Source organism: Oryx dammah, unplaced genomic scaffold (genome assembly GCF_014754425.2).
Source record: "Oryx dammah isolate SB20612 unplaced genomic scaffold, SCBI_Odam_1.1 HiC_scaffold_1, whole genome shotgun sequence".
NCBI lineage: Eukaryota > Metazoa > Chordata > Mammalia > Artiodactyla > Bovidae > Oryx > Oryx dammah.
In genome coordinates this window covers 64,314,075-64,386,163 of record NW_024070185.1, presented here as the reverse complement: position 1 = coordinate 64,386,163, position 72,089 = coordinate 64,314,075, and the positions used below count along the sequence as shown (strand labels likewise).

At 37.7% G+C, this 72,089-nt stretch overlaps 1 non-coding gene and 1 pseudogene across 1 annotated transcript; both read left to right on the top strand.

Moving 5' to 3' along the window:
- Positions 1-23,754: 23,754 nt before the first annotated feature.
- LOC120875561 lies at positions 23,755-66,820 on the top strand (annotated as a pseudogene).
- On the top strand, positions 43,796-43,867 carry TRNAC-ACA. Its single transcript has one exon. It is a non-coding gene; the product is annotated as a tRNA-Cys (tRNA).
- Positions 66,821-72,089: the final 5,269 nt, after the last annotated feature.

The window sequence follows — 72,089 nt, the reverse complement described above, 5'->3', positions numbered from 1 at the left end:
TGTCCTTGGGTAATGTGCTTTGGATTTCACCAAATGAACTGAGCCTGTGAGAGTAACCACTCATCAATCAGTGCTAATTTCACTGAAACACCTTTCTCCCAACCCAGCAGGGCAGCATGACTTGATGCATTCTTCCATACACATTTGCATGCAATGACTATAAGATCGACTATTTCAAAAGTTTACAGTCTGTCATTTTGCCACTTTTTTTTCCACACATAAAACACACAAAGAAATTTAAAAATCAAGAGATTTTATAGATGAAAAAGCTGTTATCTTTGATATTACAGACTTTTCAGAACTAAAGAATAATAACAATAATAAAAGCATAACACCTTTAACTCAATAGCAATTTTCTTTTCTTTTTTTAATACAGGTTTCTTACAAAGAAATCATATACAGCTGGCTGTGAGAATAAAAGTAAAAGTGAGTTATGTGACAGAGTAAGAGAGCAAGTTTTTAGAAGTTACACCCCCAAATTTGTCTAATGTATCACATGTATACTGAAGACCAGAATACAGACATTTCATCTTTTCAAACAATTCTTACATCTAAAAGGTTTATTGATTAAAATTTCAATGTCTTCAGCAGTTAATTATAAATTATTGATAAACATGGATTATTTCATTGATTAAGATTCAATCAAGTATGATGGTTATCAGAGTTTCTTCTCTAGGAAAGGCTTTGCTAATCTTTGAAAATGTTAATGGTTTACCTTTTTATGAGTATTTTATTAAGAATCAGTATCAATGAAATTAATGAAAGTTATTACGTAACTGGTTGACTTTCAAAGCTAATAATGTTAAAACATTTTAAGCTACATAAATAGAGTTTTCATAGATACTGACCCTTTCAAACAAACAAACAAACAAAAAAAATCCAGTGTTTTGGCTTTATGTGAAAATGAGTCAAAGAATAGCTTTTTACACTGCATTCAAAATTTAATTATAAATACCAGCTTGAAACAGAGGTCACTCCTCTAAGGTTTTACCATTTGGGGCAGTTAGCTTATTTCCCATTGTGAAAGGTGGTAAAATACTTCCTTGTAGCTCTTCTTGTCACCATTTTCCTTCTCAAAATGAAGTCCCTAGTTTGTTTTCTCTCTCTGTTTTTCTATAAAGAAAACATATATACAAGAAATACTATATATTTAATTTGGTTCAAACATAATTGCAGTTTTTCATTGTTGAAATTTGCCAGTTGATATTGGAATACATTCTTAAGTAAATGTGGTTATGTTATACAGCAATTCAATGCACATATCACTCTTTATATTTTTTTGCTAATTACTTATTACTTGCTGTTTATTTCATATTATTTTAGACTATGGACATGATATTAGACAGAAAGCAAATTTGAGTGATTTTCTTATTCTAATTCAAACTGGGTCATGAAGCAGTAGAGACAACTGACAACATCAATGACTCATTTGTCCCAGTAACTTCTAACCGATGTGCAATGCAGTGGTGGTTCAGGAAGTTTTACAAAGGAGACAAGAGCCTTGAAGGTGAGGAGCATAGTGGCTGGCCATTGGAAGTTGACAACAACTGAGAGCCTTCATTGAAGCTGGTCCTCTTACAACTACACAAGAAGTTGATGAACAGCTCAACATCAACCATTCTATGGCTGTTGGGCATTTGAAGCAAACTGGAAAGGTGACAAATCCTCATGAGCTGATCGAAAATTTAAAAAATTGTCATTTTGAAGTGTCATTTTCTCTTATTCTGCACAACAATGAACCATTTTTCAATTGGATTGCTATGTGTGATGAAAAGTGAATTGTATATGGCAACCAGCAATGACCAGCTCAGTGATTGGACCACAAAGAAGCTCCAGAGCACTTCTCAAAGCAAATTTGCACCCAAAAAAAGGCTATGATCACTGTTTGGTGGTCTGCTGTCCATCTGACTCACTACAGTTTTCTGAATCCTGGCAAAACCATTATATCTGAGAAATATGCTCAGCAAATCAATGAGATGCACTGAAAACTGCAACGTCTGCAGCTGGCATTGCAACACAAAGGCAACGCCTGCAGCTGGCATTGTAACGCAAAGGCAACGCCTGCAGCTGGCATTGCAACACAAAGGGCCCAATTCTTCTCCACAACATCACCCGACTACACACTGCACAACCAGCCGATGCTTCAAAAGTTGAACAAATTGGGTTTGCCTCATTAGCCACCTTCGCCTGACCTCTCACCAACTGACTACAACTTCTTCAAGCATCTAGACAACTGACCAGCACTTCTTCAAGCATCTAGACAACTTTTTGCAGGGAAAACCATTCCACAGGATGCAGAAAATGCTTTCCAAGAGTTTTGTAGAATCCCGAAGCACAGATTTTTATGCTACAGGAATAAACATTTTTCATTGGCAAATATGTTCTGATCGTAATGGTTCCTATTTTGATTAATAAGATGGTTTTTGTCAGGGGACGTTTAACTTTAAGGAATCCAATATGTTGCATTTTTCTTCCTTTGTGTGCCATTTCTCAAGGATTCTCTGTTCCTTATCAGTTCCTATTCCAGGAATGAGTAGAGCTGCATGCAGCTCTCAGAACTGAGATCATGAGAAAATGTATCTGCTTGGATTCCTTTCTGTAACTCCCTTCAGTGACTATTTTCAGCATCAGTGACTTTGTATGTATTAGACTATCCATATTGTGGCTATTGATAAAATTTCATCCTGTGTAATAGCTGAGTAATCATCCTACTAAAGATATATATAAGCCTACATTTCTGCTAATAAAATACCCTTGCTCCATTAAAGCTTGGGTTCCTGTGTCTTTCTTTCTCCCTCTCTCTCTCTCTCTTTCACTTTCTTATCATTGACTCTGGACCACCAGGTTCCGGTCCATTAAAGGACCCCAACAGGTTTGAACTCAGTTACAATGATTTTAAATTCACAATCTGAAATCACAATTACTTGTGTATATATATAATATATAATACATTGCAATTCAGTTATTATTAACTAAAGTCCATACTTTACATAGAGTTCACTTTTTGTGCTGCACATTCTATAGGTTTAAGAAAAGTATAATGATATAATCCACCCCTATATATAAGAAGTAGTTCTATTCACTTAAAACCCCCTTTGCTTCACCTATTCATCCCTTCTTCACCTCTGCTGCTGCTAAGTCGCTTCAGTCGTGTCCGACTCTATGTGATCTCTAACCCCTGGCAACCACCGGTCTTTAAACTGTCTCCATAATTTTGCCTTTTCTAGAATGTCATATAGTTGAAATCATGTGGTATGCAGTCTTTTAAGATGGTTTCTTACTTTGCAATATGCTTTTAAGGTTCTTCCATGTCTTTTTGTGGTTCAATAGCTTGTTTCTTTCAATGGCTACTATTATTTTATTGTCCAGATATAACATAGTTAATTTACCTATTGAGGACATCATAATTGCTTCCAAGTTTCAGCAGTTATGCATAAAGTTTCTATAAACATGCATGTGCAGGTTTTCATGTGAACATGAGTTTTCAACTCATTTGTGCACATATGAAGGAGTATAATTACTGGATTATATGTTAAGAGTATGAATATTTTGTAAGAAACTATCAAATTGTCTTCCAAAGTGACTGTGTCATCTTGTATTCTCACAAGTGAGGAGTAAACGTTTATGTTGCTCCACATCCTCATCAATATTTAGTGTTGGCAGTATTTGGATTTTACATCTTTCTAAAGTGTTTGCAGTAGTACATCATGGCTGACTTAATGTATGATTTCCTAATGGCATATTAAGCATTTCTTCATACACTTACTTGCTATCTGTATATCTTCCTTGGTGAAGTGTATCTTAATATCTTTGTCCATTTTTAACTGTTTTCCTACTGTTCACTTATAAGAATTCTTTGTATATTATAGAAATCAGTCTTTTATCAGATATTTTTGTGCAAATATTTTTCCCAGTGTGTGGCTTGATTTTTCATTCTATTAACAGTGTCTTTTGAAAAGCAGAAGCATTTTATTTTAATTAAGACCTATTGCATTTTACATTGTATTCCATGATTCATTTTGAGATCCTTTTAATGTATACCAGAACTGTAAGGTCTTTGTCTAGATTCACTTTTTTGGCATGTAGATATTCAGTTGTCCCAGCCTCAAAATAACATAAAGAGAAATAGACAATCTCAACCAGCCTATATATACTAAAAGATTTGAAACTCTAATTAATAACTTGCCAAAAAGAAAGCACTAGGGCTACATGAGTTCACTGGTGAATTTTAGCAAAACATTTTAGAAAAAATGCATGCTTGTTCTCTAAAAATAGAACTAGAATGAATACCTTCTAACTCATTTTAGGAGGCCAGCATTATCCTAATATCAAAAAATTACAAAGCATTATTAAAAAAAGGAAAAATTCAGACAAATGAATATAGTTGTAAAAATCTTGAACAAAATATTAGTCAATCAAATTCAATTATGTATGAAGAGAATCATAAACCGTGAACAAGTGGGGCCTATTCCAGGTATACAAAGCTGGTTTAACATAAGAAAACAAATTTGTGTAATTCATCATATAAACAGGTTAAAGAGAAAAACAACTATAAAGTGATACTAGTAGATATAGAAAAAGGATTTGACAAATCCAACATTTATTCATGACAAAAGCTTCCAGTAAACTAGAAACACAAGGGAGCTATTGCAACTTGAAGTTGAGAGTTTATAATACATCTACAGATAATACAGTATTTTTTAGTGAGAATATAGATGCTTTCTCACTAAGATTAAGAACAAAGCACAGGTATCCCTTCTCAACACATTTTTTAACATTGTCTTAGAATTCACAGCTAATATAATTAAACTAAAAATAAATTTAAAATATATAAATTGAAAAGGGAGAGATAAAGCTGTATTTGTAGCTGGCATGATCAGCTATGTAGAAAATCTTGCAGAATCAACCAAAAAACTTTGGGAACTATAGCAATTACAACAAGGTTGCAGGATACATATTCACATATAAAAGCTAATTGCTTCCCCGTATATGAGCAATGAACAATTGGTTTTTAAATTAAAAATAAAAAAATCATTTACTTTAGCACCCAAAATGAAATACTTAGATATAATTATGTACTATACCTAAATGAGTAAACACCACAAACCTCTGAGAAAAGAAATCAAATCATTTAAATAAATGGAAGGATACTCCATATTCATGTGTAAGATGACAAAAAGTGTTATGATGATGCCAATCTTCCCAGTTTGAGCTACAGATTTAATACGTGTGTGCTCAGTCGCTAAGTTATGCCCAACTCTTTGCAATCCCCTGGACTGTAGTCTGCCAGGCTTCTCTTTCCATGGAATCTTCCAGGCAAAAATATTGGAGTAGATGGCAATTTCCTTCTCCAACGAATTTTCCCGACACAGGGATCAAACCCACAATTCCTGCATCTCCTGCACTGGCAGGTAGATTCTTTACCACTGAGTCACCTGGGAAGCCCATAGATTTAATTAATCCCAATCAAAATCAAAAGTTATTTTGCAGATATAGGCAAATTGATTCCAGAGTTTATAAAAACCCAGAATGGCTGACACAATCTTGAAGAGGAAGAGCAAAGTTGGAAACAACAACATCAAGACTTACTATAAAGTGATAGTAATCAGGACAGTGTAGTATGGGCATGAGAATAGACAAATATGTCAATGGAACTGAATAGACAGCCCAGAAATAGACCCAGACATATACAGTAAACTGATTCTGACAAAGGAACAGTAACAATATGAAGAACAAAGATTCTTTTCAACAAATGATCCTGGAATAACTAGACATCCACATGCAGAAAGGAAAAAAAAGTGAATTTATAAATAAACCTTACACCTTTTAGAAACATTAAAAATAAAAATTAAGTTGCTCAGTCGTGTCCAACTCTTTGCGTCCCTGTGGACTACAGTCCTACCAGGCTCCTCTGTCCATGGAATTTTTCCAGGCAAGAGTCCTGGAGTGGGTTGTCATTTCCTTCTCCAGGAGATCTTGCCAATCCAGGGATCGAACCTCCATCTCCTGCACTGCAGGTGGATGATTTGCAGTCTGAGCCACCAGGGAAGATGTGTCCAACTCTTTGCGACCCCATGGATTATGCAGTTCATGGAATTCTCCAGGCCAGAATACTGGAGTGAGCAGCCTTTTCCTTCTCCAGGGCATCTTCCCAAACCAGGGATCAAACCCAGGTCTCCTGCATAGCAGGCAGATTCTTTACCAGCTGTGTCACAAGGGAAGCCCTAAATGTAAAGCACAGATCTAAGTATAAAAAGGCCAGGTGGCCCTAGTGATAAAGAAGCTGCCTGCCAATGCTGGAGATGTGAGAGACATGTTCCATCCCTGGGTGGGAAGATCCCCTGGAGGAGAACATGGCAACCCACTCCAGTATTCTTGCCTGGAGACTCCCATGGACAGAGGAGCCTGATGGGCTACAGTCCATAGGGTCACAAAGAGTCAGACATGACTGAGTGACTTAGCATGCATGCACGTACACAAATATGAAACACAAAGCTATAAAACTTCTGGAAGATAAGAGAAAATCTTCCAACTCTGCAACATTCTGGGAAAGGCAAAACTATGGAGACAGTGAAAAGATTAGGAGTTGTCGGGAATTAGGGAAAGAGATGCAGTGATGAACAGGTAGATCATAGGAATTTCTAGGGTAAGGCAGTGAAAATATTCTGCATGAGATTGTAGTGGCCAATACCTGTCATTATACATTTATTTCAAACCCATAGAACAAACAACACATATAGTGAACTAATGTAAAATTTAATTAATCACAACATATCAGTATAGGCTCATCAGTTGTAAAAATATACCTCTAATGCAGGTGTTAGTAACAGGGGAAAAGGGGAAGGGGTATTGTCAATGAAATATATGGTATCTCTATGCATATCTGCTTAATATTTCTGTAAATCTAACATTGCTCAACAAAAAAAGTTTTTTAATTTACAAATAATAGCAGAGAGAGTTAGAGATTCATATCAAAGTGCTAATTCATGAAGGTTTTAAAGATTTAACAAAAATGCAGTAAGTGATAGCTTAGGGTTGGGAGGGCATGAGATTTCTTCTTGCAGTGACAAAATTGTTTTAAAGTTAACCATGGTGATGATTGCATATATCTGTGAGTATACTAAAAATTACTGAACTGTACACTCTAAATGGGTGAGTTGTAGTCCTATGTCAATTATATCTTAATACATTTGGCTAAAAAGTTAAATGTCCTAAATCTGTGTTATTTAATTAAGTAACAGTAGTTTTTATATTCCTGAAGTTTATGCTATAAGGTTCTAACATCTGACTTCCTTCTTGGAAGTCAATAATATTTAAAAGCATAAAATTCCAGCGTAAACATCAAGTTTTTAAAATTTTCAATAATAGTTAAAAGAATCGCAGATGCATTGACCAATAGTCATTAAAATATTTTCCCTCCAGATCACAGACTAATGAACAAGATTTTCATATGTCACTACTGATGACAATATTAATTTGGAGGGAAGCTTTCAGTATTTACTTGTGAATGAAAACAATAATAAAACTTTCTTCCCAAACACACACGTGCGCACACACAAATGCAGAAGAATGCATCCTCCTTCATGAAGCTACCAACTCAGCTGCTTTTAATGAAGGACATACAAAACGTGGACTGCATTACAAATATCCATTCCTGTCATCACCTCAGTAAGAGATGAGTAGCTTTATCATCAGAAGGAAGTGAGAGAAAGAAAGAACAGATACACATCTTGATTACAGGGGCACCTACAATAAGCATCGCCCTAGGTGGAAGGCTTGCCTCCAGAAAGAAATTAGGTTTTAGAAGAAACATGAGAGCAACAGAAAGGAAGAAACATTGGAGAATCTAATTACTTTCGTTGGTTGTTTTATTTTGCAGTACATGTTTGACAGACTGATTGCACAGAACTGCCTTCTCTTACATGAGTGAAATTGAATTAGTGCAATTATTTTAAATTGAGGCTATCTTATTAAAAAAAAAAGTTAAAGAACTAAGATTGATAAAATGATTACTATTTAACTGGAGTCTAATTGTTTCACAATGTTATGGTGGTTTCTGCTGTACAACAAAGTGAATCAGCTATATATATATATACATATATATATATGTTTATATTCTCTCCCCTTTGAGCCTCCCTCCCATCCCTATATCTCATCCCACCCCTCTAGATCATCACAGAGCACTGAGCTGAGCTCTCTGGGCTATATAGCAGCTTCTCACTAGCTATCTGCCTGGGTCCAGCCCCAGTGGATCCAGGGTAATTCGAAGCGGGGACTGAGTTGGCGTCTTAGGAAAAAACTTATTTAATTACAGATATATAGAGAGATTAGAAACGGATAGTATAGTAGGAAATATTAGTGGAGAAAAAGAGGCTGAATAACTTGGTTTATGTGGGATACCAGTAAAACTCCAAGACAAGAAATTTGCACCATCTACATTGGACCACCTGCGCCACTTGAATATCAGAAGGTGCCCCTCCTTGGGCTCCTTCTCGCGTGGAACTTAAAAGCCAGGGCAAGTAAGTAGACGTGGCGAGCACCCATGCTCCAGATGGGAATTCAGCCAGAAAAACAGGGAGCAAGAAAGAAACGACACAGGGGAATCAGTCTTTCCAGAAATTGATCCAATTTCTTTATTTTTTTAGGTTTGCTTATATACATTTTGTTACACATAGGGATGAATACAGAGTCACGCAGGGGTCAGCAGTCCTGACCTTTATCAAAATCAGGTGCTTCACATAAATGTATAAAAAAAAGGTCTTAGGGGTTTTACGTCATCTTCTGGCCATGAGGCCTGCTGACGTTTTATGATCCTTTCTTTCTGATAACCAAAAAACTTATTTTTTCCAAGGGTATTTTTTCTTAAACCAGGCACCACCCTCCAAATAAAGTTGCATTCCTATAGGGTGAGGGTGTAGTGGGTTACAATCAAGAAATGAATTTATATAACCTAAGGTTAACATGATTAATCTTAAAGGTTAATACTTATTTCTCCTATATGCTAGTTATATTCATTATAAGGGCAGGGAGTATGGAGATTTAGCAGCAAACATCAGCCCAACAAATGAAAACCCTTCACCAATGTTCCCCTTAAGATCTATTTAGTCTTAAGATAGTGATAAAGTTACATTTTTACATAGCAAGGACACAGTGATTTATAACAAAGTACAGTGATCTATAACAAAAGAGAAAATTCATTAACTCAAAAGGTCTAGTATTGCTAACATCAAAAACTACTATACTTCCTTTTCTATATTCCAAATACATTAATATATTCCCAGGTGCCTAAGGATATGGAGGCCTGGTGGCAATCATTGACTCAACAATGAGAAAATTAAGATTTTCAAAATAGTCCAAACTCTGTGCTGTTTATGGTTGAGAGGTAGTAAACAATCATGTGCATAGTGGCAGGAGCATGGATAATCCTGTCACACAAACTAGTCTGCCAGCAGAAAGGTTTGACCTGTGACACACTTTTCACACCCAGGGCAGGGAATATGGAGACTTAGCGGCAATTATTGGCACAACGAATGAAAAACCCTTCACCAATATAATTCCTAACCAACCCACTATACTAATAATTTCTAACTTCCCCAAAGAATCTGCCTTTAGTAAGTCTAAAACAGCTCATGCCTCTCATAGTTGGGAGGCTGTAAACAATCACATGTGGCCAGACGAACCTGTACAGGCAGGCTAGATAACCTTCAGAGGAGTTTGTAAGTTGAAATACTCTTGTCATGCCCAGGAATTTTTATTGACTTGGAGCTGTAAGTTAACTACTTCTCCGAGAGAGGTAATGAAGGTCAGCCCCCCATAAAGTCAGAGGTATAGGTGAGAGCATGAAACAGTAAAGTAGGCAGACCCTGGTTTTGGGGGTAGATGCTTGGGAACAGGGGGTTTCCTGAGGCCCGACCACCTTTGCATATGCCGGCCTTTGCCGTGGGTGGAGTTCCTCGTGCCGGCTCCCGGCAGCTATCCATTTTACACATGGTAGTGCATATACGTGTTCGATTCTATCCTATGAGAATCCAACATTTAACAGGGACTTTAGATCACTGGTGTTTGGGATGATTTTGTACTCTCTCTTCCATAATTTCTAGATCAACGTCATTTCATCCTCCCAACCTCGTTCTGGTATTACCTATGATCCTGGGAGATTTAATCTAAACTTGAAAAATGACACATGGATGGTTTTGAACTCTAAGCTTAGAACACCAACCAATTATCTGTTTGAATTCATAAGACTGAAATAGTCATTGGCAGTAGGGAAACCAGGAGAGGAGACCCCCTTCTTACACCTCAAACACGTGCATACATGTACATTTCACATAAGTGCCTTTACTGTAGCTTTATAACAAAGATGTTTAACCATCTGACAATTAAAAAAAAAAAAAACTTTGGTACTCTAAATTATTTTCATATTTTTCAAACTTACTCTTCTAAAAACATTTGTATAGAACAACTGAATTTCAAAGGCACATTCTAAAAAGCTTCCTTAGTTTTAAGCTTTTTAAATTTATTCTTAAATTTTTATTGGAGTATAGTTGATTTACAATGTCATGTCAGTTTCAGGTGTATAGCAAAATGAAATAGTTACATATACATATACCCAGTCTTTTAAAGATTCTTTTCCCATATAGGCCATTCTTTTCCCATAGAAGCCATAGGATTACTGAGTAGAGTGCAGTAGGTCCTTATTAGTTATCTGTTTTATGTACAGCTGCGTGTGTATATCAATCTCATTCTCCCAATTTATCCCTCCCTACCTTCTTACCCCCTGATAGTTGTGCTTTTTACATCTGTAACTCTCTGTTTTGTAGATATGTTCATTTGTACCCTTTTTTCAAGATTCCACATGTATCATATGATATTTGTCTTTCTCTGCCTGACTTCCCTCAGTATGAGAATCTCTAGTCCCATTCATGCTGCTGCAAATGGCATTATTTCATTTGTTTTAATAGCTGAATAATATTCCATCGAATGTATATACATCTTCTTTATCTGTTCTCTGTTGATGGTTGCTTCCATATCTTGGTTATTGTAAATAGTGTTGCAATGAGCATTGAGGTGCATGAATCTTTTCAAATCATGGCTTTCTCCACATGTCCAGAAGTGGGATTAAAAATTTTCTTGTTATATATGCATATAGATCAACTTTTAATGTTCTGTAAGCTGTAAGATGGAAGAATTTATGCAAGTAAGTTCATATTTTTTTTTTCTTAATCATATTTGGGCAATTATTGTAGGCTATGATATACAGTGTTCCTGCATACAAGGTCTCCATAAGGTAAAATTCAGAGTTTCCTGTACTTCATTTCTATGATCTATAAACACTGAAATGAGGTAACTAGAAGGGAAATTCATTAAAAAAATAACTAAATTATTTTTGTAGCACATCGAGCATTGTTTATTAGCATGTATATTTTAAAGCGCTGACTTATATTGGAATGATTTCCAGGGTAAAATCATAGACATGATGTTTTAGAGAATAAAGCAAAATTATTTTTATAACATATGCATATATGTAAATATATATATTAGCCAATATCTATTTAGTTAATAAAGCTTAACTTGTAAAGTATATGTCTAGGCTTAAAAGAAATAAAGATGCACTATAAACCAAATTCAATTATTTAAATTTGTATTTCATCCTATAAATTGGACTAAATTGCATTATATAGTACTCCATAGGTACTAAATAAATAATGAAAACTAAAATTATTATTTATCTAGATGATATTATTGACCAGAAGGTATGTCCTCAATTATTATAAATATTTCAAGAGGAGGAAGATTATATAAAACCTTTTTCATGTGAAGTCCGAGGTCTTATGATATGAATAAAACTTTTTCTAAGCATGTAGATAATTTCCTGATTTTCTCTGAAGAAATTCCTTGAGGAAAAAAAGAAAAAAACAAAACAACAAAAATAAAGAGCAAGCTAATTCAGTTTATATTACTCCTTGTTTTGTTTTACTAAATATTATTAAATTGAAAATCAATTTGAAGGCTGTAGTAACATGAAATATTTATTTAAGTAGAAGCAATTCAGCAAACTGTTTTAAGTGTAAATGTGTCCAGGCACTCAGGTAATTCATTTTAAAGATGCATTAAGATAATAGGCTGAAATTTCAGGATGGAATTTAGTTAAAGGAGGGCTGGGTAACAAAATGTTAACTTCTAAAAGTTTGTACCTTGATATTACAAATACCAATGTAAAATGTTTCCCATTTTCCTAGATGTCCATCGGCAGATGAATCGATAAGGAGATAGTGCTATGTATACACAATGAAATATTACTCAGCTATAAAAAGGAACACATTTGAATTCATTCTAATGAGGTGGATGAATCTAGAGCCTATTATACAGAAGTGAAGTAAGTCAGAAAGAGAAGGACAGATATCGTATATTAACTCATATATATGGGATCTAGAAAAATGGTATCAACAATCCTACATGCAGGGCAGCAAAGGAGATACAGACATAAAGAACAAACTTTTGGACTCAGTGGGAGAAAAAGAGGGTGGGATGATTTGATAGAATAACACTGAGACGCATACATTACCAAATGTAAAATAGATAGCTAGTGGGAATTTGATGTATGACACAGGAAACCCAAAGCTGGTGTTCTGTGACAACCAGGAGGGATGGAGTGGGAAGGGAGGTGGGAGAGGTGTTCACGAAGGAGAGGACACATATATGCCTATGGCCAAATCATGTTGATGTATAGTAAAAACCATCATAATATTGTAAAGTAATTATCCTCCAATTAAATAAATAAATTTTAAAAAATAAATAAAATATTGCCTATTCTTTTTAGATCTCAGTGTTGCATTAAGTATTGAATGTATAAGTAAAAAAAACAACTTTACAATTCAGTGATATTTGGGGGCAAAGTTAGTAATATTTTTTCTATAAAAAATATAATGCAAGCAATAAATCTCTATTCAATTGGAATTTTTAAATTTTAGTTGAAAATAATCAAGGCACATGGTTTAAAAAAGTCAAATAGCACTAAAATATTTATTTTGAAAATTAGCTTTTCGTAGCAGCCATGCAACTTTTGGCAAGTCATTTACCTGTCTGTGTTTCAGTTTTCTCATTTGTAAAATGGGGATAATAATATATCTGATTCACAGAGGTGCAGTGAGCATTAAATGAATCAACATATTTAAAAGACTTAGTACAATGCCTGGTCATAGCAGAATCCTAATGCATTCAACTATTGTAAATACTGTCCTCACCCTCAGGAGTAATCACCTCAATTTCCATAAACTGTCTCTTTTGGAACATACTTTTTATTCTTGCTCTCAATTAAATGTAAATCTGTTAGAGGGGAAGCTCAGGATATGTATTCACATTTTGATTGAAGTTAAAATTTCAAAGTTTGGAACACATCTACATGATTCCTTTTTCTGATTCTTATTGATAGAATATGGAATTCTCATTTTCCTGTCTATCTAATCCAAAAATATCCAAAACATTTTCAATGTAAAGAATAGATTTGTGGTTGCCAAGGAATCGACTAAGAGTTTGGGATTAGCAGATGCAAACTATTATATACAGAACGGATAAACAACAAGGTCTTACTGTATCACACAGGGAACTGTATTCAATATCCTGTGATAAACTATAATGGAAAAGAATATGAAAAAGAATATATATATGTGTATAACTGAATTACTTAGCTGTAGAGCAGAAATTAACACAACACTGTAAATCAACTATAAGCAAACAAATTAAGGGGGGAAAAAACTACTTTCAATGTCTGAATAATAACAACCTTTCAGAATTCATCCTCAATTTACAGCTGGGCTTATACATATATCTTTCTACCTCAAAAGGTATTTTATAAAGGTTAAGTCATAGTTTCAGTTTTTGTCATCACTTATATGCTTATGCTTTTCTAGAGTTTGCATGGAAATACCATGTGACATAATTGCCTATTCCACACACTAAGACCTGGGAAGGGCATAAGGACTCAGATTGAGATTCTCATCTGATTTAAATAATTGGAATTTCAGTCTCATAAGCAATATTTGAAGTTTTTTTCTTTTTTTTTTTTATATTGTAGGTAACTAAAGGGATGGCAACCCACTCCAGTACTCTTGCCTGGAAAATCCCATGGATGGAGGAGCCTGGTGGGCTGCAGTCCATGGGATCACTGAGGGTCAGACAAGACTGACTGACTTCACTTTCACTTTTCACTTTCATGCATTGGAGAAGGAAATGGCAACCTACTCCAGTATTCTTGCCTGCAGAATCCCAGGGAGAGAGGAGCCTAGTGGGCTGCCATCTATGGGGTCGCACAGAGTTGGACACGACTGAAGCAACTTAGCAGCAGCAGCAAAGGGATGGCTGCTAAGTCGCTTCAGTCATGTCCGACTCTGTGTGACCCCTTAGACGGCAGCCCACCAGGCTCCCCCGTCCCTGGGATTCTCCAGGCAAGAACACTGGAGTGGGTTGCATTTCCTTCTCCAATGCATGAAAGTGAAAAGTGAAAGTGAAGTCAGTCAGTCTTGTCTGACCCTCAGTGATCCCATGGACTTCAGCCCACCAGGCTCCCCCGTCCCTGGGATTTTCCAGGCAGGAGTACTGGAGTGGGGTGCCATTGCCTTCTCCAACACAAATAATAATATCAAATAAAGGCATACACTGGAATGGGATCCCCAGGTCCCACCTTTTTTTATGGGGTATTTTGGTTTCACTGAGAGGCCAGAATTCCTGGGGATGGAGTTTCATGATCAAAAAGTATGGGACAAACCTCTCTGTATTACTAATTTCAACACAGAATAATACAACTGCATCACACATCTCTCAATTTAGAATATGAATACCATTATAAATGTGTTTTGGGGACATTACTGAAATTCTCTAAATCACTTTGATACCCTTAAGTTTCTTAAGGCATTTATCAAAACTTCACAGGAACAAAACTGATCTTTGTTGCTAATAATTATTTGACTCAACTCTTACTTTAGGTCACAAGTTTTTAAAGACTAAGCCAGGATTTCCTTAATAATGAAACTACAAGGCCTGACTGTTCAGTTCAGTTCATTTCAGTTCAGTCACTCAGTCGTGTCCGACTCTTTGCGACCCCATGAATCACAGCACGCCAGGCCTCCCAGTCCATCACCAACACGGGGAGTTCACTCAAACTCATGTCCATTGAGTCGGCAATGCCATCCAGCCATATCATCCTCTGTCATCCCCTTCTCCTCCTGCCCCCGATTCCTCCCAGCATCAGGGTCTTTTCCAATGAGCCTTACTGTACTATACTGCAATTCAGTAAACTCAATTATAAATGTTACAATTCGTTTTGACAGTAAGGAACAATAAAATTTTTTGTTGGGAGCAACATAATTTGGCAATTTTTCTTAAGAAAAGGAGAATTTATCAAAATATGAGTTTGAAGAATCAACAAGAGGCTGAGGGACTGAACTTTGGAAATAAGTAGAAACCAAACACCCTGGATAAAGGGTGGGAGTGGGTACAGGGGCAGAAGCATATTTGCCTTTTGGTGGGACTCTGCTGCACTCTTTCTTTGCCTATGTGGAACCAACCAAAAGCTAACAATTCTCTTCTTTTTAGTTTTTTGAGGAACCTCCCCTGCTTCTGGGCATATATTTAAAGGAATTGAAGTAAGAATCTCATAAAGACATCTTCACACCTATATTCACTGCAACAAGATTATTCACAATAACCAAGATACGGAAGTAACCTAAATGTCCATCAAGAGATGAATGAATAAAAGAGGTGTGAGGTATACACAGTGGGATATTATTCAGTTTTTTAAAAGAAGGAAATTCTGCCATTCGTGACAATATGAATGAACCTGGAGGACATTCAGTCAGTTCAGTTCAGTTGCTCAGTCATGTTCAACTCTTTCCAACCCCAAGGACTGTAGCATGCCAGGCTTCCCTGTCCATCACCAACTTCCAGAGCTTGCTCAAACTCATGTTCATTGAGTTGGTGATAAACATTAAGCTCAATGAAATAAGTCAGACCCAGAAAGACAAACAATGCATGATATTGCCTATGTGAGAATTCTAAAAATAGTCAAACTCACAGAAGCATAGAGTAGAATAGTGATTGTCAGGGGCTGAAGGGAGGCAGAAAAATCAAAGTGTTAGTTAAAGGGAAGGAAGTTCCAGTTATGCAAGATGGATACGTCCTAGAGATCCTGCATAGTATTGTTGTTGTTCAGTCATTCAGTCATGTCCAACTTTTTGTGACTCCATGGACTGCAACACGCCAGGCTTCCCTGTCCTTCACTATTTCCAAGAGTTTGCTCAAACTCATATCCACTGAGTTCATGATGCCATCCAACCATCTAATCCTCTGTCACCCCTTCACCTGCCCTTAATCTTTCCCAGCATCAGGGTCTTCTCCACTGAATCAGCTGTTTGCATCAAGTGGCCAAATTATTGGCGTTTCAGCTTCACTATCAGTCCTTCCAGCGAATATTCAGGACTGATTTCCTTGAGGATTGACTGGTTTGATCTCCTTGCAGTCCAAGGGACTCTCAAGAATCTTCTCCAACTCCACAGCTTGAAAGCATCAACTCTTTGGCGTTCAGCTTTCTTTATGATCCAACTATCACATCTGTATATGACTACTGGAAAAACCATAGCTTTGACTATATGGACTTTTGTTGGTAAAGTGTCTCAGCTTTTTAATACATTGTCTAGGTTTGTCATAGTTATTCTTCCAAGGAGCAAGCACTTTTTAATTTCATGGCTGCAGTCACAGTCTGCAGTGATTTTGGAGCCCAAGAAAATAAAATCTGTCACCTTTTCCATTGTTTCCCCATCTATTTGCCACGAAGTGATGGGACCAGATGCCATGATCTTAGTTTTTTGAATGTTGAGCTTTAAGTCAGCTTTTTCACTCTCGTCCTTCAACTTCATCCAGAGGCTCTTTAGTTCCTCTGCACTTTCTGCCATTAGGGTGGTGTCATCTGTACAGCATAGTGCTTTTTAGTTTTAATGACACTGTGTTGTGCTGTTAAAATTTTTCTAAGAAGATAGATCTTATATTGTATTCTTATCCCCAAATAATAATGGTTGAAGAGAAGGCCAACAACCTGCTTAACACAGAGTGCAGGTCACAACCCTGCTCTTATCTGCAGGGAGAATGAAATGGTTTCCATAGTAGCAGGAAGCATATTGCCTCTCAACAGAAAATCATATCTGGAGAAATTCCCCAGACCCAGGGGACAGTGGGTGTCAGTCAAAAAAATAATAAGCACAGTTTTCCCAAATTTACATCTATTCATGTACACACTTTGTTTCCCCAGTGGTTCAGCAGGTAAAGAATCCACCTGCAAAGCAGGAGTCACGGGGTTTGATTCCTGGACTTATCTGTATACCTGAATAGGCCACGGCTCCTGCTGGCTGCACCCACCCCCCTCAAAGGACTCCATAACCCTCATCACCACAGCAAAATCCTATGCTCCTTTAGCTTCGCTCCACTTGTTCCTAAGTCTGGTCTTGGGTTGCAGGATCCCATTGGCAGAGCCGAAGGTTCGTGCCCTTACAATGGCTGCAAGGAACACCAAGAAGGGAAATCTGCCTCTTTCATTCATTGTCAGGCTGAATGAAATGATATATTTAAAGCTTTTGAAATAATGCCTGGCTTGAGGCTAATGTTACTCTCACTGTATTTTCATGTCTTCCCAGAAGAGAGCTGTCTATAGGACTGCCTACTGTAAACAAACTCTATTAGAATTAGAATGTAATTGAAGAATCAAATTTTTAAAATTAAGTTAAATAAATAACACATTTATTGCGAGAATCAGGCCATGTGCTCTCATTTTCCTTTTTAGTGCCAATGAAACAGACTTCAAAGTGCTCACGTGGTTAATTAATAGAGAACTGGAATGAAGATGCCACACTAAATATTGAGCTACCTAGGAACACCATCCAAGCCTTATACATTCATTCTGACTATCACAAAGTAAGCTCCAAATATCTTTTACTGAATGACAGAATCCTCACTTTCTAATATATTAAGCTTCTGTGGGATTGGAATAAAAATTGACCTTTCCCAGTCCTATAGCCACAGTTGAGTTTTCCAAATTTGCTGACATATTGAGTGCAGCACTTTCACAGCATTATTTAGGATTTGAAATAGCTCAGCTGGAATTCCATCACTTCCACTAGCTTCGTTCCTAGTAATGCTTCCTAAGGCCCACTTGACTTCACATTCTAGAATGTCTCACTCTGGGTGAATGACCACACAACTAAAGTTATCTGGGTCATTAAGACTTTTTGTACAGTTCTGTGTATTCTTGCTACCTCTTTTTAATCTCTTCTGCTTCTGTTAAGTCCTTACTGTTTCTGTCCTTTATCGTATCCATCTTTGCATGAAATGTTCCCTTGATATCTCCAATTTATTTAAGAGATCTCTAGTCTTTCCTATTCTATTGTTTTCCTCTTTGCTTTATTCATTTAAGAAGGCCTTCTTATCTCTCCTTGCTATCCTCTGGAACTCTGCATTCAGCTGGATTTAATCTTTCCCTTTCCCCCTTGCCTTTCACTTCTCTTCTTTTCTCAGCTATACGTAAAGACTCCTCAGACAATCACTTTGCCTTCTTGCATTTCTTCTCCTTGGGGATGATTTGGTCACTGCCTCCTACACTGTATTATGAACCTCTGTCTATAGTTCTTCAGGCACTCTGTCTACCAGATCTTATCCCTTGACTCTATTCATCACATTCACTGTATAATCATAAGGGATTTGATTTAGGTCATACCTGAATGGCCTAGTGGTTTTCCCTACTTTCTTCAATTTAAGCCTGATTTTTGCAATAAGGAATTCATGATCTGAGCCAGTCAATTCCAGGTCTTGTTTTTGCTGACCATATAGAATTACTCCCTCTTCTGCTGCAAAGAATAAAATTAATCTGATTTCAGAATTGGCCATCTGATGATATCCATGTGTGAAGTTGTCTCTTTTGTTGTTGGAAGAGGGTGTTTGCTATAACCAATGTATTCTCTGGAAAAACTTGTTTAGCCTTTGCTCTGTTTCATTTTGTACTCTAAGGCCAAACTTGCCTATTACTCCAGGAATCTCTTGACTTCCTACTTTTGCATTCCAATCCACCACAATGAAAAGGACATCTTGTTTTGGTGCTAGTTCTAGAAATTATTATAGATCTTCATAGAACTGGTCAACTTTGGCTTCTTTGGCATGAGTGATTGGGGTATAGCCTAAGATTACTATGATGTTGAATGATTTGCCTTGGAAACAAACCAGGATCATTCTGGTTTTTTTGAGATTGCACCCAAGTACTGCATTTCAGATTCTTTTGTGGACTATGAGGGCTACTCAATTTCTTCTAAGAAATTCTTGCCCACAGTGGTAGGTATACTGGTCATCTGAATTAAATCTGCCCATTCCTGTCCATTTTAGTTCACTGATTCCTTAAATGTCTATATTCACTCTGGTCATCTTGTGCCTGACCACATCTAATTTGTTTTGATTCATGGACCTAACATTCCAGGTTCCTATGCGATATTGTTCTGTACAGCATCAAACTTTAATTTCTACACCAGACAGACTTTACTTTCACCACAGACACAGCCACAACTGTCGTTTTTGCTTTGGCCCAGCTGCTTCATTCTTTCTGGAGCTATTAGTAGTTGCTCTCTGCTCTTCCCCAGTAGCATATTGGACTCCTTCCAACCTGAGGGGCTTATCTTCTAGTGTCATATCTTTTTGCCTTTTCATACCATTCATGGTGTTTTCTCAGCAAGAATACTGAAGAGGTTTGCTATTCCCTCTTCCAGTGGAACACATTTTGTCAGAACTCTTCACTATGACCCATCCATCTTGGGTGGCCCTGCAAGGCATGGTTCATGGCTTTATTGAGTTATGCAAGCCCCTTCACCATTACAATGCTATAATCCATGAAGGGTAATGGAAAAGCTGAAGGGAACTCAATCAGAGACCAAGGACCTGTCCAGCACTCCTATCCCAGGCCTTTATCCCCACCACACATGGTCTCAGGGGTCATGTTCATTGAATGCCTACAACTTGGTCAATATCATATTTGGTTTTCAGTTCAGTTCAGTTCAGTTCAGTCGCTCAGTCATGTCCGAGTCTTTGCGACCCCATGAATCGCAGCACGCCAGGCCTCCCTGTTCATCATCATCTCCTGGAGTTCACTCAGACTCATATCCATCGAGTCCATGATGCCATCCAGGCATCTCATCTGCGGTCCTCCCTTTCTCCTCCTGCCCTCAATGCCTCCCAGCATCAGAGTCTTTTCAAATGAGTCAACTCTTTGCATGAGGTGGCCAAAGTATTGGAGTTTCAGCTTTAGCATCATTCCTTCCAAAGAAATCCCAGGGTTGATCTCCTTCAGAATGGACTGGTTGGATCTCCTTGCAGTCCAAGGGACTCTCAAGAGTCTTCTCCAACACCACAGTTCAAAAACATCAATTCTTCGGCACTCAGCCTTCTTCACAGTCCAACTCTCACATCCATACATGACCACAGGGAAAACCATAGCCTTGACTAGACGGACCTTAGTTGGCAAAATAATGTCTCTTCTTTTGAATATGCTATCTAGGTTGGTCATAACTTTTCTTCCAAGGAGTAAGCGTCTTTTAATTTCATGGCTGCAGTCACCATCTGCAGTGATTTGGGAGCCCAAAAAAATAAAGTCTGACACTGTTACCACTGTTTCCCCACCTATTTCCCATGAAGTGATGGGACCAGATGCCATGATCTTCGTTTTCTGAATGTTGAGCTGTAAGCCAACTTTTTCACTCTCCTCTTTCACTTTCATCAAGAGGCTTTTTAGCTCCTCTTCATTTTCTGCCATAAGGGTGGTGTCATCTGCATATCTGAGATTATTGATATTTCTCCCAGCAATCTTGATTCCAGCTTGTTTCTTCCAGTCCACCATTTCTCATGATGTACTCTGCATAGAAGTTAAATAAGCAGGGTGACAATATACAGCCTTGACGTACTCCTTTTCCTATTTGGAACCAGTCTGTTGTTCCATGTCCAGTTCTAACTGTTGCTTCCTGGACTGCATACAGGTTTCTCAAGAGGCAGGTCAGGTGGTCTGGTATTCCCATCTCTTTCAGAATTTTCCACAGTTTATTGTGATCCACACAGTCAAAGGCTTTGGCATAGTCAATATTGCTTTTTCCATGATCCAGCAGATGTTGGCAATTTGATCTCTGGTTCCTCTGCCTTTTCTAAAACCAGCTTTAACATCAGGGAGTTCACGGTTCACGTATTGCTGAAGCCTGGCTTAGAGAATTTTGAGCATTACTTTACTAGCATATGAGATGAGTGCAATTGTGCAGTAGTTTGAGCATTCTTTTGCATTGCCTTTCTTTGGGATTGGAATGAAAACTGACCTTTTCCAGTCCTGTGGCCACTGCTGAGTTTTCCGAATTTGCTGGCCTATTGATTTTGGTAGTGAAAATGCATTCAAAGAGCATTTCTAAAGTAAATCTTTCCAAATGTGAATATGTGGATGTTTTTTGTCTGTACATTCAATAATATGAAACTATGATGACTTAAGGAGTATAATTAAAGTCGGAAAAAAAACCCACTCTCCTTTCTCCTTAAAAATACATCAGAATAATTGGGCTTACAAAAGCCTGGAATCACAAAGGCCAGTGATTAAAACTATGTGATTGGGATAGTTCCAGTTAGATACTTTCTGAAATATTTTTCTTTCCAAAGTATTTTAAGCTACAGAGAAGCTTGTTAACTGTAATAGAGCTCACTGAAGATGGAGTCTTTAGAGATAAGCAGAGCTCTACCAGCCCTCAGGTGCCTATGTGGGATAGATACTCTCAGTTCATGGCAGACTCTCTGTGCCCTGTGCGTGTGGTCAGTCATCTCCAACTCTTTGTGACCCCATGGACTGTAGCCTGCCAGGCTCTTCTGTATATGGGATTTTTAAGCAAGAGTATTGGGTTGCTGGTTCTTCCTCCAGGGGTCTTTCCGACCCCAGAATCAAACTCATGCCTTACATGTCTACTGCGTTGGCAGGCAGATTCTTTACCCCTGAGCCACATGGGAAGGCCCCTCTGTGCCCTGAAATCTGGCCAAAGCTGCACAGTGCTATGAAGGCAACTTGTGAGGAGAGGAGCATGTGCAGGAATGCAACAGAGTATGGCTCTCGGGGACAATCACATTTTAGGGGCCAAATAGTCTGGGTTTGACCTGGTCCCCAGTCCTGAGCAAGCTTGGAAATATAATTTCAGAGTTTCTCAAGCTATACATGAAGTCTTTAAATTCTGTATCAGCTCCGTAAATCTTTGTTTCACTGATTCACAATTTACCATGTAATCTCTTGTAATCGTCATTAGTTTTCAGCAGCTTTGAACTTGTCACCTTGACATCAGAGATCTTCAGAGTTGCTTAAATTAATGAATAATTCCATATAGCATGATATCATTTATCTTAAGAGACTGTTTTTCTATCCTAATGTTGTTCATTGATTACTAGATTTATCTACCTGTGGTTAACCTACTTCAAAAGTTGGAAAATATTATTCAGCAGAAAGTAATGCTTCTAATATAGTGTGTCAAATATTACATTAAAATTTCCAAATATAATCCCCTAATACAATTTTTGCTTCTTTTATTATGTTACCAATGATAAAATGACTGCCTCAGAGTTGAAGTTGTCTTGAACAGTTTCGCACCCTCAAGAAAAAACTTTTATACAGATTTTTTTCTTATCTGAGCACATTATTTTTTTTTAGTGATTTGTTTTGCAATAATTATAGACAGCCAAGGATGTGTAAAAGTAGGACAGAGACTTCAAGTAATCTTGATCCAGTTTTCCTAATTGCTTACATTTTGTATAAAAATAGGACTCTATCAAAGCTGGGAAATTGACATTGTTACAATGTAGATGTATCATTTTATCACATGTGTTGGCATCACCACAATCAAGATACACACCTGTTCCATCACCACAAAGGTCTCCTTCCTGTTGCTCCTATATAGGTACATTTACCATCTTCCCACCCTGGCCCCCATGCACCATCTCTAAACTTTTGGCAACCACTTATCAATCTCCTTTTTTGTCTTCTTGAGGATGCTATATAATGTATTCACGTAATATATGGCCTTCAAATACCAACCTCTAAGGTTGGCACAGTGTTTTACAAGAGCCATCCAGGTACTCTCCAGTTAGTCTTTTTTATTGTTAAGCAGTGTTTCATGGTATTCATGTACCACAATTTGTTTAACCATTCACTTATTCTAGAACATTTTTGTTGTTTCTAGCTTGGAGCTATTACAAATGAAGTTGCTAGAAACAGTCATGTATAAATATTTTCATGGACATAAGATTTAATTTCTCTGGGATGAATGTAATGACATTTTTGGAAACTAATTTATGTAGTTATGTTGTTATGTTACTCCTTATGTCACTGAAAGAAATGGAGGAACCTGAATTGCCAGCTCAAGTGCCTCATAAGTGACTTGACAGCTTCTATGTGTGTCCTGAAGGACACTACTGTTTCCTGTAGTACAGAGCTGAAAATCAAGCACAGAACCTCAACATGCATCTAGTTGAATTGCAATGCAAGTTGAACTTGCTGCCTGAAAGGGCATCCCATGTTGAATTAACATGAGGCCTTTGATTAGGAAAGAACTAGACCCTCTAAGTTAGGATGGGGATCTGTGGGAAGATCCTGATGAAGCTGGGGACACTCAGCCCCTAAACTGTGATAAATACTTCTTACCAGTGGCCCTGGCATCAACGTAGATGGCCTCTTCAACCCCAGTCGAAGTAGCATCTCCTGACACAGGTGTCATGTAAGACAACGCTTATTCTCCTCGGGACCCATCCCTACCACATTTCTTTACTTGTGAACTTTTACTAGACTTAGCTCCAGCAGGTCCCAAAAGGTGGAATACACACTCTGACTCATGAGGAAGGGTGCTAAATTCCAAAATAATGACTTTCTAAGTTACACAGAAAAAATATTGGGAAATGTGTGGAAATGGGTACTAAAGCCGTGGGATTATGGAAGAAAGAATGCCTTATAAGATTGGATGAGGTTGAATTTATGTGTTCACTAAATAAGACTGCATTTAATTTGCAGCTTAGAAAGCACTCTGGAAAATTTGGCTGATTGGTCAGCTGATACATAGGCCAAAAGGTGGCCTCTCGGCCCCCCGTCACCTCCCACCTCCCACCGGCATGAATACACTGGAAATGCTGGACTTACATCGGTTTAATGGAGAGAAGAACTGCAAAAGCTTAATAAGAGAGGAATGTTAGGGTGGATTTATCATTTAAGACATACACACCTGACCGGCGGTGCTGGAGGGAGAGGTGGGATCCAGAATTTTTACCTTCCACCCATACTATGAGGAATAAATTTATGAGAAGACCACGTCAATATTCTTTGTAGACAAAGAATGTCCCCTGCCATACCATTAGACAAAGGATGTTGCAGCCATCAAGCCATCAGCCACTGAAGCCACCACTGATAGTGTACCCTGAGGGTTCTCAAGATGTAGAAAAACAGGATTTGGCCTTAGATGTGCATGTGTGCTAAGTAGTTTCAGCTGTGTCTGACTCTGTGACCCTATGGACTGTAGCCCGCCAGCCTCCTTTGTCCAGGGGATCCTCCAGGCAAGAGTACTGGAGTGGGTTGCCATGCCCTCCTCCAGGGGATCTTTCTGACCTAGGGATGGAATCTGCATCTCTTATGTCTCCTGCATTGGTATATGGGTTGTTTACTGCTACCACCACTTGGGAAGCCCTGGCCCTAGATGGTTGAGATGTATATCAAAGGAGTAATTTTACTAAGCCCAGACTCTTGCAGCTTCTCATACAGAGAAAAGTGCTAAATTCATTAACTTGAGATGTCTGTTTTATTGCTTGTTTTTTTTTTTTTAATTGACATTTGATATTTTACTACCTGGGTGTTTTGTTTTCTTTCTTTTTTTTTTTTTCAGAAACCGCTATATATCCTATTTCTCTTTGAAACAGTCCTCAGAGAAGTTGTAGCCCAGGAAGTCCTCAGTGATATTCCAATAAGGCAAAATTCTGCACTTTTAGGTTGTGCTTTTTTTTTTTTCAGTTGACACCTTGAGGACTCTGTTGTTGCTTCACTCAGTAATTGCGTTGGGAAACCTAAATGCAATGAAGGTAATTGAATCCTGGGGTGTTAGGAACCAAGTGGCAATACTCAATTATCAAAAGCAAAGTGGACATGGTTACCTTAATGAACAGTAGGGTCAAAGCAGCAATCAGAATGTTGATCACAGTGTCCCTGGAAGTAAAATAGATGGGAAGCCTACTAAATTTATATTTATGTGTATAAGCAGAAGAGTTCCGAGTCAAGGGAGTAAAAGTCTAGCCTAAGTCATAAAAACAGATCATTACATCCCTTCAATCCATTCCCAGAAACAAGCCAGTTTATGCACCCAGAATCCCTGGAATGAAGGTGAGGCTGGGTCTGCTTGAGGAAAGACCCCAGTGCACTACTAAAAGTTTTTACTATCAATCCTTATCTCAGCCTTCCCCAAGATGACTTTTGGCCTTTTACCAGGGTAACTATGCATTGGGAAAAAGGAAATATTAGACCTTTTGGGAACTACTACTAATTCTAGGAGACCTAAAACATTGCAGTGGCCCTAAAGTCAGCATAGAGCCTTATGGAAGTCAATTGATCAACAGAGTTATAGCTCTGTTCTGCCTCACAGTGAGGCCAGTGGGTATCTGAAGCAGTCATGTGGCTATCTCTGCAGTTCTGGACTGTATACTTGGAATAGACATATTTAGCAGCATCTGATTCTTCACATTTGTTCCTTGACTTGTGGAGGGAGGGTTATTGTTGAGGGGAAGGAAGGCAAAGTAAAAGCTATGAGAAATACCTAGAAAAATAGTAAGTAAATTTAACAGCACATTCATAGAAGGGTTGCAGAGTTTTCTTCCACCACCAACGACTCGAAGGATGCAGGGGTGGCAATTCCTACCACATCCTGTTTGGCCTATGCAGAAGACAGATGGATCTTGGAGAATGACAGTGAATTATCATAATCTTAACCAGCTGGTGACTCCAGTTGTAGCCGTTGTTCCAGATGTGGTTTCATTGCTTGAGCAAGTGAACACTCACCCTGGTAAATGGTATGTATGTTTATGTATTTAATCTGGAAAACACCTTTTTATCTATCCTTGTCCATAGGCCCACTAGAAGCAGTTTGCTTTCAGCTGACAAGGTCAGTAATATACTTTCACTGCTCCACCTCATGGGTATATCAACTTCCCAGCCTGATGCCATAATTTACTTTGGTCTAAAATTGACTGACTCTCCCTTTCAGAAGATATCACACAGGTCTGTTACATTGCTGCCTCTATGCTGGTTGGCTCTGCTGCTGCTGCTGCTAAATCGCTTCAGTCATGTCCAACTCTGTGTGACCCCATAGATGGCAGCCCACCAGGCTCCCCTGTCCCTGGGATTCTCCAGGCAAGAACACTGGAGTGGGTTGCTGTTTCCTTCTCCAATGCATGAAAGTGAAAAGTGAAAGTGAAGTCACTCAGTCGTGTCCGACCCCTAGCGACCCCATGGACTGCAGCCTTCCAGGCTCTTCGATCCATGGGATTTCCAGGCAAGAGTACTGGAGTGGGGTGCCGTTGCCTTCTCCGCTGGTTGGCTCTAACAAACAAGAAATAGCAACTACTCTAGATTTGTTGGTAAGGCATTTATGTGTCAAAGGATGGAAAATAGATCATACAAAAGGCAGTGGCCTCCTATATCAGTGAGATTTCCAGGGGCCCAGTGGTGTGAGCCATGTCAAGATCTCCCTTCTAAGGTAAAGGATAAGCTGTGACATCTGGCCCCAACCAAGAAATAGGCACAGCACTTAGTGACTTCTTTGGGTTTTGGAAGCAGCATATTCCTCATTTGGATGTGTAACTCCAGGCTTTTTTATGAAGTGACTCCAAAAGCTGCTAGTTTAGAATGGAACTCAGAACAAGAGAGGGCTGTGTAATAGGTCCAGGTTGCCATGCCGGCTGCTTTGGACCATAAGATTCAGAAGATCCAATGGTGCTTGATGTGTCTGAGGCAGCTGTGGACATCCTTTGGCACCTTCTGAAGGCCCTTAAAAGTGAATTGATGCACAGGACTTAAGAATTGTGGAGCAAGGTCCTTCTATCATCTAGGTAACCAGTCTACTTTAGAGAAACAAAACATCTGCAACCTCTGTAGAAACTGAATGCTTAACTTTGGGCCATCAAGTTACCATATGACCTGAGCTGCCCATCATGAACTAAGTGGTATCTTAACCACCAAGCTGCAATACAGGATGTGCATAGCAACACTTCAGCATCAAATGGAAGTGGTATATATATGATGAGGCCAGAGCAGGTCCAGAAGGCACAGTTAGTTACATGAGGAAGTAGCTCAAAAGCCCACAGTCCTCACTTCTGCTACACTACCTTTTCTTTCCCATCCTGTACTTGTGACCATGGGGGTCTTCTCCAATATGGTGGAGAACTGACAGGGGAAGACTCAGGCAAGCCTGGTTTATGAGCGGTTCACAATATGCAGGCACTACCTAAAAGTGGACAGCTGCTACCCTCACCCTATCTTTGGGACATCTTTGAAGGATGGTGGTGAAGGGAAATCCTCCCTGGGGACAGAATTTGAGGCAGTGAGCTTGGCTGAGGGAGAAACACTTGGGAAGAGAAATGGTCAGACACGCTGAATGAGCAAGGACTTGAAAAAGAAAATCGGGGAAGAGGTATGTGGACAGACTTCTTCGAATAGTTGAAACACACGAAGATATTTGTGTCTTATGTGAATATTCCTCAAAGGGTGATCTCAGCAGAGGAGGATTTTAATTATCAAGTAGATAGAATGATACAATATTTATTCCTAGAATAAATAGAATGTGCTTCCTCAGCCTGGCTTGACTGGCTGCAAAATGTATTCAGTTCTGAACAGGAATATCACTTTTGCTTATGCAAATAAGATTCCCCAATTTTCTCCTAAACTTGCTTCTTACCTTCAAATCATTTGTGATTAAAAAAAACTTGCTGATGTGTTATTTAAAGATTTGCTTTCTGAGGCTACCTTACCTAGGAGTTGGTGACTACATGGGGACAGAAACTCTAATTTTTTCCTCACCACTGATCCCTCAGGTTTTGATTAAGAAAATATTTGGGAATATCTGTTTAAATATTGATCTTTGAGCTGATCACTGATTAGAAGTCTGCCTCTATCAACTATTGCACCTCTATCAACTATTGCTTTCTACTGTTTGATTTGTAACATCAGCATATTTATGGTTTACAGTAACATTTTTATAAGTTTATTATTAATTTTGCATAAATTCATCCTCCAGGATTTGTGTTCAATAATAATTTGTGTTATTTGTGTTCCATTTTCTTCCCCTGAGAAGGAAATGGCAATCCACTCCAGTATTCTTGCCTGGAGAATCCCATGGACTGTAGCCTGTAAGGCTCCTCTGTCCATGGGGTCACAAGAGTGGACATGACTTAGTGACTAAACCACCACCACCACCACCAATAATAATTTGCTGAAAGTCTAATTTTATATGTTAGTTTCTGTTGGTTTTCCACTCATCTACTACTGATTTTTGAGTACCATGTGTTGAAATAATTTTGATAAGTGCAGAATTATTTTTTCCCAAAGTTATTTTCATATTAAACACTAATAATACATGTTCCCCTTTTTTTCCAAAACTGATAAAAAAGACTTAGTGCTGAAAGCCTTAGTAAAGAAATTCTCAAATCAATGAAAACAATTGCAATTGAAGCTTTAAAATTTAAGAAGAAATCTTCTGGTTTAACTGTGGCATTGTTCTTAACAAAATATTTCTATAATTTTAAATTTATTGAATTTTAGGTGTTAATGTATACTAGAAATCAACTTTTTTATATATTTCTGAAAAGTCAACTTGGCTTAAATGTCTATTGTTATTATTGTTATAATTTAAGTGCAACTAGGTTAGGAGGATAGGGATTCAAAATTACACATTTAACACAATTTAATTCATGAGAAAATATTTTGTAGATACTTAATAAGTCACCTGTATTAATTCTTTTTTAGCTCTGATAGCCATATAAGTTTTTTGCTGATTTTTCTGAAGAGAGTAAATCCTTAAAATGAAAAAAAAATATTTTTTTCAAAATGGTGAACTACACAACTTTAGAATTATTTTGACATAGAAGATTGCTTGATTTTAGGGAACAATTATACATTTCATTTGATTTAACTGTTATGAAGTGAAATTTAAATTCCTCATCAAATATGCTACACTCCAAGGCTGCATTCATCTGCAATGCAGATCTGTCATTTGGTAGGAAGTACACCTTGCCAATACTGACTGGGTCATTTTTGGTGGTATCAGGATGTAAATTTGAATACAATCTTGATTCTGAGAAGAAAGGGAAAGTCCAGAAAAAAATTGAGCTGAGTGAATCCTTACTTCTCACTAAAGGAATCATATATATATATATATATATATATATATGTATGTATATATATATTCCAATCATTTGTAAAAGCAAATAAAGCAAGCACTTCTCATTCAACAAAATGAAACTATATGGGCCTCACATGCACGTGGGAAAGGGTCTGATTTTGTGGTAATTCAGAATTTTAATCTAAAAACAGATTTCTCTTTTCAAAGCAATTTCTTCAGTAGTACACACATTATGCCAAATATTCTGCTGGATCTCAGAACTCACTTTCTATGTATAGATAACAATTAAACTGTAAAATCTTTGGGTGTGGATGCTTGCATGTGTAAGTTTATTAAGAGTTAACAGGAAGGCTGGGACCAAACCTATGTGTTTATGGTATACCATAACCATAACCATGTGGTTATGGTATACATTATTATTCAATATGATGTGAAAAAGGGCTTCCCTGATGGCTCAGATGTAAAGAAGCTACCTGCAATGCAGGAGATACAGGTTCAGTCTATGGGTCAGGAAGATCCCCTGGAGAAGGAAATGGCAACCTACTTCAGTATTCTTGCCCCCAGAATCCCATGGACAGAGGAGCCTGTTGGGCTACAGTCCAAAGGGTTGCAAAAAGTCAGACACAGCTGAGTGACTGAGCACACACACGATGTGAAAATGCTCCAAGTTTATTTACAGTTTTGAGGGTTTGATCTGTCCCCTGTAAAGGTCTGTACGGATTTAAGAGGAACTCTATATTATTCTTTTCCACATATTTTTCTCAGTATCTTTTGGCCAGGCAAGTACAGTGTTGCTGGAGGCCCACAACTTTATTCTAATATAGGTCTAGTGTTACCACTTTATGCTGCATGTCTGGCCCCTGAAATAATCTGAGTTTGAAATGAGATTTGCTTCAGTCCTCTTATTTGACAAAAGAGAAAATTAAAACCAGATTGTTTAAGGGATTTGCCTAAGTCCTGATAGTAGGACTATTTTATGATTTTCATTGGTTAACTCATTTCCTATGACTGCTATCACTAATTCCCACAAACTTAGTACCTTAAAACAACAGAAAACAATTATCTTAGAGTTTTGGAGTTCAAATGTCTGAAGTGAGTCTTCTGAACTAAATTCAAGCTGTCAGCAGGAGGCTCTGTGGGAATCTATTCTCTTGCTTTTTCCAGCTTTTAGTGAAAGCCCACATTCCTTGGCTCATGGCCACATCCTCAGCCTATGAAACACATTGCTCCCACCTCTATTCCTATCATCATATCTCCTACCTCTTTCTCTTATATCTGCTCTGTCTTGTAAGTACCCTGGTGATCACACTGAGGCCCCTGGGGCAGTCCAGGATTCTCTTACCATCTCAGGATCCTTAATGAGCAAAGTCCCTTTTGCCGTTGGATGTGACACATTCACAGGTTCTAGGGATTAGGCTGTGGGCATCTTTAGGGTGCCCACTCTAACATAGTGAGCATTTTTGTCTGATGGGCTACTTCCTCCATTACAAAATAGTAACAGATACACTGCATGGCTGTCTTGGTCTAGAGACAAATGTAATTCAGGCTCAACTTCTTATGAAACACATTATTATTATATTCATGCTTTCTCCTAATTTTAAAAGAAATGAAAAAAAAAAGAAGTGAAAATTAAACCAGTTCAATGGCCTGTCATACCTCATAGATAAGTAGGCCCTGGATGAAAAAGGTAAAAATGCAACACAGGTTTGTGAATTTTCATTTTCTTCATCTTTACACTAAGACTTCAGGCCTAATTTGGAGTTTCAGATGAAACTGTTGTTAACTGCACACTGCTTTGGAATGTGCTACCACTTATGGTTACCTTTAACTTGATTCAAGTGTTCACTGAACAATACAATATTTTGGCCAATGCCTGTTGTCACTAGACTATTTTTAGACAAAATCCAGCAGCCACACAGGAAAGACAGACATCACATCTACATAGCTCTTTTCCCAGCAGGAAATGCCTTTCCGAAGAGGTGCACTTCTTAATTTCTTGCATCCCATATTCTTTTGTGCATTCTAGCTTAGTCAAAGATCCAGGAAGAAATTTATTTTCCTCTGAAGTACAAATCTACCTACATTCCTTCTCCAAATTGTTGGTGCAGTCTTTAGCACATGGCATGAAAGAAGAGTCTGACAATTTATTCTGTGACTTTTCAACTATTAAGAATGGCACATTGGTGTCAGTGTCTTTCCCCAGAGAAGGGGCAATAAGACAGCCCAAATTCTCAGGCTGCATTGGGTCTCCTGAGCTCCCTGACTTAGTTTCTGGGTGTGTGTTTTTTTTTTTTTAATTATAAAATGTTTAAAGTTTTCTTTCCTTTTACAATTATTACAAAATATTATCTATGTTTCCCATGTTGCAGAATATATCCTTGAATTCCTCTTCCACCCAATAGTTTGTACTTTCCACTCCTGCACACCTCTTGCCCCTGTCTCCCATAAGCACTGGTTTGTTCTCTATATCTGTGAGTCTGCTTCTTTATTGTTCTATTCACTAGGGTTTACTGTATTTTTAGATTCCACATATAAGTGATAACATAAAATATTTATATTTATCTGATGTTTCATTTAACATAACGCCCTCAAGTCCATTGATACTGCTGCAAATGGCAAAAATTTCTTCCTTTCTTATAACTGAGTAGTATTTCATTGTGTGTGTGTGTGTGTGTGTGTGTGTGTGTATATAAATCACTTCTTTATTCATTCATGTGTTGATGGACAGTTAGGATGTTCTCATGTCTGGCTATGATAAATAATGCAACTATGAACACTGGGGTACTGCAGTGTACCTTTTCAAATTACTCTTCTTGTTTTTATCAGATATACAGCCATAAATAGAATTGCTGAGTCATATTGTAGTTCTGTTTTTAATTTTTTGAGATACCTCCATACTGTTTTCCACAGGGCTGCACCAATCAACATTCCCAACAACAGTGTACAAAGGGTCTTTTTTCTCCAAATCCACACCAATATTTTTTATTTGTAGACATTTTGATGATGGACAGTTGTGAGATGATATCTTGCTGTGGTTTTGATTTCCATTTCCCTAATGATTAGCAATGTTGAGGATCTTTTAATGTGCCTATTAGTCATGCCCTTTTTTGAAAAAAATGTCTATTCAGTTCTTCTTCCCATTTTTGAATCAAGTTATTTGGTTTTCTTTTTTAAAAAAATACTGAGTTGTATAAGTTGTTTATGTTGGTTATTGATCCCTTCTGGTCATACTACTTGAAAATATTTTATCCTGTTTTGTACATAGTCTTTTCATTTTGCATATGGATTCCTTTACTGTGCAAAAACTTTTAAGCTTAATTAAATTCTATTTATTTTTGTTTTTATTTCTTTTGCCTTAGAAGATAGATCCAAAAAATAATGCTTTGATTTATATCAAAATATATTCTGCCTATGTTGTCACCTAGGAGTTTTATGATATCCAGTTTTACATTTAGGTCTTTAATCAATTTTGTATTTATTGTTATCTACAGTGTTAGAAAATGCTCTAATTTCATTCTTTTACATGTAGCTTTCCAGCTTACCCAGCACCACTTATTGAAGAGACTCTCAATTGTATATTCTCGCCTCCTTTGTTATATATTAAATGACCAAAGTGTGTGAGTTTAGTTCTGGGCTTTGTATTCTGTTCTAATGATCTGTGTCTGCTTTTGTGCCAGTACCATACTGTTTTAATTACTGCAGCTTTGTAGTATAGCCTGAAGTCAGCTGAGCTCCTTGATTTAAGAACCAGCCTCCATGGAGACAACCTATAATCCTGAAAGAATGAGAGTCTTGTCTTCATCATTATTACACTGTTGTTCAGTTGCTCAGTCATGTCTGACTCTTTACAGCCCCATGGACTGCAGCACACCAGGCTTCCCTGTCCTCTGCTAGCTCGCAGAGTTTGCTCAAATTCATGTCCATTGAGTCAATTATGCCATCACACTGTGATGTACTTTTAAAAATGCTATCTTGATCCAGCATAGAGAGCTCTAGCTCAAGGCCAATCAGTTCCCACTCTTGAACAGCTTATTAACTGCACATCCAATCATTTCCCTTACAGGGCTTTCACATGTTTGCCCACTAGTCCCCTGCCTTAATTGCTCCAGGGCCTGGTAGCTGACAATTAAGAACAACTCCTCTGCCTCAGAGCCCACTGGAGTTATTTCAAGTAGCCAGTCCTAAGCCTGCTTACCATGAAATGCACGTTCTTTCCCAAGGAAACCACAATAAAATCTCTTGTCCATAATTTCCATTCCCTTGCTCTGCCTCCTGCCTTCATTATGGTGATTCTCACGTGGCTCTCCATGGTGTTGCGTGTTCCCTCCTGTTGTAATCTGTGAATATAATAAACTATCTTTTCAATGACCATCATCTGCTGATCTGTTGGCCATCCCAAATTAAATAGTAATAAAATCTAGTAAAGCATATACCTCTCTACAACAAATACTCATTGAAATAATGAGACTCTTAATCCAAAGAATGCATGGAACCCAGAATCACACATGTAAAAGAGTTCATGAATTTAACAATGAAATTTGTAAGTTAACATATTGAAACTATAATATGAATAGTAAGCCATTTGGAATGTAAAGATGAATGAAGGTATGTTTAAGTAAACAGCTAATGAATGGGGTCTGCTTCACAATTGGTCTTATGGGAAGAAAGAAAAATGCCCACTCACTGAATATTAATTGCACATAAAGCATTTTATAAGAACTGTCTTACTTAATCCTTATCATATATGTCGAGAGTTTTCACTACAAATTTAGAAATTGAGGATCAAGAAATGAAAATAATTCTCTAAAGTCATATAACTAGCAAGATGTACAGCCAGATTTTCAATCAAGTCTGACTTATCCTTGCCATTTCCAAAATGTAAATTTATACTTCTAGGTTTCCTCAGATGTTTTTGAAAAATATTCAGGAGTTAGGAATTGAGGCCAATTCACAGTAACAAGTTGAATATGGAAAAAGTCTTTTAAAAGGATGCCAAAATTTAAAAGTCATTTTAAAAGAGAAGAAATTACAAAGTGTGTTAGGTTTGGTAGAGGAAAGAAAGTCATCGCCATATCTTCAGAGACAAGTCAGGGCTCCGTTTCTTTTGAAGTTTGTTTATTTTATCAGGGAAAGATGAAAGCTTCTAAAATGTAAGGCAAAGGGTAGGAAACCTGCTGTTATAAGCTGCCTTGATTTCATTTTTTAGCCCCTGCCATTTTCATTTAATTCAGGTTTTGACCTTGCTATTTCCTCCCTGAGGGTACTGTAAACAGAATGTTCAATTGCAATGATCTGAAATGATTATTTTCCCAATAAAAATTTGTTTATAGCCTATTAATTCTTTGATCAAAGGCTTTGCAATGTAGTTAAAATATTTTTAATTTTAAATTACTATTTTTATTTCATTCTAAGTGTCTCAAATATTTCCATTCCTTTTTTCTATGTTAATTGTAGAGAAATAATTGATTTATTAATTCTTCCTTTTGTAACATCATATTATATTTTACTCAGTCTAGCTTTTCTCATAGTGCATTTTTTTGTGTGTGTGGACATTGCTTTAGTTAATCAGTTGAAATTACCCAAGGTCTTACAGATTTAAAATTTGGCAACTTTTATCCAAAATGTTTTACCATGTGCAGTTTTATCTTTTGTCAGTATTATTTTGGACCAGTTATTTCTACCAATTATAAAATTTTGCATATTTATATTGCCACTTTCAATATTGACAAACTGTGATTCAGCAATATTTTTACCTGCAATCAATTAGTATTGCAACTCTAATTTATCATGACTCCTTTTACCAGACAAATCACTACAAATTAGATAGTTTTAGATGTGCCTACCATCATGTTTTTATGGTATATATTTTCAATTTTTTATAAATGATTACTTGACCCAATTTAAAAATCACCCTACATATACTCTTCAGAGGAAAAATATAATCTTTTTCATCCTACAAATACCAAAATAGAGGTATTATTTCAATAAATAGTATTGTTGGGCAAGATGTTAGTGCATAACCTGCCATCTCTTGTATAATCTATTAAGTGTGGCCTCAGGCTTGAAACATTTCCTTCCTTATAGCCTGCACTGGGCTTATTACTTGGTTCGCGAATATCTTCACCTGTTCTAAATTTAGCATGTTCTTTGTTCTGTTTAGATGTGGACATCACGTGACACCTGGCCAGCCCACTGCTTTATCTGTTCCCACCAGGGAAGAAGTGGTTGCCCTGAAAGCCAGAGGGGCACTTGCACAGCGTCAGCTTACACGGGCTGCAGGTGAGACCCGATGGCCATAGGAGATCATTCACTATTGAGGCTAATCTTGATCTGTCTCTTCTTTATGTGGGTAAAGCATTGTTCCATACCGTGCTTGTGCAAATTGTCTCTTTTCTGGCAACCCCAACATCTGTAAGCCCTGCAAGGGGCTGACAGCCTGCTACTATTTCTCCTGATGGTGGGACCCTCCAGCAGGGGTATCCTCCCCTGCTTACTTTACAATAATGACAAGATTCAAGCTTTATTTGACCTGCCACGCAAGACTGATTGTTCAGTTAAATGAGCAAAATATTAATTTTGCCTTGGATTTAGCAGAAGGAGCATCCTATATTTTTGAGAATCTAAGAAATAGCTATAAATTGAAAATCACTAAATCAAAACCAAAAAACTCTAAGCCATAAAAAAGAAAATTTCTTCATTCCTTTCTTCCCTGCTTTCTTCCCTCCTTCCTTTTTTCCTTCCTTCCTTTCTTCCTTTCTAATGACAGTATTCCCTCACCTATAATTTTTTATTATGAAAGCTTTGAACCTCATATTGGTATTTTTTTGTTCTCTATCAAAAAGATGCTGTTAAAAAAAATTTCAAAAGATTAAGGTTGAGAATGTGATTTTGACACATTTATCTAATCACACTAGGCTTTAGTTTCCTCACCTGTAAACTGAAGTTGACAATACATTTATCACAGAACTGTGTGCAGGCTAAATGAGCTAATGAGTGTGCATTCACACTCAGAGTTACTGGCATATATTAGATCATCCCTGGGCTTCCCTGGTGGCTCAGTGATAAAGAATCCACTTTCCAATGCAGGAGGCTCAGGGCACATGGGTTCAAAACCTGGGTTGGAAAGATTCCCTGGAGAAGGAAATGGCAACCCAACCTAGTATTTTTGCCTGGGAAATCCCATGGACAGAGGAGCCTGGTGGGCTACGGTACATGGTGTCACAAAAGAGTCTGACACAACTTAGCGACTAAACAACAACAAATTAAATCATCTATTCACAGTAGCCGTTAGTGACTTAGCTTTTTTCCATGAGGAAAGCCTAAATTTAAAAGTAAGAGCTTAACTCTGGACTGAATTTTTTCTATTGACTTCTATCAATAGATATTTTTCTCTTTTCCAGTTACCTAAATCCAAGCAGGGTCTTCTAACAAGAGGACAAGATTTAGGAATAAAACTCAAACTGAGGGAGAAGGTTACCTCTGTGCTTCTCAAATCTTTTAGTTAATAAACAATATAAATATGACCATTTGTCTTAATGCTACTTTTCTCCAATGATGACTTTATTCTCTGTGTATGTGTATCTGTATGAATGAGGCAGGATGGGGAATAAAAGAATGAATGACATTTGGTGAGAACCTATGTGTCAAGTGCTGTATTAAAAGATTTCTCGTTATTTCTCTTTATTAGTTCTCAGAACATCCCTTGGAAGTAAATATTATTCATTGATTTTATTTATAAGAAAATTAATACTTGGAAAATCTGACCCATCTTTGCAATGATAACATACCCAGGAAGAAATGAACTGGGTTTTGAATTCCTGCTGATTTTATGTTCTTGCTACTATACCATGTTTCCATGGACATGGAGACTGTATCCTCATAGTCAAATGATATGATTATTTGTATTACTTTTCAAAGATTTCCTATAATAAAATATGCTATTTACATCCACCATAAACATTTTTATTGATTCTGTGTATTGCCTTTAGAGTCAGTGTTTTTGTCACCATAAACTGCAGGCTTAGCTGGGCAGAATCCTGAACCTTCCCTAGATTTGCATATAGTGTCCTTCTCATTAGAACTCATGTATCCAGCTCTCCCAATAACCAGAGCCAGAGAAGACTAGCCAGAAAGAAATTACAAAGTTACAAGGGGAAGTAAGCAAGACAAAGGAGAGTTGTAATGTTTTTTGTCTTCAGTGATAAAAGAATACATTGGTAGCCTTCCTTTTTGATCAGTTTTTATTAGGAGGCTCAGAATTGACCACAAAGACTTATCATATTGTTTTAGCTAAATTAGTATAGTCTATTGTTGTTGGGTTTTTTTTTAACGTGTATTAAACCAACTTGGTGAGAATATATGTGACTCATAATTGAATTGTGTCAAATCACATTTTCCTGAAACAAATTTAATGTAGCAAAGAGTTTTTAAAATGTTGATGCCAAATTGTAAAAGAAAGAAAAGGGAGGTGCGGTTGAATCTGAGTAATATACGCAACCAAAATACAAAACACCACAGTAAATTGACAGCAATAAAATATGTGGTATTTCATTTGCACTACACTAAGACATTGATATACCAAGGAATATGAAAGGAAAAAAAACAGAGCAAAATGAAATAATGCAAGAGACTGATAAGGACTAAGCATATATGAAGATGACAGAACTGAAAAGTAACAGAAGAAAAGGCAATTTCTTTGTAACATCATATTGCCAAAGAGTAAAAATGTAACATTTATACAGTTTTAAGAAATATATCCACATAAACACTTGTAGATAAGATTGATGAAATCCTGTCTATATAATAGAGGAAAATCTATTTTACTTTGGACCTGAAACTACAAATTTTGGGTATCCTTAGTCTTCACAAGTTTCATTGGAATTATTTCAACAAATTAGTTGGATAAATTTACAATTTATATATAAACAGTGTTTACTGCATAGAAAATTCTGTAGCTAGTATATACAGATTCCTCAAAATGCCTTGAGTATTAATTGATCAATAAACCCAACAGGATATGCACAAAACTTCATTAATAGTAGATAAGATAGACAGAGGTGGCAGAATCAGAGGAGGGAAAACAGCATTTAAGAAGTAAAATGTTACACTTTAAATTTTCCATGTCCTTTGAAATCTTGAAAATTGTGATTTTCTTTTACAAATCAATTTTAAATTTCTCTGTGATAAATGAAAATTTTAAATATATGCACCAATACTTTTGGGAGCATTGAAATGACTTTGATATTACAAGGTCCTGAGCGTTTTTGTGTAACAATGCCTCCATCATTCAAGCTCCTGAGATTCAGTCCAATGGCAACAATGAAAAGAGTCCACATGCCTGGTTACAATTCTCTCCAATATCACCCTTTAGGTCACTTTCAAATTTGAGCCTTCTCAGCCTGTTTTTCTGATCTACAGGGAGTGTCTGTTGCAATACAATAATGAGGAATTGCCATACATTATGAAGGCTATTTTTTGGTTTTATGGAAGATGGTGGCAGAATCAATGGCATCAGTTTTCCTATGTAGTCATCACTTGAGAGGACACATCATATACAAAAGAGATCAGTCAATGAAATTCAGGAGATTTGTATTTGCATAAATTCAGATGACAAGCAATTATGTCACATACTTTCTTGACATATAGTACACTTTTCCTTGAAAGTGTATTCACATCTATAAATAACTCAATTTAAGGAGATATATATTTTTTCAGCGAAAATTTTAAACACTTAAATCACAGCAATGCCTTGCACAATAAATCAGAGAAATAAAATGTATAGCTCCAACTCTCCAATTCCTCTGGAGTCCCAGTTTCTACCTCCACTTTTGATTTTGCATCATATTTCTTTTTATGCTGAACATTTCCATTTGGAGGTTCATGTTTATGATTTTCCACCTGACAATATCTGTGCTTTATGATTTTTACCTTCTTGTTCAAAGGAACCATTTTTGTTGTAGATCCTGCACTCAGAGCCATGTTCATATGAGCAAAATAAACTCAAAATTTAATTTAAGAATCTTCCTCATTAGGAAAAAATACCTTTAAAAGTCTATATTTATGATTTTCAAATAGAATATTGATTATTCTTTATGTGGCCATTTCCTTTGTAGTTATATTTTAAATGATTTGGTAAAGCAATGAGAAATGCAAGGCATGTTTCTATGCTTTGACTATTTTCTAGCTGCATATAATATTTTCTCCTTGTCACTAACTTTTAATAGTTTGACTAGGAAGTACCAATGTATTGTTTTCCTTATCCTGTTTAAGATTTAACAAAAATCTCTGTGTTAAAATTTTTCATCATAGAAAATTCTCAGCTAGTATCTCTTTAAATACTTTGAATTTTGCCTCTGCTCTATTATTTTTTCTCCTATTGAGACTAATTACACATATCTTAGAAATTTTGAGGATATCTTAAATGTCTCTTATGATATTATTTTCCTTGATTCCTATTTTCTCTTGTTGTGGAATCTGGAGTCTCAAAACGCACCTCAGAGGACACTCAAGACAGTGGAGTACAGTTTATTACACCAGTGGGTCCAAGGGGAATCAGTTCCCAACAAGGACTCTGATGTTTCTGAAAGGCCCAGTTTTATACCCTTTGCTCCATGACTGATTATATGTTAGCAACCTCTTTGTTGTATATGATTGAATTTTACAACAAATAGGTGCTGAGAGAACAAACAATTAAGGTTAAAGGTGGGGGGGGGGGACAATGATTATACATCAAGGGGGATGTCTCCATGGTTAATTTATCAGGGGCAGCCTGACCTCAACTACAATCTCTGTTTGTCATCTGTAGGGAGGGAAGTCTCCAAGAGAGCTGTGTTTCACTAGCAACATTTTCCTCACTCTTGGGCAGGGTTCAGGCCCACCCAGTTCGCATGCTGTCTTTACGATGGATACAGGCTTCAAGACGGAGTCTCTCCTGCATTCCCCACACTGGCACCAACACTCTCTTATCCACTTTAGATATTTTCTGTTGATTTGCTTTCTAGTTCAACAATCCTGTTCAAACTGCTCTTAAGCTTACCGTTGTCATAAAATTTCAGATATTGTATTTTTCAGTTCTAGAATGACCATTTGATTTTTTCATAGACTGAAATTTTCTGATAAACCTTCCATTTTTCTCTTCTTCATTTGTTTAAGTGAATCAGTTACTTCACTTTTTAATTTTTTAATTGAACTATAATTGATTTACAATGTGTTTTAGTTTCCAGTACACAGCAAATTGACTCAGTTAAACATACATATGAATATATTTATTCTTTTTTATTGGAGTATAATTGCTAACAATTGTACGTTAGTTTCTTCTGTACAATGAAGTGAATCAGTTATATGTATATATATATATATCCCCTCCCTCTTGGATGTTGTCAGTAAAATTAAATTGTCTTATTCAGGCTTCAGAGGCAAAAGAGCAGAGCACTTCTGTGGGTGTCAGCCACATCTCCTGTGAGTGTCCTAAGAAAAACATGATAGATAGGGAGAGGATCTTGGAATTTGTTAAGTGCCTAGAGGGGGTCTGGCCAACTACTCCCAGGACTTAGCAACATTCCAAGATTTGCAGGACAAAGCAAACAGGATTGTAAAAACTTTTCATAATACCAGAGCTGCAGTTTTGCTCACAAACTAATAATGATACAGGTTTGTGACATGAGGATTATAAGCAAGGGCCTGAGATACAGCAATCTAAGTCTCACCCAGGGAGCAGACTGCCTGGGACATTTTCTCAGTCGGAACTCTTGACTGCTGTTTCACAGAGCTTCAAAGAGCTGTTTAAGTCTGGATGTTGGCAAATCCAATTTGGTGATCTATGTACTATTGCTCTCCTCTGCTATTTTTTTTTTTTTCTTTTAACATTAGTGTGTTGAAAGTAGACTAGATAGTTCTCTGATAAATATTTTTATTGTTTATCTGTATATAACAAATGGCTTAGTTTGTTAATAAATCCTTTGAATCTGAGATGAAGGTGCAAACTTTTGGCAAAACAGATGTGCCTCCCACCATCCCCGCCAATCACCCATCTAGATCACCAGAGCACCAAGCTGAGCTCCCTGTGCTACGCAGCATCTTCCCATTAGCTATCTATCTTCCACATGGCAGCATATATTCTCTCAATTCGTCCCACCTTCACCATCCCTCCATGTCCACATGTCCCTTCTCTACCTCTGCTTCTCTATTCCCACCCTGCAAAAATGTTCATCTGTACCATTTTTCTAGGTTCCACATATATGCATTAATATGCAATATTTGTCTTTCTATTTCTGACATTTCACTTTGTATGACAGACTCTAGGTCCATCCATATCTCTAAGAATGACCCAATTTTGTTCTTTTATATGTCTGAGTAATATTCCATTGTATATATGTACCACATCTTTGTTATCCATTCATCTGCCTGTGGACATTTAGGTTGCTTCCAGGTCTTGGCTATTGTAAACAGTGCTGCAGTGAACACTGGAGTATATGTATCTTTTTGAATATGATCCTGCAATCTTCCTCCTGGGCATATATCTAGAGAAATCTGTAATTCAATTAGTTATTTTAAAGTCCTTGTCAACCACAGGTAAGAGCTAGACTATCTGTGATTTTGTTTCTATTGTTGCTTTTTCCTCATGATTACCAGTTACACCATCTTGCTTCTTTACATGTCTGGAATTTGAGAGTGTGCCTGGCCCGTCATTAGAGGACCAAATGACATCTTCCACTATTGAAGGTGTTTTCCTTTGCTATACACAAAGCATGAGGGTTGATTCCCTATGTCAGGTGCTGGAAAAATACTTAAAAGCAAAACCTGCCAACCCAGAAAACAGCTCCACAGAGGTATATGTAAAAGTGGCCATTTATATAAGCAGCTAGACACAACTCATTGCATATATGTAAATCATCTTTATGGATCAAAAAGAAAAATGAACTTCTATCATCTTTTCAATAAGCAGGAAGTCACAACTTGAAGCTAAGTGCCTGAGGTCCCAGAGACAGGAGGACATCTCTTTGAAATACAAACAAGGAGGACTTGCTTCTTGTTGTTGGTATTTCAAACAGAGAGCTCCAAAATCTCCAAAAAAGGCATTCCTAGCATATAAGACCAGCAAGAGTCTCATTTAACTTTCAAAAAGATGTGTCTACACAGGAAGCCCAGCCTAATGCTCTGTGATGACCTAGAGGGGTGGGTAGCCAGGGGGAGGGAAGCTTTACAAAGAGATGATACGCATATGATTAGGGCTGCCTGCAATGGGGGATACCTGGGTTCAATCCCTGAGTCAGGACGATCCTCTGCAGAAGGAAATGGCAACCCACGACAGTATTCTTGCCTGGAGAATCCCATGGACAGAGAAGCCTGGTGGGCTACAGTCCATGGGGTTGCAAAGAGTCAGACATGACTGAGTGACTAACGCTACATGGCAGAAACCAACACAACATTGTGAAGCGATTTTCCTCCAATTAAAAAATAAAGTTAAAAAATGTGTATTCATCTCATAGAGGTAGGAAAAGCACTTACAATGTCAAATTTTCTAAAGAAAATGCAAAAGAGGAATGAGGAAGATGAAGTTATTTTGATCTTGGACAGCATGGTAAATTTTAAACTTCAGTTCAGTTCAGTCACTCAGTCATGTCTGACTCTTTGCAACCCCATGAATAGCAGCACACCAGGCCTCCCTGTCCATCACCAACTCCTGGAGTTCACTCAGACTCATGTCCATTGAGTCAGTGATATCATCCAGCCATCTCATCCTCTGTCATCCCCTTCTCCTCCTGCCCCCAATCCCTCCCAGCATCAGTCTTTTCCAATGAGTCAACTCTTCACATGAGGTGGCCAAAGTATTGGAGTTTCAGCTTTAGCATCATTCCTTCCAAAGAAATCCCAGGGCTGAGCTCCTTCAGAATGGACTGGTTGGATCTCCTTGCAGTCCAAGGGACTCTCAAGAGTCTTCTCCAACACCACAGTTCAAAAGCATCAATTCTTTGGTGCTCAGCCTTCTTCACAGTCCAACTCTCACATCCATACCTGACCACAGGAAAAACCATAGCCTTGACTAGACGGACCTTAGTCAGCAAAGTAATGTCTCTGCTTTTGAATATGTTTTCTAGGTTGGTCATAACTTTTCTTCCAAGGAGTAAGCATCTTTTAATTTCATGGCTGCAATCACCATCTGCAGTGATTTTGGAGCCCCCAAAAATAAACTCTGACACTGTTTCCACTGTTTCCCCATCTATTTCCCATGAAGTGATGGGACCGGATGCCACGATCTTCATTTTCTGAATGTTGAGCTTTAGGCCAACTTTTTCACTCTCCACTTTTTTTTAAAATGATGGTCACCGTTACATGTGTCTTCCCTGGTGGCTCAGATGGTAAAGCATCTGCCTACAATGCAGGAGACCCAGGTTCAATCCCTGGGTTGGGAAGAGCCTCTGGAGAAGGAAATGGGAACCCACTCCAGTACTCTTGCCTGGAAAATCCCATGGATGGAGAAGCATTGTAGGCTACAGTCCATGGGGTTGCAAAGTCGGACACAACTGAGCGACTTCACTTTCACTTTACACATGTCAGAGCTGCACTCCATCAGGATTGGGTAGCAGTTTTAGTGAGCTTTCTGCTTTTGTTCAGTTTACCTCTGTTCCTGTCAACTGAGAGTCCAGCATATCTAGTGGTTGCAGAAGATCCATGTCCTCTTTACAGCTTACTCTTGAGCCAGTCAGACAACAGCTTCAAAATCTCATAAATGTCTTGCGTGAAGAACCCGCTGTATGTTACAGGTCCCTCAAATCCCCAACTCTGTCACTTTAGTCCCTGCAACTGTCCCCCAGCAAAGTCTTCTGCCAGATGTAGCACAGAGCCTCAGGCTAGAAGCAAGGATAGAGCCTCAGGGCCAACTCGCTCCTCCCCCTAGAGGTCTCATCTCAGGTTATCTTGTTTCCAGGCCCTGACTACTATAGGTCCTTGTTTCCTAAAGACTCTGAGACTACAGAAGTCCTACTATGTTCCTCAGAAGTTTTGGCATAGCTCTTTCACTTTCCATGCAAAATTTAGCTAATGTCTTCTGAGGAAAGCCAGAATGTGCTTAAAACCCTTGAAGACTCCCATTGTATGACTCTGTGTAACCACCAAGAGCTTTGCCACTTTCCCTTTTTCCCAGAGGTTGTCCTTGACCTTGGCCAAGTCCAGTTTCTCAGCCAATGCCCAGAACTAGCAAATACCCCTTAAGGGTAGGGAAACTTTCAGTTTGCCTGGAATTGTCATCCCTTCTTGACAATTGTACTTCACCTGGTTCTCGTGCTTTCTATAGCCCTCCAATGTAATTAAAAATACAATCTTTGTAATTCTTTCCTTTCTAGGTATTGTTAGCCAAGACTGATGGTGCATTTTGGTATATATTGGAAGCCTAGAATGTTCTCATGTTATTCCTTGAGGTTTCACTTTAAAGACAAAACATTGACCCCTGTTTCCTAATTAAAATAATATCCAAAACCTACAAAGAACTCATAAAATTGAACATTAAAAAACCAAAAAACCCAATTTAAAAAATTGGGCAGAGTATCTGAATGCACATTTTTCCAAAGAAGATATACTTATGGCCAATAGGTACCTTTAAAAGATGTTCAACACCACCAGCCATCAGGGAAATGCAAATCAAAACCACAATGGGATATTACCTCACACCTGTCAGAATGGCTGTTATAATAACAATAAATAACAAATGTTAGCCAAGATGTAGAAGAAAGGGAACACTCATGCACTATTGGTAAGAATGTAAATTAGTGCAGCCACAATGGAGAACAGTATGGTGACACCTTAAAAAAATAAAAATAGAACTACCATAAAATCCAGCAATTCCTCTCCTTGGTATTTGTCTGTGTGTGCTAAGTCGCTTCAGTCGTGTCTAACTCTTTGCGACCACACGGACTGTAGCCTGCCAGGCTCCTCTGTCCGTGGGATTTTCCAGGCAAAAATATTGGAGTGGGTTGCCATGCTCTTCTCCAGGGGACTTCCTGATGCAGGGATTGAACCTGTATTTCCTGTGCTCCTGCGTTGCAGGTGGATTCTTTACTGCTGAGCCACTGGGGAAGCCCACTGGGTATTTGTCTCAAGAAAACAAAAACACAGATTAGAAAAAATATGTGCACCATTATGTTCATTACAGCATTATTTACAATAGCCAAGATATGGGAGCAACCTAAGTGCCCATCAGGAAATGAGTAGATAAAGAATATGTGGTGTACATACACACAACGGAATATTACTCATCCCTAAAAAGAATGAAATCTTGCCATGTGTGACAACATGGATGGACCTAGAAGGTATTATGCTAAGTGAAATAAGTCAGACAAAGAAAAACAAATAAGGTATGGTTTCAATTATGTATGGAACCAAAAAAAAAAAGAACAAAAAAGTAATAAAATCAAGAGTTTAAATACGGAGAACAAAGAAGAGGTTACAGACCAGAGAAGGATGAAAGAGGAGAGAAATAGATAAGAGAGATTATGAGGTATAAAATTCCAGATGTAAAATAAATGATTCACAAATATGAAGTGTATGTATGGAAGTATAGTCAATAAAGTCAATAAAACTATGTAATATCTTTTTAGTGTGACATATTATAGCTAGACTTATTGAAATGTATATAGGAATATTGAATAACTATGTTGTATAACAGGAACTAACATAGTGTCATAGATCAATTATACTTCAAACAAATAAACAAACATACCAGCTCATAGGAGAAGAGATCAGATTTATGATTACCAGAGTTGGTGGGGGAGAAGGATTGAATCAGGTGTTCAAAAGGTACAAACTAACAGTTATAAGATATTTAAATACTAGGGACATTATATAAAACTTGATAGATATAATTGAGACTGCTATATGTTATACATAAAAGTTGTTAAGAGAGTAAATCTGAAGAATTTCCAGCACAAGAAAAAATTTTCTATTTCTTTACTTTTTATCTATATGAAATAATGGATGTTCACTAAATTCAGTGTGATAGTCACTTCATGATGTATGTAAATGAAATCTACATGCTATACACCTTAAGTTATACAGTGCTATATGTTAATTTTATCTCAATAAAAATAGAAAATATTTAAATAATAATATCATCTACATTTTCCCAATAATTTGTAACTATTAATTCTCCCAAAGCACAAATTAAACAAATATCATCTGATTTTTCTCAAATGCCTCTGTCCCTGTAATGAGTCACTTCTTATTTTGTTTCTTTTTCTTGACATCTCACATTTTTCTTAAATTGTGGTACTTCCACCCTAGGCACAGACATATCATTGCAAAAGTCCCTCTACAGAATCTTTCTCTCATCTTTGTAATCTGACATTAACTGGTTTAAAAATGAATTATTACTTTGTTTCTATGAGCTATAAACAAAGCAGGATTGCTTTCATTTACTTAGCAAAATAGAGGGATGTTTTAATGTGAATAATAACTCATTAATTGGCTTGTTATGTTTGCATAGCTATTTTAGAGTGGAGTGCAAGTTCAGTACATTATATATAATGGCTTAAAAAATTTAATAGTTAAATTATATGCACAGCTTCCCTGGTGGCTCAGATGGTAAAGAATCTGACTGCAATGCAGGAGATCCAGGTTTGATCCCCAGGTCAGGAAGATCCCTGGAGAAAGGAATGGTTACCCACTCCAGTATTCTTGCGTAGAAAATTCCATGGAGAGAGGAGCCTGATGGGCTACAGTTCATGGAGTGGCAAAGCGTCAGACATGACTGAAGCAACTTAGCATGCATGCATGCATGCACAGATTAAATGAAGAGTACAATGCAAGAAATATTCACCCTAAAGAATAAAGAAAATGATATGTCCTTGATGTGTCAGAGGTCACTTTAGAGAAAAGTAGTGCTCTGAGTCATTAATTGACTTATTCATTGATACAACAAATATTGATCAGGTCCTTTATTAAAAGCTTCAGTGACCACTGACTGGTGGCTGTTTAGAATTCTAGTTGGTAGAGAAAGTGATTAATCATTTGTAAACAGATTTGGAAGATGACAGACATTGACTAAAGTGCTGGAAAATTAGAATCAAGGGGGATATTAACAGATTACCCAAAGAGGAAATGAACAGCAAAATATGAGATGTCCAAAACTCCAAGTATTTTTACTAAAGTGCTAACAAAAAATTGATATGGGCCAAAAATAGTTTATCCTCTTCATGTATCATAGACATTGATTAGTAAAAGACTGTTCAGTTAAAAGCAAATAGCATAAATAACATAAATTTTGGTCAATAATAGCAATCTCTTGCTGTATACTCCATAGTGATGTATTTTTATGCTATAAAGTATGAAAAAATTAGAAGTCTTTATATTTACCATGGGAAAGACTCTAAAATCTTTAGCAAATGGGAAGATAAAACCATTTGTGTGTTCATTATTTAAAACTGCCGCAGTGGGGAGTCCTGCCAGTGAGATGCTTGAATAGTCCTTGGTTAGAAGAAATCTAGCAAACAGTAGGACACTAATGAACTGGAGTCTTGTTTCAGCAACAGTAAATGTGAATGAGATTTGAAGTAGTGAAGCAGGTTGTGTCTCCCCAAGGTGCAATCAATACAGAGTAATTTCCTTACCCCCTTATATTCTTCATATAGCACCAGCATCACCTGACTTTCAGTTATTCCTGACTCGATAATGGCTGTGGTCACAGATACTTGTGTGTTGCTAGGAGATAACAAAGTCCCATCAATAGCAGCAGTCTTATTCAGCCTATTCCTACAGGTGAGTGATATATATTTGGGTCATGATTCAAACATTAACTCAAGAAAGACTTTTAAAACCATGTCCACTAAATAGGATTAAGGAGTCAGAAGATCTGGGATTCCTCTACCAAATTCAACTCCCATCTTTAGATATTGAACAGCAATCACTTGGGGAACTTTTGATAGCAAAATACTGCAAACATCAAAACACACCTCCAGTTCAATCCTGGGAGCTTGGTCATGTGAACCTAATCTGGTCATCTCTTTGTGCTAGAAGTTCCACCAGTGAACTATGGACTCAGGAGAAGGTGAGGGAGTGAAAGAAAACACTGAATGTTTGGCTACCAAGGATTCTGCTGCTGGGCTAGGATCACCAATAGGTATTTTGAAACTTTATTGAGTAAAACAGAGTTTATTTATTTTTAATATTTTTATTAAACTTTTTTTTATTAGAGTATGGCTAATTAACAATGTTGTGATCATTTCAGGTCCATAGCGAAGGGACCCAGGCATACCTATACAAGTATCCATTCACCCCCAAATTCCCCTCCCATCTGAGCTGCCACATAACATTGAGCAGAGTTCCTTATGCTATACAGTAGGTCCCTCTTGGTTATCTATTTTAAATATGGAGGTAAAATGGAGTTTTAGATGTAAATAAAATAAAGTTCTCTTCTTGTTGTTGTTCAGTCACTAAGTCATGTCTGACTCTTTGTGACCCCATGGACTGTGGCACACCAGGCTCCTCTATCCTCCTCTATCTCCTGGAGTTTGCTGAAATTCATGTTCATTGAGTCAGTGATGCTATCTAATCATCTCCATCCTCTACTGCCCCTTTATCCTTTTGCCTTCAATCTTTCCCAGCTTCAGCATCTTTTCCAATGAGTCAGCTCTTCACATCAGGTGACTAAAGTTAAAGACAAAACTTTGAGGATCCACAGAAAGAGAGACAAAGCCATCTCTGAAATGGGTGTGAAAGTCTCAAATACATAGGGCAGCCACAGTAACCAGACCTGCATGGGACCAGAGAGGCCTATGTTCTCCCAAGCAGCCCAAGATCAGCATATGAGGGGGTGGAATATTAGGGAGATAGTTCCAAAGAAGCATGAGAAGGGGATGTAACGAAGTGAGAGGGAAGAAAGGAAGGCAACTCAAGATGCACAGATGAGCAAGTGGCTACTATGAGAAATGGCTCCGTCACACAGGGGACCCTGGGGGACAACACACCTCAGAGTTGTCCCAGCTGAAGGATGAAGTAGCTATTGCAGCACCAGTTGTATCATTGACTGAGAAATGAGACGGCAACCCAGGGACATTAATTTCCTGGCACTTCTGATCTTCCATATAGATATATATAAGCTTATATATATATAAGCTAGACATGCTCTTTCATAGGCAGAGAAAGTTTCAGACAGAGCCCTGGGAGTTGTAGCGATAAACCCTTAGCATCATGAAAATGTAGGTGCCAACAACACCTTCTGCACACAAGGGTGAGAGGCACGGCAGAGTGAGTGTGAACTCCAGAACAAAGATGAACTTAACAGCACTGTGAGGACGGTCTTTCCTTATTTCTCAGTAGAGAAAAACCAACAGTGATACCACAAATTAGAAGTCATTAACTACTGCAGATGCAGAGTATTTTTTATTTGGTATGCAGCATAAATTTAACAAATATGTATCCATATTTATATTTATGCTTACTCTAATGGAATATGTTTCTCATTCTTTGCCCTGAGCCAAGAAACTGGATTTATCTTTTCTCATTTATTTATTGCCTAAATTAGATAACCACTGATGTTCAATGAATTAATAATATGAATGTGCTTGCCACCTGGACAGCCCTTTGTAGAATGAGTGCAGAACCAAGTTTGGGCATGAGTGAGTCACAGAAAAGTGCTGTCAAGATCTGTGCAACACTGCACAAATGTTAGTTAATAAGAGAATGATGACCTGGGTGTGACTCTGTGCATGGCAGAGGCTCCAAAAGAAAAGGGACATTCCCAGGATTCTTGGCTGCCCACAGATGGAATTTCTATTTTCTCTTTGACCCAATAGGGTAAATCAAAACTTGTAATAGAGCATGGGCCACAACCTAAATGAAAATGACAATTACATATTCAAATAAAAAGTATGTTGAACACTCGAAGTCTGATATTGTATAGGAATCCACTATTAATTTTTTTAAATTCCATAATACATAAACTTTATTGAAGTATAGTTGACTTACAATGTTTCAGATGTGCAGCAAGGTGATTCAGTTATACATGAACCACATATATTATTTTTTATTAACTTTTTTATTTTCAAAATCAGTGTATGTTATAAAAATTCTAAAATTTTTAAAATGTGTGTAGGAGAAAATATAAGTCCTTTGACATTCTAACCCTCTTAAAGTAGATGAGTTATTTTGGTACGCTTAGTTCCAAAATGCTTCCAGTTCATTTCTTTACCATTTTAGCACAGCTTTCCACATTTGGCATATTCATACTCAACAATGCCAATGTCTGAATATGACAGCATTTGGAAAGTGGGAATTGGTGATTTAACTTTTTGTAGATGGGTCTCTGTGTTCACTGAAGAAACTAAGGGGGCTCAGGAGACTATCCATCCCAGTCTTGCCTAACCTGAGCATCTGGGTCAGAGACACACTCTTGGAGTACAGAGATTATGCCCATGTACTGAGAATACAGAGTGCAATGAAAGATGTGTGTTTCTTATAAGCTTCCCACTCTATGGTATTCCACTATAGCAGCCTAAATTGTCTAAGACGGAAATTGTTTACCAAGAGGTAAGAGTCTTACTGTAACAAAATACCATAAAAAAATGTAGAAATGTCTTTGGAACTGGAGAATGGGTAGAGACTGGAAGACTTTTGAAGTGCATGCTAGCAAAGTCTAGATTGCTGGGAACAGACTTCCAAAGATGATTCTAGTAAAAGCTCAGAAAGAAAAGAGAGCTGTAAAGAAAGTTTTCATCTTCTTCAGTTCAGTCACTCAGTCATGTCCAACTCTTTGTGACCCCAGGAACTGAAGCATGCCAGTCTTCACTGTCCATCACAACTCCTGGAGTTCACCCAAATTCATGACCATTGAGTCAGTGATGTCATCCAATGCCTAAATTACTGTGAAGAGAACATTGGTAGAAACACGGACAGTAAAGGCCAGTCTGATGAAGTCTCAGATGGACATGATGAACATGTTATTGGACAATGATTACAACTTTTATCCTTGTTGTAAAATGGCAAATAAATTGGTTGAACTGTGTTTGTGCTCTGGTATTTGTAGAACGTAGAACTTTCAAGCAATGAACTTGGATGTTTAGCTGAAGAGATTTTTAAGCAAAGTGTTGAATGAGTCATTTGGGTTTTCCTGGCTGCTTATAGTAAAATGGAGAGGAGAAAAATAAATTGCAGATGGAACTGTTAAGCAAAAGGGAAGCAGAAATTATCCGTCTGTTCATATTACAAGAATTTGTGTTTGGGAAGGGATACTAACAATGTGGCAAATCAACTTTTTGATAATGAGAATAGAGTGGGTGAGAACCAAGGACTTAATCATCTTAGCAAAAACAGGAGCAGATATGGAATTGTGCCAATGGAAGTACTGCAAGCTGGGAAAATAAGACAAAATGAAGGAAAACTGCCAGGCTTCTTAGACCCTACATGGTTGACCATATTCAGCTATGAATATTCATTACTCTTTAAAACAAGAGAGGAAGGACTCTGAAGATGCTTCAGAGATCATCAGGGCTGCCACACCCACCCAAGGACCAGAGAGCAGAGAGGGGGTGGGGGAACAGGTCCACTCGACTTCAGTTTCAAAGTGAAGTGAAGTCGCTCAGTCGTGTCCGACTCTTTGCGACCCCATGGACTGTAGCCTATCAGGCTCCTCCATCCATGGGATTTTCCAGGCAAGAGTCCTGGAGTGGATTGCCATTTCCTTCTCCAGTTTCAAAAGGTGGGGCCAAAACCCAGGGCAGCTATGAGGGCATAGCTACCTGGCATAGCCATAGACAATTCATAATAAATGAGTATGATTGATTGTGTTCAAATAAAAGTTTATGATCACTGAAATATGAATATCAAATAATTTAACTTATAAAATGTACTTTTTTGGATTTTTTCCTAACATTGTAAAATATAAAATCTATTCTTCATTTATGTGCCATATATGAACAGGTTGCAGGCCCAGTTTGACTCAAGGGCTGTAGTGTGGTGACCCCTGCTTTAAATTTTCACATGGATTTTAGAATCAACTTGTCTTATCTATAAAAATTTATGTCACTATTTTGTATGGGATTGCATTAAATCTATTGATGAATTTGAGAATAAATGACATCTTAACTGTATTGAATATTCCAACACATGAACATAGTATGTGTCTCTATTTATAGACCTTCTTTGATTGCTTTCATCTCTGTTTACAGTTTTTAGCATATAGATCCTATGCATATTTCATTAGGTTTTTAACATAGTCAGCCCCAACACAATTGACATTTTGGGATGGACAGTTCTATGTTATGAGTTGTTACCCTGTAGCATTACAAAATGCTTCATGTCAGCCTTGGCATTACCTATTAGATGTTAGTAGTATGCATACCCCCAATGTGACAACCAAAAATGCCTTCAGACATTATGAACCCCTGGTTAAGAATTATATATATATATATAAAATCACTTATATATAATATAATACTTTAAATTATTATATTATACATATAATATAGTATTATATTATATTAAAGTATTATATATATAAGTGGAAAATTCTGAAAGAGATGGGAATACCAGAGCACCTGACCTGCCTCTTGAGAAACCTAGGTTAGGAAGCAACAGTTAGAACAGGACATGGAACAACAGACTGGTTCCAAATAGGAAAAGGAGTACGTCAAGGCTGTATATTGTCACCCTGCTTATTTAACTTATATGCAGAGTACATCATGAGAAACGCTGGGCTGGAAGAAGCACAAGCTGGAATCAAGATTGCTGGGAGAAATATCAATAACCTCAGATATGCAGATGACACCACCCTTATGGCAGGAAGTGAAGAGGAACTAAAGAGCCTCTTGAGGAAAGTGAAACAGGAGAGTGAAAAAGTTAGCTTAAAGCTCAGCATTCAGAAAACGAAGATCATGGCATCTGGTCCCATCACTTCATGGGAAATAGATGGGGAAACAGTGTCAGACTTTATTTTTTTGGATCCAAAATGACTGGAGAGGGTGATTGCAGCCATGAAATTAAAAGACACTTACTCCTTGGAAGGAAAGTTATGACCAACCTAGATAGCATATTTAAAAGCAGAGACATTACTTTGCCAACAAAGGTCCATCTAGTCAAGGCTATGGTTTTTCCAGTAGTCATGTATGGATGTGAGAGTTGGACTGTGAAGAAAGCTGAGTGCCGAAGAATTGATGCTTTTGAACTGTGGGTTGGAGAAGACTTTTGAGAATCCCATGGACTGCAAGGAGATCCAACCAGTCCATTCTAAAGGAGATCAGTCCTGGGTGTCTTTGGAAGAAATGATGCTAAAGCTGAAACAGTACTTTGGCCGCCTCATGTGAAGAGTTGACTCATTGGAAAAGACTCTGAAGCTGGGAGGAATTGGGGGCAGGAGAGAAAGGGACGACAGAGGATGAGATGGCTGGATGGCATCACCGACTCAATGGATGTGAGTTTGCATGAATTCCAGGAGTTGGCGATGGACAGGGAGGCCTGGTGTGCTGCAATTCATGGGGTCACAAAGACTCGGACACGGCTGAGTGACTGAACTGAACTGAACTGAATACTTTAAATAATACTCTTTCAAATATAGAAGTATAATTCATTTTTTCAAGTTGACTTTTAACTTGCAATATTGCTCGCTCATTTTTGCATTCTAGGAACTTTTTTGTAGAGTCCTAGGAACTTTCTGAATTCCCTGGTGGCTCAGTGGTAAGGAAGTCACCTGCCAATGCAGGAGATGTGGGTTCAATCCTAAGGTTGGGAAGATCCCTTGGAGAAGAAAACGGCGACCCACTCCAGTTTTCCTGCATGGAAAATCTCATTAACAGAGGATTCTTGTGGTCTACACTCCATGGGGTCATAAAAGAATCAGACACGATTCAGCAACTAAACAATAATAATGTTCTACATAGACAATCATGTTGTCTACAAACAGAATATTTTATTTCCTCCTTTCTCAAAAATTTTTTCCTTGACTTATTGAAATTGCTAAACTTCCAGTACAATATGGAATAAGAATCAAGAGGGCAGATATCCTTGCCTGCTTCCTTACCTTTCAGTCTTATTATTAAGTAGAGTTTAAGCTGCAGGGCTTTCTTGTTACCTTTAACAGCTCTTTTATATTCCTAGTCTGATATGAAATGTATTTGCTGTTGTTCAGTAGCCAAGTCATTTCCAACTTTTTGTGACACCATGGACTGCAGCCTGCCAGGCTTCCCTGTCCTTCACCATCTCCTGGAGTTTACTCAAACTCATGTCCATTGAGTCAGTGATGCCATCCAACCATCTCATCCTTTGTTGCCCCCTTCTCTTCTCACCCTCAATCTTTCCCAGCATCAGGATCTTTTCCAACGAGTCAGATCTTCTCATCAGGTTGCCAAAGTATTGGAGCTTCAGTACAAAGTAAATAAGCCAGCTTAACGTGTTCCCTTTATACTCATGAAAGTACTCAGTCCCCAAAGTTTTGATGTGAACACCTGTGCCATCAATTACATCCTCTTATTTTTAACCCAGTGCCTCCCAAACACCCACAGAGCCTGCAAAGGGCTGGATTTGGGGTTCTTAGGATCACTTAAGAAAGACATTTTAAAAGACACAGATGTGCATGATTTGAATCTGGAGATGGGGTTCGCAAGGTGGTACATGTATAATCACTACTGCTTTAGCTCATATCGTAAAGTTTTATTTCCTACAGTCCATAACAATAGCCTTTATGGCAAACTGAATTTTGAAATATATAGAGGATTTGAATATGTATAGGTAGGAAAGAGCCATTCTAAGCAGACATTATAACCAGTCATAGAAACAGTGGCAGAGGAGTGCTTCCTGCAGTGACTTTTGATGGCTGCTGGTCCAGTTCGATGACTGATTTGCTTGGAGTATGGGGTACAATGTACATTTAGGAAATATCTGGGATTGGACTGTAGAGGGCCTTGCATGTCAAGTACATCCAGGTTCATTGCCCAGGTAAAAGGGAGTCAGTGGAGGTTCTCAAAATGAATAAAGACATGATAGAATTACGGGTCAAGAACCATACATCTAACTGCTAACTGTAATAATAACTGATGTGTTGTGAATGAATGTGAGAGACAGAGGGCAAGGTCAACATATGAGAGAAAACAAAGATCAGAGGTGGCATTGGGGAGTATATCCTGGACACTAGAAGCTGAGGAGGAGGAGGAGACTTGGAGACAATTTCATTTGAGTCACAGATTTCAACTTTTAAGGCCAACTATCCAGTTTAAGTGGGAATCAGTGTTTTAATTTATAAAATCAAAAATCCACCCTTAAGATTTATTCAGTGAAGAATATCCTGAGGATATATATTGGATAAATGTGCTAACATTTCAAATGTAAATTTAATTTGCAGTATCTCATTTCTCTATAACTTTTTGAAGAGTTCTCAGTCCTTTATTAAATTGCATCAGAATAAATGAGTTAAGAACTTGGATTACTTTCTAGTTCAAGACCTATATGTAATTACCCTCTGTTGTCTTACATTATTGCTTTTTTACCTATGCTATTTCTTAACTTTAACGTTGTATTTCTCATTATCCTGTATCCACACTTAAGGAAATATAACCAGAACTAAATTCTGGAACAGGTTGTGAGAATTTGAGGACTTGAGGGACATCTTTAATGAGATTTTTCCAAAGGATAGAAATACAGCAAAGTATGACCAAGGCGTTCCTCTACTATACCTCAGTCAATAAACTCTCGGAGAAGGCGATGGCACCCACTCCAGTACTCTTGCCTGGAAAATCCCATGGACGGAGGAGCCTGCTGGGCTGCAGTCCATGGGGTCACTGAGGGTCAGACACAACTGAGCGACTTCACTTTCACTTTTCACTTTCATGCATTGGAGAAGAAAATGGCAACCCACTCCAGTGTTCTTGCCTGGAGAATCCCAGGGATGGGGCAGCCTGGTGGGCTGCCATCTATGCGGTCGCACAGAGTCGGACACGACTGAAGTGACTTAGGAGCAGCAATAAACTCTAAGTCTTAATTCACAAGATGTCTCTATTTTCTGACTGATTTTTTTCCCACTTTATGAAGAATTCAACCTTCACATTTTGCCATAGCTTTGATTATGTGAGCAGTAATGATTTTGATGCTATCCCCTAAGGTTTTTTTTTTGTTGTTGTTGTTGTTCCAGGCCCATTTGCTTTTCCCCTTGGGGGCAAGGAAGCAGGTAGGGTAAACTAGTATTTCCCTTTATCTTTCTTCCTTCAGATACAGCTTGTGGCCAGGAGGGCCAGTAGGGAAGGTGAATGTGTGGGGATAACCAACCTTCATTGGTTCCATTTTGTGAATGAATAAAAGTTACCAGTTCAAAAGTTTATAAACCTAGCTTCTTTCACAATCACCCAAAAGTGGAAACAATCCAGAAGTACTTTAACAGGTGAGTGGATTAACAAAGTATGGTACCTCCAAACAGTGGAATACTATTCTTTAACAAAAGGAACAAACCATTGATTCATGTGACAACATAGATATAAAATAAATGGATAAAGTTTAATGCATTTTACTACTAAGAATGCTGGGAGGTGATGGAATTCCAGTTGCACTATTTCAAATCCTGAAAAATTTATGCAGTTAAAGTGTTGCACTCAGTTTCTCAGCAATTTGGAAAACTCAGTAGTGGCCACAGGACTGGATAAGGTCAGTTTTCATTCTAATCCTAAAGAAGGGCAACGTCAAAGAATGTTCCAATTACCAATTGCACTCATTTCACGTGCTGGTAAGGTTATGCTCAAAATCCTTCAAGTTAGGCATTAGCAGTATATGAACTGAGAACTTCCAAAAATACAAGGTGAGTTTAGAAAAGGCAGAGGAACCAGGGGCAAATTGCCAACATTCATTGGATCATAGAGAAAGAAAGGTAATTCCAGAAAAACACCTACTTCTGCTTCATTGATTATGTTAAAGTTTTTGACTGTGTGGATCGCAATTGTGGAAAATTCTTAAAGAGATGGCACTACCAGACCACCTTACCTGTCTCCTCAGAAACCTATATGTGGGTCAAGAAGCAACAGTTAGAACCAGACTTGGAACAACAGACTGGTTCCAAAATGGGAAAGGAATACTTCAAGGCTGTATATTTTCACCTTGTTTATTTAACTTATATGCAGAGAATATCATGCAAAATGTCAGACTGGATGAATCACAAGCTGCTGGAATCAAGATAGCTTGGAGAAATATCAGCAATCTCAGATTTGCAGATGATACCACTCTAATGGCAGAAAGTGAAGAGGAACTAAAGAACCTCTTGATGAAGGTGAAAGAGGAGAATGAAAAAGCTGGCCTAAAACCAACATTCAAAAAACTAAGATCATAGCATCCAGTCCCTACTTCATGGCAAACAGACAGTAAAAAAAAAGAAACAGTGACAGAATTTTTTTTTGGGCTCAAAAATCACTGTGGATGGTGACTCCAGTCATGAAATCAAAAGATGCTAGCTCCTTGGAAAAATCTATGACAAACATAGACAACATATCAAAAAGCAGAGACATCACTTTACTTATAAAGGTCCATCTAGTCAAAGCTATGGTTTTCCCCTGTAGTCATGTATGGATGTGAGAGTTGGGCCTTGAAGAAGGTTGAAGAATTGATGTTTTTAAACTGTGGTGCTGGAGAAGACTCTTGAGAGTCCCTTGGACAGCAAGGAGATCATACCAGTCAATCCTAAAGGAAATCAACCCTGAATATTCATTGAAAGGACTGATGCTGAAGCTGAAGCTCCAGTATTTTGGCCACCTGATGTGAAGAGCTGACCCTTTGGAAAAGATCCTGATGCTGGGAAAGACTGAGGGCAAGAGAAAAGGGGTAACAGAGGATGAGACGGTTGGATGGCACCACTGACTCAATGGACATGAGTTTGAGCAAACTTTGGGGGATAGTGAAGGGCAAGGAAGCCTGTGCTTCAGTCGATGTGGTTGCAAATAGTCAGACATGACTTAGTGACTGAACAACAAATACAGTTTGTTCTAATTATGCCTCCTTACTACCTACTGTGAATCCTGCAGGTAACCATGAAAACCAGGCTGAGAAACAATGGACATAATGTTGAAAAATACCATAGACAATGGACAGCAAGGCTGGACATCTAGACTAAGACTTTTAGAAGGGTGCTTGTAGATAATAGAGAGTGTTGCACATATTTGACCAGAAAAATATACCTGTCAAGCCATAGCTTATACAAAAAATTGTTTTTTTCAGCTATTCCTAGGATAAACTAAAGAAGCTAAAAGTAGTATGATGAATTAATAAATTATTATAAGTGTTTGAATTAAAGAATATGAGCAGACAGTAGGAGGGCAAAAGAAGAAATTTATTTTTACAAGAAGGATTTATAAGGAAATAGATTAACATGGGAGTACTCAAAGTCTGCAATAACTGAAAGGCATCTGAAGAATGATCCTATATTTTAGAGATTGAGAAAATAGGAAAAAGAAGCCTGCAGGGGCAGTTACTTTCAGAAATGACAATGATTTTTACTCCAAAAACATTGCAGTCTTTACTGCCAACAGAAAGAGAGAACCCAGTAGGAGCTAGACAGAAAGTACATACCTGGGGCACACAATCTTTGGTGTGGTGGAGGTGACCCATGTTCCATTTTCCTTCTCTTTCACTGAGGGATAAGGTTCATCTGGTCTTTCCCCCTGGAAAGTCACAAAGACGTTTGTGACAAGATTGGGAGGGATGGGTAAGGCCTGGACACAGTGGCAGAGAGCAGGTCTTCCTCCCTGCATACTCCTCTGACTTCATCAGAGCAGCACCTGCCTAGTCTTCCCATCCCTCTCAGAGAATCACAAGGTCTTTAGAACCAGGTGAGTTGCAACACTTTGTCCTCAAGTGGTTTTCTCTGCTCTGAGTACCCCAGCTGCCAGAAAAGGAAACAGGCAACACCACAGATGCAGGAATCAGTAACACTCAAAATTCTGAAAACTAATGTGTCGCTTTGTTGTCTATCCAGTCTTTATGACCATTGTCTTAGAATCAAGGATTCAAGACAAGATGTGGACAACGACTAGAGTCACTCTGACTCGCACCCCCAGTACTCAGGGACAGCACAAAGCTGTGAGGTATGCTCACAAGAACTTTGAAATGAAGTTGTTTCAAGCTCATTGAAAACACCTTTCTACCTGTGGGAGTGCCCAGGATCCCGAGTGTCCAGGATACTATGAACCCAAGATCCCTTCCTATGCATGGTATTGTACAATCTCCTGTTTGCTTTTTTTTAACTATTGGTTTTAAGTAAAGTATGTCTTTTTGCCCTATTGTTTTTACTGAAAGACAATTTTTTTGGTCAAGTTTGTCAGTCTCCAAAACGCCTTCCACATCATATTGCTATGAAAAATTCCCTGAGATTTTTTATACTACTTGCAAGGTGTTAAGCTTTATAAAAACTTTTTAAATTGGAAATACATTTTTATTTAGACAAATTTCACTTAGATTTGCAGAAGAGTTTCCAGGAGCACAAAGAGTTTCTTTATATCTATCCTTCATTCAGATTCCCCCAGTGTTATCTTACATAACCATTGGACATTTATCAATACTAAGAAATTAACATTGATACATTACTATCAACTAAAGTTTATTTGAATGTAACCCATTTTTCCACTGATTTCTCAAGACCACACACTGCATTTCGTCATCACATTTCTAAATATTTTTTAATCAGACAGTTTATCAATCTGTCTTATATCTCTTGATGCTTTTGAAGAATACTTGTCAGGTATCTTGTAAAATGTCCTTCATTTTGGGTTTGTCTATTGTTGTCCCTTGATTAGATGGAGTTTGAAAAAATTAGAGGGAGAATTTACTTTTATAAAAATACAGTAAGTGTGATTTGCCTGTTTCATCACATTTTTCAGAAGGTGTATGATGTCAAAATGATTTGTTACTCATAACCTTAATTTGGTCACTAGGTTAACTGGTGTCTGCCCATATTTTCTGCTATAAAATTATTATTTTTTCCTTTCTGTTCTCTATTTATTAAAAGACAGTCACAGTCCAGCCCACACTTAACAGAGGGGAATTAACCTTCACCTCCTGGAGAGAGAAATAACAAAGAACTTGCAGACATATGCCACAATCACCATAGTAATTAATAAATATTTGGCATTCATCCATGGATATTGCCTGCAACAATGTAACTGTGATGTTCTAGTGGTAATTTTTGGTTTTCCTCATTCTGCCCACATTTATTAATTGGAATTCTTCTGTAAGGAAGCTTTTTCCCTTTCCCCCTCTTTATTTACCTAGTTATTGAAGACAGAATTGAACTCTAAATAGATTAAAGAGCAAAAGTAAGAAAAAAAAATACAAAGCTAACCTAAGGATACGGAAAACCATATAAATACACCAAAAACATTAAAGACAATTAACATTTTCAATCAACAGTTGATACCCATAGAGTGTTTTAAAACACTTTAACAGACAGGAAACAACATATATGAAGCATACTGTAAGTTTTTGAGATATATGTAAAAGACAATAAATCAAAGTCTAAAATAGGCAGGAGAAGAAGGGGACGACCGAGGATGAGATGGCTGGATGGCATCACTGACTCGATGGACGTGAGTCTGAGTGAACTCTGGTAGTTGGTGATGGACAGGGAGGCCTGGTGTGCTGCGATTCATGGGGTCACAAAGAGTCGGACATGGCTGAGTGACTGAACTGAACTGAACTGAACTGAAAATACCCCAAAATTCTTACAAATGAACTACCAAGATGATGACAACAACAACACAAAAGCAACAAAGTTAAGGAGTTCCTATTTTTAAAAATCAACAAAGGATATGAATGGGCAATAACAAGAAAACTACTTTAAAATTCCATTTGATAAACTAAGATATGTAAATTAAAGCAATGAGATACAAGGATTCTTGTCAGTTAACCTTGAGGATGTGAGTTACAATATGGATGTGGATCCTCTGTTCTAGCTCAGCTTGGAGAAGACTGTTGACACACAAGTTGGAATGACTCTGATACCCAACCTTGAAAAACGCTTCAGAATGACAGAATTTCCTTTATAGGAATGAAAAGGACGTATCAGGGTTTTGCACTTAGACCAACAACTTAACATTGTTAGCCTAGAAAATTCCGAGAAGACAACTGTGATTCTTGCTTGTGGGTTTTTTATTTCAGTCATCAATATGCACCTCAGGTTGTTTGAACTGGTCAAGAACTACATGAACACAATAGGAAAATATACAGTTAGACAAGGCACAATTTATCCTGTCAGCAAGGTATATAAGAAGCATCAAACTCTTCTTTGCCCATTGTCGAGTTATCATTGCATATCTTGCCACCAATAATTCAAAGTAGGTGGAAGTGGGTGCATGGGAAAACCTTCAGAAGGAGTGGCTAGAGACTGCTAAGGTGCTCAGACACCATCAAGAGAAATTGGAGGCTAGTAGCTGTGATCACCAGAAGGACTCACCTATGCCAGAAAGATCTGAATGTAGGAGGAAGTTGGCTGAACAAAGTCAAGATTTTAGTCAAAAGAAATCAGTGGGGTCAGAAGCAAAAGGTGTGCCAAAGGTAATATTGCTGTGTGGGGCAGATTTATTGGGGTCCTTTGGTGATCCCAACCTGTGGAAGAATGAGGATTTCACCCAAATTGTAAGAAAGTATGAGCTCATAGGTATTACTCAGGCTGGAACTGTTGTTCAGAAATTCATCTGTGAACCAGATGTTCTGTGAAAACATCAGAACAACATTCTTCTGGTGAATGAATGGATCACCAATGACATCTTATTCACAAAGACCCAGCAAGCCCTCAGAAGGAGTCAGAGCATTCACTATTTGGTACTAGATCTTGTCCAAGAGTATACTGAGAAGCATAATTTTTATGACTCCAAGAGTGAAGAGAGGCATTTTGGGATGATACTGGCTCCTTTGCAGAAAAAATAGTGCAGATTCTAAGTCATAAAAAATTCTTCAGCATGATATTTTGGGCTTCCTTTGGGGAATTCAAGACAATCAAAGTGTTAGTAACTGGGGGAAAGAATTGTGATCCTGTCACTTAAACTAAAACTTAAAAGTTTGATAAAAATCAGTAGTAAATTAAAATCAGTTTTGTCGCTCTATCAGAAGTTGCTAAGGTGAATGTTTTCAATATGGTCTCTCTTTTTCAGGATGTACAAATCCTTTTATCTCTATTTTTGTCTTTCCAGCTGTGTTGGGGTATAACTGACATACAGCACTGCCTAAATTTGCATATTGTCACCCTGCTTACTTAACTTATATGCAGAGTACATCATGAGAAACGCTAGGCTGGAAGAAGCACAGGCTGGAATCAAGATTGCAGGGAGAAATATCAATAACCTCAGATATGCAGATGACACCACCCTTATGGTAGAAAGTGAACAGGAACTAAAAAGCCTCTTGAGGAAAGTGAAAGAGGAGAGTGAAAAAAGTTGGCTTAAAGCTCAACATTCAGAAAATGAAGATCGTGGCATCTCGTCCCATCACTTCATGGGAAATAGATGGGGAAACAGTCGAAACAGTGCCAGACTTTATTTTGGGGGGGCTCCATAATCACTGCAGATGGTGATTGCAGCCATGAAATTAAAAGACACTTACTCCTTGGAAGGAAAGTTATGACCAACCTAGATAACATATTAAAAAGCAGAGACATTACTTTGCCAGCAAAGGTCTGTTTAAAGGCTATGTTTTTTCCAGTGGTCATGTATGGGTGTGAAAGCTGTACTGTCAAGAAAGCTGAGCGCCAAAGAATTGATGCTTTTGAACTGTGGTGTTGGAGAAGACTCTTGAGAGTCCCTTGGACTGCAAGGAGATCCAACCAGTCCATCCTAAAGGAGATCAGTCCTGGTTGTTCGTTGAAAGGAATGATGCTAAAGCTGAAACTCCAATACTTTGGCCACCTCATTCGAAGAGTTGACTCATTGGAAAAGACTGATGCTGGGAGGGATTGGGGGCAGGAGGAGAAGGGGACGACAGAGAATGAGATGGCTGGATGGCATCACCAACTCAATGGACATGAGTTTGGGTAAACCTCCAGGAACAGGGCGGCCTGGCATGCTGCAATTCATGGGGTCACAAAGAGTCAGACATGACTGAGCAACTGAACTGACTGACTGACTGAAGCTTACAGTATAATTATTTAATTTAAATATATCATGAAATGATTACTGCAGTAAGTTTAGCAAGCATCATTTTCTCATATAGATACAAAGTAAAAAGAAAAAAAATATGTTTCCTTGTGATATGAACTCTAGGAATTACTCTCTTAATAACTGTCATATATAATACACAGCAGTGTTAATTATATTGATCCTGTTGTACATTACAACCCTTGTACTTTTTATCTTATAACTGGAAGTTTTTACCCTTTGATTCCCTTCATCCAGTTCCCCCATCTCTGGTAACCTCAAATCTGATCTCTTTTTTTAGTTTGTCTGTCTGGTTTTTGAAGTGTAATTGACCCACAACACTGTACACAATACAATGATTCAGTGCTTTTATACATTACAAAGTGATTACCATTGCTTTAGCTTTAAAACAAGGGATCAGCAGCACTACAACCAGAAGAACATTTAATCAAACTACAGAAAGAATTCAAAATGAACATCCTGGCTTTACCACATAAGAGAAGCAGAGTGACAAGCACAGGTGCATTTAAGATCCTAACTTCAGTGATGAAGAGAACTAACATGCTATGCATATATTTTTCTGTGCAGTCTTCCCCCAGGATGGCCAACGAAGTAATTCTTAAAAAAGCAATCTTGTAAAATGCACCACTGATCAGTCATCTCCAGCTCTGCAAAATACAGGCTGTGAGCGCTTCTGGCAAAAACTTTATACCCATAATTTGTTCTCCAGCACACATTTGAAATCCAGCGAAACTTTGCCAAGACACACTTGCCAGCAGCACCACCTTTAGAGGAAGGAAGAGGGGTCTAAGTCCTTTAGAAAGTTGCACAGGGGTTTTTGTCCCCCTCTGCCCCCGCCGCCCCAGAGGTAGAAAGCCTCTCCCTTACATGTCTTACATACATTCTCTTCACACTAATCTGTTGTGGCTCATGTTCTAGTACTGGTCATCCACCATCTGTCTTTAGGAACAACTTCAAAGATGATATCATCCTTCCTAGAACAGAAGGAACCACAGAGAATGACAGATCTCACTCAAGGATTTTATGAAATATGAATGCTTTTAGCCTTTCAGTTCAGTTCAGTCGCTCAGTCGTGTCCGACTCTTTGCGACCCCATGAATCGCAGCATGCCAGGCCTCCCTGTCCATCACCAACTCCCGAAGTTCACTCGAACTCACGTCCATCGAGTCCGTGATGCCATCCAGCCATCTCATCCTCGGTCATCCCCTTTTCCTCCTGCCCCCAATCCCTCCCAGCATCAGAGTCTTTTCCAATGAGTCAACTCTTCGCATGAGGTGGCCAAAGTACTGGAGTTTCAGCTTTAGCATCATTCCTTCCAAAGAACACCCAGGACTGGTCTCCTTTAGAATGGACTGGTTGGAACTCCTTGCCTTTACTGAGAGCTTAATCATCAAAAAGATGGATGGATGTGAGAAATGCCACACTGGCTCACCCTGGAAGATCCTTCAGCTCAGAATTGGAGGCACTGATGAATGGCTTGTAGAAGAACACCCAGTGATCTCAATCCAAACCTCTGGAGTTTCTGAAGAGCACTACTATTTCTATTCCAGCTCACTCTGAATCTGCCATTTGTTCATTGAAACAGAAAAATGGTCTCTTTTCTTATGCTTTTTTACTTCTTGTCCTTTTGTATAGACTCTAATCAAAGTAGAATTCCCAAATAATAATTAAAGTCATTGTTGTTGTTTAGTTGCTAGGTTGTGTCCGACTCATGACCCTATGGACTGTGGCCCTCAGGCTCCTCTCTCCATGCGATTCTCCAGGCAAGAATACTGAAATAGGTAGCCATCCCCTTCTCCAGGGGATCTTCCCAACTCAGGGATCAAATCTGGTCTTCTACATTGGCAGGCAGATTCTTCACCACCGAGTCACCAGGGAAGCCCCAGTTTAGCTTTATACTAAAAACATAAGCTTGTTATATAATTTTCTATTGACTAAAATTTTGTGGAGTGTTCACCAACTTATAAAGCAAGAGGACCAAATTAGCTTTTTATATACTAGTTTATGTTCATGAACGTTATTCTGTGATAGAAACAGGACTAAAGTTAAATTTGCAATGAAAATGAAATAATTTACTTTTTGCAATTTATATTTCATACCTACACCTGATGAAGGGTTTATAATTCTGCAGAGAAAAAAAATACTTAAAATTGTGCAATCATATAGTCAGATCTGAATCTATAGTTTCAAAAGAGAAAAAAATAAAGCAAATGCAAGAATAGCAACAATTAACATCCATCAAAATGACAAATAAGGCCAATAAAGAGGAACTGTGGTTCTTGAGGCACACTGGATGCTGAGAAACTGATGATGTAGTTGACCAGATTTTGGAAATAACTACAACAGGAGGTCGGAAAAACAGAGATTGTTTTCATCTCATCAGTCCTAGATGAAGAGGTCAAGCCATAAGCTTTTGGAGTGGGAGCACTGACTCCAAGACCTTAGACTACCAGAGAACTAACCCTCAGTTCACTTCAGTTCAGTTCAGTCGCTCAGTCGTGTCCAACTCCATGTGACCCCATGAATCACAGCATGCCAGGCCTCCCTATCCATCACCATCTCCTGGAGTTCACTCAGACTCACGTCCATCAAGTCCGTGATGCCATCCAGCCATCTCATCCTTGGTCGTCCTCTTCTCCTCCTGCCCCTAATCCCAGCATCAGAGTCTTTTCCAATGAGTCAACTCTTCTCATGAGGTGGCCAAAGTATTGGAGTTTCAGCTTTAGCATCATTCCTTCCAAAGAAATCCCAGGGCTGATCTCCTTCAGAATAGACTGGTTGTATCTCCTTGCAGTCCAAGGGACTCTCAAGAGTCTTCTCCAACACCACAGTTCAAAAGCATCAATTCTTCGGCACTCAGCCTTCTTCACAGTCCAACTCTCACAACCCTAGAGAGTATCAAATAGTGAGAACTCACACACAAAAAAGCCACTCGAATACAAGACCCAGCATCATGCAACCACCAGTAGCACCCTGTGCAGGGCACCTCATCTAAACAACCAACAAAACAAAAATGTAAAAAAGTCATCAGAAGACAGGATTACCACCTCACTCAGCCTTGCTGATCAGAGGGGAAAAAAGGAAAAAAAAAAAAAAACAACAACAACTCAGCACAAATCTCACCCTATATGAAGCTTACACAAACTATTGGACTAATCTTAGGAGGGCCGAAATCAAAGGGAAGAAAGAATTCAACCTTGAAGGCTGGGAAAAGGAGACCTCAAACACAATAAGTTAAAAAAAATAATGAAGAGGCAGAGAAATACTACACAAATGAAGGAATGAACTAGAAACACAGAAGTCCAAATATATGAAGAGGAAATAAGCAAATTACCTGAAAAAAAATTCAGAATAATGATGTAAAGATGATAAAAAAAAACAAACTTGAAACCCGAATGGAGAAAATGCAAGAATCAATTAACAAAGACCTAGAAGAATTAAAGAATAGACATACAGAGACAAACAACACAATTACTGAACTTAAAAATACTCTAGAAGGAGTAAATAGAAGAATATCTGAAACAGAAGAACAAATCAGTGAGCTGGAAGATAAAATGGTGGAAATAACTTCTGAAGAGCAGATAAAGCAAAAAGAATGAAAAGAACTGAGGATAGTCTCAGAGACCTCTGGGAAAATATCAAACACAGCAACATTTGAATTATAGGAGTACCAGAAGAAGAAGAGAAAAAAAGGTATGAGAAAATTTTTGAAGTGATTATAGGTGAAAATTTCCCCAACATGGAAAAGCAAATAGTCAATCAAGTCCAAGAGGTGCAGAGTCCCATACAGGATAAACCCAAGGAGAAACACACCAAGACACATACTAATCAAACTAACAAAGACTAAACACAAAGAAAAAATATTAAAAGCAGCAAGAGAAAAGCAACAAGTAACATTTAAGGGAAACCCCATACGTTTAACAGTTGATCTTTCAGCAGAAACTGCAGACCAGAAGAGAATGGCAGGATATATTTAGAGTCTGAAAGGGAAAAATCTACAAGCGAGATTTCTGTACCCAGCAAGGATCTCATTCAAAATTGATGGAGAAATAAAAAAGCTTTTCAGACAAGCAAAAGGTAAGAGAATTCAGTACCACCAAACCAGCTTTACAACAAACTTTAAAGGGACTCATAGAGTAAAGAAATACAAGAGAAGAAAAAAATCTACAAAATCAACCCCAAACAATTAAGAAAATGGCAATAGGAACATGTATATCAATAATTACTTTAAATGTAAATGAATTAATTGCTCTGACCAAAAGACACAGACTGGCTGAATAGATACAAAAACAAGACCCATATATATGCTGTCTACAAGAGACCCACTTCAGACCTCAAGACACATATAGATTGAAAGTGAGAGGATGGAAAAATATATTTCATTCAAATTGGAAGCAAAAGAAAGCTAGAGTAGCAATCTTCATATCAAACAACATAGAGCTTAAAATAAAGAAGATTATAAGAGATAAAGAAGGACAGTACATAATGATCAAGGGATCTGTCCAAGAGGAAAGCATACAATTGTAAATATCTATGCACCCACATAGAAGCACCTCAATACATAAGACAAACAATAACAGACATAAAAGGAGAAACTAACAGTAACACAATAAACTCAGGAGACTTTAACACCCAGTCACACCAATGGACAGATCATCAAAACAGAATATTAATAAGGAAACACAAGTCTTAAATGATACATTAGGTGAGATGGATCTCATTGATATCTTCAGGACATTCCATCCAAATGCAGAAGAATGCACCTTCTTTTCAAATGCACATGGAACATTCTCCAGGATAGACCACATCTTGGGTCACAAATCAAACACCAGTAAATTTAATAAAATTGAAATCCTATTAAGCATCTTTCCCGACCACAACACTATGAGACTAGATCTCAAGTACAAGAAAAAAAACTGTAAAAAAAAAAACACACACACACACAAGCACATGGAGATTAAACAATACGTTTCCGAATAATCAACAGGTTACTGAAGAAATCAAAATGGAAATTAAAAAACATTCTAGAAACAAATTATGATGAAAACATGGCAACTCAAAACCTATGGGATGCAGCAAAAGCAGTTCTAAGAGGGAAGTTTTTAGCAATACAATTGTACCTCAAGAAACAAGAAAACCATTGAATAGACAACCTAACTTTACAGCTAAAACAGCTGGGAAAAGACGAACAAAAAAAAATTAGTAGAAGGAAATAAATCATAAAGATTTGAGCAAAAATTAATGAAAAACAAATGAAAGAAACAATAGTAAAGATTAATAAAACTAAAAGCTGGTTCTTTGAGAAGATAAGCAAAACTGAAAAAACTTTGGCCAGACTTATCAAGAAAAAAAGAGAGAAGAATCAAATCAACAAAATTAGAAATGAAAAAAAGAGCAGTTACAACAGATAATGCAGAAATACAAAGGACTAGAAGAGGCTATTATGAACAATATATGGCAATAAAATGGATAACCTGGAAGAAATGGACAGACGCTTAGAAAAGTTCAATCTTCCAAGACTGAACCAGGAAGAAATAAAAATTATGAACAACCCAATTACAAGCACTGAAACAGAAGTTGTGATCAAAAATCTCCCCAAAAACTAAAGCCCAGGACCAGATGGCTTCACAGGAGAATTCTATCAAACATTTAGAGAAGAGCTAATGCCTATCCTTCTAAAACACTTTCAAAAAATTGCAGAGGAAGGAACACTTTCAAATCCATTCTATGAGGCCACCATCACCCTAATACCAAAACCAGACAAAAACAACACAGAAAAAAGAAAACTACAGGCCAATATCACTGATGAACATAGATGCAAAAGTCCTCAACAAAATTTTAGCAAACAGAATTCAGCAACAAATCAAAAAGCTCATACACCATGATCAAGTTGGATTTATTCCAGGGATGGAAGGATTCTTTTAACATATGCAAATCAATCAATGTGATACACCATATTAACAAATTGAAAGATAAAAACCATATGATCATCTCAATAGATGCAGAAAAAACCTTTGACAAAATTCAGTACCGATTTACGATTAAAACTTTTCAAAAAATGGACATAGAAGAAACCTACCTCAACATAGTAAAGTCCATAAATGATAAGCCTACAGCAAACATTATTCTCAATGGTGAAAAACTGGAAACATTCCCCCTAAGATCAGAAACTAGACAAGGGTGCCCACTTTCCCCACTATTATTCAACATAGTTCTGGAAGTCCTAGCCTCAGCAATCAGAGAAGAAAAAGAAATAAAAGGAATCCAGATATGAAAAGAAGAAGTAAAGCTCTCACTGTTTGCAGATGACATGATACTGTACATAGAAAACCCTAAAGATAGTATCAGAAAATTACTAGAGCTAATCAGTGAATTTAGCAAAGTTACAGGATACAAAATCCATACACAGAAATCACTTGCATTTCTATATACTAACAATGATGAATCAGAAAGAGAAATTAAGGAATCAATCCCATTCACCATTGCAACAAAAAGAATAAACTATCTAGGAATAAACTTACCTAAGGAGATGAACTATACAGAAAATTATAAATAGACATATAAATATACAGAGAAAATTATAAGACACTGATGAAAGGAATCAAAGACAGCATAAACAGATGATGAGATATTCCTTGTTCCTGGGTAGGAAGAATCAATATTGTGAAAATGACTATACTACCAAATGCAATCTACAGATTTAATGAGATCCCTATCAAATTACCAATGGCATTTTTCACAGAACTAGAACAAAAAATTTCACAATTCATATGGAAACACAAAAGACCACAAATAGCCAAAGTAGTCTTGAGAAAGAAGAACAGAGCTGGAAGAATCAACCTTCCTGACTTCAGATTATACTACAAAGCTACAGTCATCAAGACAGTATGGTACTGGCACAAAAACAGAAATATAGACCAATGGAACAAGATAGAAAGCCCAGAAAAAAAAAAAAAAACCATGTGCTTAAGGGTACCATATTTTTGACAGAGGAGTCAAGAATATATAATGGGGCAAAGACAACCTCTTCAATAAATGGTGCTGGGGAAACTGGACAGCTACATGTAAAAGAATGAAATTAGAACACTTCCTAACACCATACACAAAGATAAACACAAAATGGATTAAAGGCCTGAATGAAAGGCCAGAAACTATAAAACTTTTAGAGGAAAACATAGGCAGAACACTCAATGACATAAATCAAAGCAAGATCCTCTATGGCCCACCTCCTAGAGTAATGGAAATAAAAACAAAAGTAAAAAAGTGAGACCTGATTAAATCTAAAAGTTTTTTCACAGCAAAAGAAATTATAAGCAAGGTGAAAAGACAACCCTCAGAATGGAAGAAAATAATAGCAAATGAAACAGCTGACAAAAGATTAATTTCCAAAATATACAAGCAGCTCATACAACTCAATACTAGAAAAACAAACAACCCAATCAAAAAATGGGGAAAAGATCTAAACAGACATTTCTCCAAAGAAGATGTACATATAGCTAAAAAACACATGAAAAGATGCTCAACATCACTCGTTATTAGAGAAATGCAAATCAAAACTACCATGAGATATCACCTAACACCCTTCAGAGTGGCCATCATCAAAAAGTCTACAAACAATAAATGCTGGAGAGGGTGTGGAGAAAAGGGAATGCTCTTGCACTGATGGTGGTAATGTAAATTGATACAGCCTCTATGGAAGATGGTATGGGGATACCTTAAAAAATTAGGAATAAAATCACCATATGACCCAGCAATCCCACTACTAGGCATATACCCTAAGGAAATCAAAATTGAAAAAGACATATGTATCCCATTGTTCACTGCAACACTATTTACAATATCTAGAACACGGAAGCAACTTAGATGTCCATTGACAGACAAATGGATAAAGAAGTTGTGTTATATATACACAATGGAATATTACTCAACTATAAAAAGGAACACATTTGAGTCAGTTCTAATGAAGTGGATGAACCTAGAGCCTTTATACAGAGCCTATTATACAGAAGTAAGTCAGAAAGAGAAGATAAATATCGTGTCTAACACATATATATGGAATCTAGAAAAATGGTACTGAAGAATTTATTTACAGGGAAGTAATGAAGAAATAGGCATAGAGAATAGACTTATGGATATGCAGAGAGGAGAGGAGAGGGTGAGATGTATGGAAAGAGTAACATGGAAACTTACATTACGATATGTAAAATAGATAGCCAACAGGAATTTGCTGTTTGGTTCAGGAAACTCAAACAGGGGCTCTGTATCAATCTAGAGGGGTGGGATGAGGAGGGATTGGAGGGAGGTTCAGAAGGGAGGGGATATATGTATACTTGTGGCTGATTCATGTTGAGGTTTGACAGAAAACCACAAAATTTTGTAAAGCAATTATCCTTTGATTAAAAAATAAATTAAAAATAAAATAAAATTAATGACCTGAAAAAAAATGACAAATAAGATGGATAATAATAATATGTGTTGGCCCAAAATGTGAAGAAGCAGAACTTTTCAAGCCCTTCTATGTAAGTGTAAATTACAGAGCCTT